We start from the raw sequence: 72,089 nt of genomic DNA, 5'->3' as shown, positions 1-72,089 counted from the left end.
ATTGCAGACAAAACTGACTGAATGTGCATGTAAAACCATCAGTTTTTTCCTGAACAGATCCTGACACAATCCGTAACGCTCGTGTGAAAGAGGCCTAAAAGAGCACCATGTGCGTTTGAGGTGCATTGTGGGGATTTACACATCTTGTGCTGACAACTGTAGAGACTATGGGCTGAAATAATAAATAGGACCCCCGAGAAGTGACCCCATTTTGGAAGGTATTAATTAAAGAGGTTATCAAACAGTCCCCCTTATGTGCCGGGCCCATCACAGGTAATATACTTACCCCGCTCCCTGCGCCGCTCCTGCTCCCCGCCACTGCTTCTCCCTGTACATGGATGAAAACATCCGGTGTCGGGGAGGGGGGGAGCAGCCAATGGCAGGCAGGGACAAGGACAAGCCTCCCTAGTATCGCGGGTGACGCTAGGGAGGCTCGTCCCCGTCTGCCATTGGCTCCTCCCCCCGACACCGGATGTTTTCATCCGTGTACGGGGATAAGCAGCAGCGGCGGTGCCAGGAGCGGCGCAGGGAACTGGGTAAGTATATTACCTGTGAGGGGCCTGGCACATGAAGGGGGGGGGGGCTGTTTGAGAAATTGGATAACCCATTTAATGCACGGTGGACCGTGCAAAGTGAAAATTGCAAGTTTTCCACAGATAGGACATTTCAGTGCCCAGTATACTGTGCCCAACGTGTACCATCTGAGACAAACCGTGCCCTTTACAATGTTAGGCGGGTTCTACTGGTTACTGAAATGCCATAAATGTGGACGTAAGCTGCTGTTTGGTTACGCGACAGGGTTCCACTACAGATAGTGCCACACACCTTGTATATATGCAGCACGCCAGACCCGCAGGGTATTGCGATAGTGAGGTCACGGTTATGGGCAATCGAGGGCTACTCACTGTATTGGAGAACCCTGGGCAGGCATGCAGCAGTGAAGGAGAGGTAGACACAAGTTCCTCTGGGGCACACTCTGTATGTAGGGACCAGGCCTGATGTAGTGTGAGGTGCCCTGGATGTTCCAGGTGTTTAGAGTGCCTGAAGCAAGGTCCCTTTTGAGATTCGTGACGCCAGTGCCTGTAACGGTGGCACACCGGTTTCAGCAGCAATAATTGAGGTACACAGGTGGTATAGTGAACCAAACGTTGCTTTACTTAAAACAGTCCAACTTTATACATCAAGATGGTAATGCAGTCCCTTATATCAAATGCTTCACAAGCAGGCTTATTTCACAAGATGGCAGGTATTAATCATGCAAGATACATGGAGGGCAATCAACAACACACTCAGAATCAGGTTGTACCTTCTCCTCAGAAATAGTGTACACTGTTCTTTAGAACTCCTGTCTGGTTTCAATCCCAAGGCCCGGATGCCTAAATGCTGGCTTAAAGGGTTTCTATCACTTCGTTTCACCTATTTAGCTTTTAGACACTAGCGATCCGCTAGTGTCTGCTTTATCTAACCATCCTAATATAAGAGCTTATTGTCCTGCCGTTTAGCTAAAAAAATAACTTATATAGATATGCAAATGAGCCTCTAGGTGCTATGGGGGCGTTATTAGCACCTAGAGGCTCCGTCTACCTTAACAAACTGCCGCCGCCCAGCGCGTCCCTCCAGCCCGCCCATCTCCAGCTGAAGCGATCCTCTCCGTGCGCGTCTCTGTTCTGCGCATGCGCAGTGAATGTCTGATCGCTTCCCTGCTCAGACATCTCCACTGCGCCTGCGCCGATGACGTCATAGTGCTCCGAGGAACAGGCGCAGTGGAGATGTCTGAGCAGGGAAGCGATCAGACATTCACTGCGCATGCGCCGAATACGAGGAGCATCGCATTCCGGAGGAGATGGGCGGGCTGGAGGGACGCGCTGGGCGGCGGCAGTTTGTTAAGGTAGACGGAGCCTCTAGGTGCTAATAACGCCCCCATAGCACCTAGAGGCTCATTTGCATATCTATATAAGTTATTTTTTTAGCTAAACGGCAGGACAATAAGCTCTTATATTAGGATGGTTAGATAAAGCAGACACTAGCGGATCGCTAGTGTCTGAAAGCTAAATAGGTGAAACGAAGTGATAGAAACCCTTTAAATCCCTGGTTCAAATAATCTTCCTCCAGTATTGGCACTTGCTTTGCTTTATAGATCCTCTGCTCATCAGGATACTTATCCGACTGGTAATATCCTTACTTGGCTTGAGGGTAACTGCAGGTTTCTCCCAGGAGGTTCTGTCCTTCTACTGGGGTGTCTTCTGAGCTAACTGAGGCTCACTTGGACTACAGGCAGGCTAGGGTTCTCCTTACTGGCCTCCTGGTCAAAGCTAGCAGCCAGGGCTATCAAGCTGCATGTCAGGAGGAGGCCCTCAGCAGATCTCTGGCTGGTGCCTTCTCACTTCTATCTCCACAGACTCCTGACTCTGAACTCCCTCCTCCCTGTCTGGGCCTGAACATTTATACTAGGGGCTCCCTATCTCCCTCTAGCGTCTAGGATGCCTAACTACACCGTAATAGGCCTGCTTACACATAACACAGGGGAAACATTGCATATAAAAGCACATAGAAAATACATTAAATGCATAGTTAAATATAAGATCACTGTCCCTTGTGAGTAGAAGTAACACGCAAACCAATTGACCCTTGTGTAGTGCCCACGCCTACCTAGTGGGACACTACATATAGAGCCAGGCTCTGTGCCCCTTTATATAGTGCCCCCTGTATTCAGTGCACGCACACTCTGTATAATCATACTCAGCTGTCCCCAGTCCCAGGACGTCCACCCATGATGCAGGCCGCCTGACCATTGCAGGTGGTGTGATGATGTCATCGTGCCTCCCGCATCGCAAAAAAACGTACTGACAGGGAGGTATAGGTTCCCTTGTCCCACCAGGCCTCAGACAGGTGCTCAATTATGTTTGTGTCCCAAACTGAAAACTGGGTGAACTCACCCCGTGATCGGGTGCTGAGGAGAGGGGGCCCAAAATGTAGGTGACTGCTGAGAAAACTGACAGGACATGGGGACTTCATAGAGGTAATCCCCCTCCTCCATTTTGGTGGACTCAAGATGCCAATTTGTGACATGAAGTCCATTTATGTGAAGGGTGATGTAACCCTGCATTTCCCCTGCTGAAGAAAATGCTGGCAATAGACAAATTCAATGCTTATAAGGTGAACAGTGCAAAAATATATGACTGGCTTCACAGCTGTTAGAAGGTGACGTCTGAACACCTCCCTGTACTTAGGCTTTCTCAAAAAATCACAGCCATAACTAAACTCCTGGACATCCGGGTTACTTAATGTACACACAGCAGGAGACAACCGAGACAAAACGTCAATCATCCCTGATGGGCGGGGACGAATGACGTCATGTTGGTGGAGCAGCTGTTTAGGTGACAACACTGTGTGGCTCGTACCAAATGTGTAACAAGGGAGCGACAGTTGCTCGATTGATATCAGGTTATCGTTTTACTAAGTATAGCCTCTTATTAATGTTTTACTTTATTATAAAACTTTTGATCACATGCTATAGTGGATATTTAGCTGATATAGTATTTCCAAAATAGTTAGAAACCAGCAAAGTAAAAATCGGTCACCCCTATGAAAAATGGATCAAACCGAAGCTCAGGACTTGTTTTTCTTTCCGTCGCTGTGCTCTACTATATCCCTCCGCCAGGGTCGGCAGCTCCCGGAAGAGAGGTTAGGCTTCTGCCGCCGGCCTTGTTGTGCTTTCTTCGGGTGTCTACGGGCGGAGCTCTTGTAATATCCGGCGGACACGTCGAGTTTTCGTTTCTTTCCCGTTATTTTCTAAGCCTTTATTCTATTTATTTCCGGGAACGTCGACAAATGTCAACTCCAGCGAGACGGCGCCTTATGAGAGACTTTAAAAGGTAAGTGGGACGCTAAAATGGCGTCTCCCCCGTGGAACGGAGCCGGTGAGGTGGATGGCAGGGTGGGTGTTGGGGGGAGACTTTGGCCCGGGGGCTCATGCTGTGTTTTTTGGTGTCTCTCACAGGCTTCAAGAGGATCCCCCCGCAGGAGTCAGTGGCGCCCCCTCTGAAAACAACATCATGGTCTGGAATGCTGTTATATTTGGGTAAGGTTAAAGGAGAACCCCAACTACACTCTATTTCCGCCGTACAGTCAGTATAACTGCCGCAAGAGACCAGTTCTGCGGAAATGACCGATGCTGGCGGACCAGGCGGACTCTAATGGGGTCCATTGGGTTTCCCTTAGGGAACCTGGAATTTTACTGGACAAGATGATGCAACACTCGGCTCCGTCATGTACTGTTTACTCCTAACAACCTCCTGCAGGTGTGAATACAGTCTAAAGGGGGGTTCTAACATCTTGAGGGGTTTTTGTTTTGTAACTTGGTGGTGTAAAATACCACAAGGCATGACACAGACTATACCAGTCCCTGGCGGAGCCGGATCCCTCACTGGTCTCTGCTCCAATGCTGTGTGGACCCAGTATCTGATCACTGGTTGCAGTGGAGTCATAGGCCCAGGAAGTGTCAGTGACGGGAGTCACTACGGCGTTTGTGGACTGTTTTTAAACTCTTAACACAAAATCGCGTACGCCATAATATGCGTTAGGGGTATGTATGGGGTGTGTTCTCAACTGGGCACACTTCATCATACATGTGGGGTGACAGTGACGGGGTTTGGAGACGACTCTGATCCTGGTCATTTAACCCCTCAAATGCTGCGGTTAGTAGCGACCAGGGCGTCTGAGGCATTAGACACAGAGGGTGGACTTCCTCTGTCCTCCAGTCAAAGCCCCTGTGGCAAAATTGCGGGGCTGTGGTTGCAATGGCTGCCAGGGGCTGTGTGATGGCTCCTAGGCCTGTTATAGCAGACTGCCTGTCAAAATCCCTCAGGTCTTTCACACGTCGGTGCCAAGATGGTCAGTGGCTCATCCGTAGAGGATCCATGTTTGGTCCGCTTGTGTGGGTTTTTTTTATTTTTTTTATCCGTAGTCCACGAACTGCTAGGCGAAAATTTCCAGAATATCTCCTACCAATGGTCTGTGGATAGGAATGTGAAAATCACTGACAGAACAGGGATGTCATCCCACAGGCAGCGATATACCAGAAGAAAACAGCAGGATGGATCGGGCGCTGTTCCTCCGGAGTTAAAACACAGCGGTTAATTTTTTTTCAAGAGCAGGTACATTAAAACCCTTGTGTAGCGCGTTTCGGAGGGGGTCCCCTACGTCAGACACAGGACGCATCCATCACTGCGAGGTGACGTCTCTGGAGGGCAGCTCCGTCCCGTGACCCTCTACGGGCACAGACAGGCAGCATTGTTTTCTGCAGACTCAACCAGCAAAAAAAAAAGAGGAACATTGGGAACCTGCCACCATCTTGGATAACAGCATGAGGACCCGATTGCCCATGACGGGTCCCTTTAAGAAATGTTATGGGGTTGGATGAATCACTTTAAAGGGATTTTGCAAGACTATACTGATGACCTATCCTCAGGATAGGTCATCATTATCTGATCAGTGGGGGTCTGATACCCGGGACCCCCACCAATCAGCTGTTTGAGAAGGCACAGTGGATTTCCGTTTGCCGTACCCCAGATGTGCACTCTGACACCTTCAATGGGGCAAATCTGCTTGCAGCCACTTGTCATGGCTCCTGTGTCCGCTAGTGGATTCCTCCTCTGTAGTCGCCGCCCTGGAATCATTCCCTCTCTGACGTTCAGATAACAGAATATAACTGAGGATTTGGCAGAAGTGGACGACGGCCAGAACAGTGTGTATGGAAGCTCTGCTTTCTGTCAGTGGAGGAATGTGTTTGGGTCTCTGCTCAGTAACAGTAGGTGCTGCCGGTGGGGGTCTGTTACACTACCTGCATGAAAATCCAATAAACACGGGTGCAGTTATGGCCCAAACAACACAAAGGCCCCTGACAGGACTGTCCTCGCACACATTGTATGTAGTGGTGACGGTGCTGGGAAAGACCTGTCCAGCCGGTCACATATAAAAGGACTGCAAAGTACATAACCATATGAAAATCTGATCAATATTTTGGCAGCGAAACGTGTTATCTTTGTAAAAAAAAAAAACTGGCAAAGTTAAAAGTTGAGAACGTGAGCACTATTACTTATTTTGTTAAAGGGAACCTCTCGCCTCTCCTGATATGTCTGTTTTAGTAAGTACTTGCGTTCCCCTTGTAATACTTCTGGAACGTCTTGTGGCATTCCTCTGTTATTCCTAACAGAAATTTATGATGGTCCAGCTGGCACTCGACACTGGCAGCACTAGTTGGATAGTCGGACCATGCAGGGACACCTCCCCAACTTGTAACACTTTTATGGGTATTTATTGCAAGCTGCTAGTCATTCATAACTTTAAGTAGGAATAAACGAGAAATGACACAACATTCAGTCATCATAATAGATGTTCCAGGATTATTATACGGTGAATGCAGGTAGTTCCTAGAACAGACATGTCAGGAGAGGTGACCAGTTCTGTTTAAACACTGCGGCGTGCTGACGCATACATGTAATATGACGCACATTGACATTGCGAGACAGGAAAACGATATGATTATGGCAGGTTCATGCAGTGTAGTCAGGTCTGCCAGTGATTGATCCGGTAATCGGTGCCATGCATGGTAGTGCCATGGTCTGTATGAGAAAGCTCTTGAGATATGTACTTTAAATCTATGTGCACTCAGTGGGATGCTGAAGAAATGACTGAATGCTCTAAAGGGGGTTTGTGAGATCTTTTTACTGATGACTATCCTCTGAATATGTCATCAGTATCTGATCGGTGGGGGACCGACACCCGGGACTCCCGACAATCGGCTGTTTGATAAGGCACCAGCGCTCACATTTGCTCTGCTGCCTTATTGCAGCTTTGTCACATGGCCTATGGGGCACAGCTGTTATTAGAAGTGAATGTGGCTGAGCTGCGGTACCAAGTACATCCACTGTCAAAAGGGTGGCGCTGTGCTTGAGCAGGGAGAAGGTGTCGCTGCTACTGTTCGACAAGGGGTCCCAGGTTTTGGACCCCCACCGATCAGATACTGATGACCTATCCAGAGGATAAGGTCATCAGTAAAAATATCTCAGAAAACCCTTATAATATAAATCTGTAAAAAGTAGGCACTACTAATGTGGCATTGTTTGGGAGAATAAGGTTACTGCTATGGCTGGTCCACTGCTGGATTCCTCTGCAGCAAAGTTGCCACAAAATGGTGCAAATTTAGCTGTGGATTTCATTCTCTCCATTACAAAGGGTAAAATCCGCAGCAGAAATCTGCAACGTAAATGGACATGCTGCAGATGTAAAATATACACCGCGTGGTAAAATGTCAGGCACTTTGCTGCTACTGTAAATTTGGAGGGTTTGCACTGTGAGGGGTTTTTAAATAACACTCGTCCTGTACTCCTCTGTAATTCTAAAACTAATGGCTGTTCATGAATATTCATCAGGGTTTCTTCCCTCGCAAAACACATTATTTAGCAGCGTCTCGGTGCTGGGAACGCATATAAAATCCAGAGCAACACTGAATGTGGTTGGAGCTTGTAGAATTGTTCAGTGTCGGCTTCCATTAATAGGAAAAGTCTCCTAAAGGGGCTGTACCTGTTGAGGGGAAAAAATCTCACCTCCTTTTCCTGCTCCCTGGGTCCTCGTCCTGTAAGCTTCCAGATGGATACATGCCACCCAATTATTTTTAATGCCCACATAGGGATACTGTTACAAAGCGGATATGGATCCGCGTTGTCACTTGAACAGTTATGTCTTGGGGCTACTCTGAAGGGCATTATCTATGTGGCCCCTCTGGTCTTCACTCTTTTTTTTTGAATCAAATCGTTTTTATTAAACAATAAATACATATTATAACATAATACAATACGTTGACTTTTTCTTTCTTTACATTATCCACAATGCGGATTCAGTGAACAACATTACTCATATGTATATCACCACTCAGTATTATCATGAATCCATACAATACATATACCTTTGCTAAAACATATTATGGGCAAAAAATACCAAAAACTTGACCTTTCCAAACTCCCTCCCCCCCTTACCCTACCCTAACCCCCCAACCCTAACATTGGTCTTGACCATCACATGTCTATATAACCACGTGGGTATTAGATAACCATTCAGTCCACATTTTTTCGAACTTCTGAGGGCACCCTCTCTTCACAAACACCCCTTTTTCAAGTACCAGCATGTCATGCACCTTCCGTTCAAACTCACTCAGTGTGGGCGGACTTCCCTGGATCCACCTCATAGCAATCAGTTTCCTGGCCACATATAGCAATCTCCCCACAGCGACCCTAACCGGTTCATTCCCTCCAATTTCAGACACATACCCCAGAATACACACCTTAGGATCTTTTTGAATTCTTAATGTCAATTTACTATTAATCATCTCTACAACTTCCTCCCAATATCTGGTCTTCACTCTTACTGGGATGTGGACTCGTCCTCAGGGGAACCACCAGGCTGCCACCTCCTTGGCGTAGTCTCTTTTCAAGTGGCTGCTGACACATGGAGGCCAAGAGGCACCATTGTGGTTCATCAAGGGATCAGGCAAAACTGTAGTTAGGGCAAGCAAAAAAATTGTGCACTTTGATAGTTTGGGCAGCTCCGGGTCAGACAGTGAAGGGTTTAATCCAGGAAACATGCAGAAGTCAGTACACAGGCAGAGGAGCTCCGCTGGGGACAGTGAGTGATGATCTCTGTACAGTGCTGCGGAATATATCAGCGCTATATAAGTGAGTAAATTATTCCAGGTCCAAAGGAGGGACACTTGAGGAGCAAAGGGTTAGAAAGGAGGGACACATGGGAGACATCTGTATACAGTAACGTGCTGCTGCAGCCAATTACTGACCTCAGCAGTGATGTGTCCCCCAGCAGGTACAGAAGGGTGGGTTGACAGTTGGAAAAACAAAACCCTTCAAGGTAACCACATACAATGGCACAAGTTCATTGCCCAGCTGTGCCCGTATTGCAGCTCGCAAACAGAGGGTCCACAATATGTGGGCACCAGCCAGGTGCTCACCGCATCACGGATTCAATCCGGAAGGTGCGGAGGAACAGAACCCCACGGAAGCACTCAGTTTCTCTCCAAGCCTCAGCACCGCAAAAAAATAGAACATGTTCTATTTTTTTGCTGTGCGGATAGATCAGGGACCCATCCAAGTTGAATGGGTCTGGATCCGTCTGCGGAATCCGCATGAATGCTGCCCGTGCATTGGGGCCATGTGCATAAGCCCTAGCTCTGATCAGTCCTGATTTCCCTATTGGCTTGTCTGTGTGTGTTGTACTTCCGGGTCTGTGGTAACTAGGGACCGTCCTACGGCGAGGATGGAATGTTTCCTAATTGTCACTTCCTGCCCCTCCCACCACAGTTCCTTATCTACTAGTGTACCTACGTGAAAATCCAGAAAATGTGTATGTGCTTGTCTGAACCAGGCCTGTATCCACATTCAAAAACTCATAGGTGACCGCTTTGTTCATCGATGCATAGGAAGGGGTAGAAAGAACTTTTGTCAATTATTGAAAATTTAGTAGATAAAACTTTGATATCCCACAGACTATAAGGGGTCATAAAGCTGGAGGAGGGTCCTTTTGGGGGTTCTAAATTTCTAACTTACTGCATCAGAAGTATAAAACTTATACAGTAATTACTTTCCTCTATCATAATTTTTTTTTCTTCTCTCCCGCAGACCAGAAGGAACGCCCTTTGAAGATGGTAAGTGAATGATGCCTCTGTTAAATATTTATTTACCTCAAATTGCATCTAATGAAATAGTTGGACAGGTGTACCCTATTAAAAAGGGCCCCCCGCCACTACCACAACCACTGGCTACCCCACCTTGTGGAAACCCAGCCTATATGTGGTCATCTACAAGACCAGGTATTTCAGTCTCAATTAATGCAAACAGTTGTGTAAAATCAGGCACATTGCCATGCAGTCTCCATAGATAAACATTGGGAAAAGAATGGGTCATACTGAAGAGCCCAGTGACCTAAACACCTCCTTTACCACAGGTCAGTTTGTGAAGTTTCTGATTTGTCCCCATCAATGAACTGCTACTTTAAGTGGAAGTGGTGCTGTTGGATATTGGCATAGGAGAGCACGTAAAATTGCAGCAGCCGCTCAGTGATTTCATCAGGAGGGCCACTACTGTTACGTACTGGTCATCATAGTCCTGTATTGCATCAGTTCTCCAGAGTGGTAGGAAATGGTGACATAGTCCGTGGATAGAAGGCACAGAAGCCAAACATGAACATGTCCGTCACTCTTTTCAGATGGGGAGCACTGCCCCTGTTCTTGTGACCGCCAGCGGTTGGACCCACGGTATAGTTTTTAAAGCACACCTCACTACTCCAGCCTGTGCCCTCCACTGAAACCTCTGCCACAGAACATTGGTGCATGATACCCTTCACCGATGTGCTGTGCCAAGAGCTAGGCTAGGATAGCAAATCGGTGCCCCTGCCTGTCCTTGCTCCGCTCCACTAAAGCCTGGCATAGCACATCTGTGGCAGAGGTTTCAGAAGGGGGCACAGGCAGGAGAAGCCAGGTGTGCTCCTGTTAGTACATCCTGTCCAAGTCTGAATCCACACAGGACATACATGGCTATGGTCTACAGACTCTGTATGCGTTGTAGTGAAGAGGGTGGGCATGATGTGTTAATGTTGGCACCATTGTGATGGGGTGAGAAGGGGCGTGACGATACAATGGGGCACAAAGCCAATAGTTCCCAGATTCTACCGCTGTTTTAACCCCATCTGTGTCTTGAGAATGTGGATAAAGTTGAAGCTGACAGGTTCTGACTAGATTGTGGGCCAAGCGACACTTTAACCCCTTCACGCCCAGCGCCGTAATGGTACGGTGCAGGGGGATGTGACTTAACGGCCAGCGCAGTACTACTACAGCGGGCTGATCAGGTGGGTGCAGGAGCTCACTGATAGCCGGACTCCTGCTGTATGCGCCGGCATTGGTGTGCCACGGTCAGCACAGACCGCGGCATGTGCAGAGAGGGAGAGAGCTTCCATGGGGGCTGCCTTCCATGACAATCTGTGAGATCCAATCTCCTGGATCTCACAGGCAAGCAGGCTGAAGTGTATTACAAGGTGTAATAAACTTACAGCCAATGCATTACAATACAGAAGTATTGTGATGCATTGTAAAGGGGATCAGACCCCTCAAAAGTTGAAGTCCCAGAGTGGGACAAAAAAAGGTTAAAAGAATAAAGTTTTTCAAAAATATTAAGTATCGCCACATCTATTAAAATATCACATGACCTAACCCCTCAGGTGAACAGAATAAAAAAATAAAATTAACTGTCAAAAAGCCATTTATTTGTCACCTTCCATCCCAAAAAGTGTAATAGCAAGTGATCAAAAAGCCATACGCACCCCAAAATGATACCAATCAAACCATCATCTCATCCCGCAAAAAATGAGACCCTACCTAAGACGATCGCCCAAAAATATAAAAAAACTATGGCTTTTTTTTTTCTGTTTCAAAAATGCTGTTATTGTGTAAAACTTGCTGTTATTGTGTAAACGACTTGCTGTATAAAAAAATATCACTTGACCTAACTCCTCAGTTGAACACCGTAAAAAAAAGTGTCAAAAAAGCCATTTTGTTGTCACCTTACATCACAAAGTGTAATACCAAGTGATCAAAAAGTCATGTGCACCCTAAAATAGTACCAATCAAACAGTCATCTCATACCGAAAAAAATGAGTCCCTACATAAGACAGTCGCCCAATTTTTTTTTTTTAAAACTATGTCTTTCAGAATATGGAGACACTCATGTGGAATCAGATGAACATTGTAAATAAAAATTGTGCCAACACAGCTATTTTTTTAAAATTTTTTTATTACCTTGCCTCACAAAAAGTGTTATATAGAGCAACCAAAAATCATATGTACCCTAAAATAGTCCCAACAAAACTGCCACCTTATCCCGTAGTTTCCAAAATGTTTTTTTTTTGGAGTTTCTATTCTATGGGGGGGGGGGGGGGGGGGGGGTTTCAAATGTGACATGGCAACATAAAATTATCCCAGTGAAATTTGCCTTACAAAAACCATATGGTGTTCCTTTCCTTCTGCACCCTGCTGTGTACCTGTACAGCAGTTTACGATCACATATGGGGTGATTATGTAAACTACAGAATCAGGGCAATAAATATAGCATTTTGTTTGGCTGAAGTGTTAACCCTTGCTTTGTTAGCGGAAAAAATGGATTAAAATTTAAAATCTGCCAAAAAAGTGACATTCTGAAATTTCATCTCCATTTTCATTAATCTTAAAGAGATGATATAAGTATGTAAAATCAGTTTTGAATCTCTTGAGGGCTGTAGTTTCTAAAATGGGGTCATTTTGGGTGGTTTATATTATGTAAGCTTCACAAAATGACACCAGACCTGAGCTGGTCCTTAACCCCTTAAGGACTTAGGACGTATCGGTACGGCATGGGTTTAAAATAAGATTGCGGCGCCCCGGGGGTTAATACGAACGGGATGCCGGCTGAAATCATTCAGCCGGCATCCTGTCACAACGACGACCCCCCCCCCCCCCCCCCCCCCCCCGTATCGTCGATTGCAGCAAACCGCTGGTAAATTCAGACCTGCGGTTTGCTGCGCTTTTAGCCAATTCTGATCCCCGCGGATCAAACTTTAAAATGCCCGAAATAAAGTTTTATTAAACCCCCCCCCCGGTGGACAGTGGTTATACCAGGGTGTCAGCACATTGCTGACACCCTGGTATAAACTGCTGACATCGGTGATGCGATGTCAGCCATTTAACCCTTTCCATACAGCGGTCCGTACGGACCGCTGTATGGAAAAGGTTAACAGCTCGGGAGCACCCTCCCTCTCCCATCAGGAGGGGCTGCTGTGCCTTTGCAGCCCCCCGATGGGAGAGGGAGACAGCCCCGTCCTTACCCTTCCCCATCTGCGCAGTTGTGGCTACAACTGAGCAGGCGGGGAAGGTTCCCATGGCAACAGGACGCCTTCTCAGGCATCCTGCTGTCCATGGTGCTGAACAGATCTATGCTAAAGGCATAGATCTGTTCAGACAAAGTGTAAGTAAAATACAGTACAGTACCCTATGTACTGTATTATATAGACATCAGACCCACTGGATCTTCAAGAACCAAGTGAGTCTGGGTTAAAAAAATTGAAAAAAAAATGAAAAAAGTTAAGATTAAAAAAAAAAACACATTTATCACTGAATAAAATACACTACACATATTAGGTATCGCCGCGTCCGTAACGACCTGATCTATAAAACGGTCATGTTACTTTCCCCGCACGGTGAACGCCATAAAAATAAAAACTATGAGAAAATTGAAATTTTGCCCACCTTACTTCCCCAAAAAAGGTAATAAAAGTGATCAAAAAAGTCGCATGTACGCCAAAATAGTACCAATCAAACCGTCATCTCATCCCGCAAAAATCATACCCTACCCAAGATAATCGCCCAAAAACTGAAAAAACTATGGCTCTTAGACTATGGAAACACTAAAACATGATTTTTTTGTTTCAAAAATGAAATCATTGTGTAAAACTTAAATAAATAAAAAAAAATTATATATTAGGTATCGACGCGTCCGTATCGACCGGCTCTATAAAAATATCACATGACCTAACCCCTCAGGTGACCACCGTAAAAAAATAAAAACGGTGTAAAAAAAGGCATTTTTTGTCATCTTGCGTCACAAAAAGTGTAATAGCAAGCGATCAAAAAGTCATATGCACCCCTAAATAGTGCCAATCAAACCGTCATCTCATCCCGCAAAAAATTAGACCCTACTTAAGATAATCGCCCAAAAACTATGGCTCTTAGACTATGGAGACACTAAAACATTTTTTTTTGTTTTAAAAATGAAATCATTGTGTAAAACTTACATAAATAAAAATTGTATACATATTAGGTATCGCCACGTCCGTGACAACCTGCTCTATAAAATTACCACATGATCTAACCTGTCAGATGAATGTTGTAAATGACAAAAAATAAAAACGTGCCAAAAAATCTATTTCTTGTTACCTTGCCGCACAAAAAAGTGTAATATAGAGCAACCAAAAATCATATGTACCCTAAACTAGTACCAACAAAACTGCCACCCTAACCCGTAGTTTCTAAAATGGGGTCACTTTTTTGGAGTTTCTACTCTAGGGGTGCATCAGGGGGGCTTCAAATGGGACATGGTGTCAAAAAAACCAGTCCAGCAAAATCTGCCTTCCAAAAACCGTATGGCATTCCTTTCCTTCTGCGCCCTGCCGTGTGCCTGTACAGCCGTTTACGACCACATATGGGGTGTTTCTGTAAACTACAGAATCGGGGCCATAAATAATGAGTTTTGTTTGGCTGTTAACCCTTGCTTTGTAACTGGAAAAAAAATATTAAAATAGAAAATCTGCCAAAAAAGTGAAATTTTGAAATTGTATCTCTATTTTCCATTAAATCTTGTGCAACACCTAAAGGGTTAACAAAGTTTGTAAAATCAGTTTTGAATACCTTGCGGGGTTTAGTTTCTTAGATGGGGTCACTTTTATGGAGTTTCTACTCTAGGGGTGCATCAGGGGGGCTTCAAATGGGACATGGTGTCAAAAAACCAGTCCAGCAAAATCTGGCTTCCAAAAACCATACGGCGCACCTTTCCCTCTACGCCCTACTGTGTGCCCATACAGTAGTTTACGGCCACATATGGGGTGTTTCTGTAAACGGCAGAGTCAGGGCAATAAAGATAGTCTTGTTTGGCTGTTAACCCTTGCTTTGTTAGTGGAAAAAATGGGTTAAAATGGAAAATTAGGCAAAAAAATGAAATTCTCTAATTTCATCCCCATTTGCCAATAACTCTTGTGCAACACCTAAAGGGTTAACAAAGTTTGTAAAATCAGTTTTGAATACCTTGAGGGCTGTAGTTTATAGAATGGGATCATTTTTGGGTGGTTTCTATTATGTAAGCCTCACAAAGTGACTTCAGACCTGAAGTGGTCCCTAAAAATTGGGTTTTTGTAAATTTCTGAAAAATTTCAAGATTTGCTTCTAAACTTCTAAGTCTTCTAACATCCCCAAAAACACACAATGATCCAAACATGAAGTAGACATATGGGGAATGTAAAATAATTAATATTGTTGGAGTCATTACTATCTATTATAAAAATAGAAATAGAAGTTTGGAAATTTGCGAATTTTTCAAAACCTTCGGTAATTTTTTTTTATTTTTTATTTTTTTTTAAATGAAATATTTTGATTCAAATTTACCAATGTCATGAAGTACAATATGTGACAAAAAAAATCTCAGAACGGCCTGGATAAGTAAAAGCGTTATTACCACATAAAGTGACACATGTTGGATTTGCAAAAATTGGCCTGGGCAGGAGGGCGAAAACTGGCCCGGGGTAGAAAGGGTTAAATACTGCCATATTCTCTGTGTGGACTGTGCCAGTTGTATAGCAGCAGCCCAAAAAAGGGATCCCCCACCTCCTTCTTAATCTGAATCAGACAGCAGCATCTACCCTAAGGCCTCTTTCACACGGGCGTCATGTTTTTGGGCCGGATGAGATGCGGATGTGTCGCGGGAAAATGTGCGATTTTTCTGCGCGAGTGCAAAACATTGTAATGTGTTTTGCACGCGCGTGAGAAAAATCGCCATGTTTGGTACCCGAACCCGGACTTCTTCACAGAAGTTTGGGTTAGGTGTTGTGTAGATTGTATTATTTTCCCTTATAACATGGTTATAAGGGAAAATAATAGCATTCTTAATACAGAATGCTTAGTAAAATAGGGCTGGAGGGGTTAAAAATAAAATAAAAAATAATTTTTAACTCCCCTTAATCCACTTGTTTGCGCAGCCCGGCTTCTCTTCGGTCTTCATCTGTGAGGAAAAGTACCTGTGGTGACGTCACTGCGCTCATCACATGATCCATTACCATGGTGATGGACCATGTGATGAGCGCAGTGACGTCACCACAGGTCCTTTTCCTACTGCAGAGCAAAGATGAAGACAGAAGAGAAGCCGGGCTGCGTGAACAAGTGGATTAAGGTGAATTTAAATTATTATTATATTTATTTTTAACCCCTCCAGCCCTATTGTACTATGCATTCTGTATTAAGAATGCAATTATTTTCCATTATAACCATGTTATAAGGGAAAATAATAATGATCGGGTCCCCATCCCGATCGTCTCCTAGCAACCGTGCGTGAAAATCGCACCGCATCCGCACTTGCTTGCGATTTTCACGCAGCTCCATTCACTTCTATGGGGCCTGCGTTGCGTGGAAAACACACAATATAGAGCATGCTGCGATTTTAATGCAACGCACAAGTGATGCGTGAAAATCACCGCTTATGTGCACAATCCCATAGAAATGAATGGGTCCAGGGTCAGTGCGGGTGCAATGCGTTCACCTCGCGCCTTGCACCCGCGCGGAAAACTCGTCTGTGTGAAAGAGGCCTTATAAAGGCAGGGTGCAGACAGGGCTTGTCTTCAGGGAAGGAGGTTTTCCAGTTGCCACCAATTCTATCACATTATACAAATTGAATTATTATTTCTGATTTTTTATTTTTAGGAACATTTAAACTCACGATAGAATTCACAGAAGAATATCCAAATAAACCACCCACAGTTCGATTTGTATCAAAAATGTTTCATCCAAATGGTAAGTAGAAACTTAGATCCTGCTCCCTTCTGGGTTTCTGTAGCTGACAATGTGTACACGGGGGGCTGCCGTAGTGGGGCTCTGCTGTGCACTGTAAGCTGGATGAACTAAATGTTTACCTCTATAGACGTTAGCATGTAAATTACTGATAAGTGGGTGAAATTAAGGATATGCTTTATTTCATTTGAAAGGGGTTGTGAAGCGTTAGTACATTAACCTACCCTTAGGTATAGCTGATCATATCTGATCAGTGGGGTCTGACTCCTGGGACCCTCTCCAATCTGCTGAATCGTGTGAGCACTACGGCCTTTTTACTGCATACTGTCTAGATCGTAGTGGTTTCCCATTCTAGTGAATGGGATGAGCACCGTACTACCACTACAAGCTAGACAGCATGCGGTTTAAGGGAACCTGTCACATTGAACGTGATGTCTGAATTGCAGGCAGCAGAGAAGGTTCATGTATAGCTTTAAAGAGGAGTTTACATTACCTTTCATTGAGTTTTATTTTATTTTTTTTATATCGATTGTACGCCCCGCTGTTTTCCCACCCAGTATGTTAATACTGAGCATCTGTACAGGAAGAAGGGAACGCCAGGGTTTCTCAATGTCCTAAAACAAAGGAGATTGTAGCAGCACTTACAGGTCTGTTCCTTCAGCCAGTATTGTGGTGGTGCCGGCAATGATGGGTACCAGTCCGTAGTACCCCCAAATTTCACAAATGTGGAAAAGACTGCAGCACTCCCAGGTCTTCAAGCCATTCTGATTTATTCACCAAATAGTGCAACGTTTCGACCTTACATGGTCTTTTTCAAGCATCTAGTGAGTTGTGCATACAATGATGTAAATACCCTCCCAATAAGTCCCCCTGGTTACCCGCATCACTATTGTGTGAATTCCAGACAACTCATCATATAGAGAATCAACATACAAATCCTGTCTCATCAATACGTCAGTGTGGATTAACCTAATCCTATCTAATAAAATTGCTTACTGTGTCTTTCATTAATATTGGGGATCCCTGTGGGCATATCGCTTCTGGTCCTGTGTAGAAAAAGGGGCGCGCTCCGTCCTGCATCCCTATAATAGAATAGAGGCGCGCGACGTACGCTTGTGCTGGAGCTTACTAGGCCTGGCGTGTCAGGGGCGCCAATGCGCTTGCACGTACAGGGAGCGATGAGCAAAGTCGTTCCTCCAACTTTCTTATTGCGCATGCACCAGCGATATGCCCACAGGGATCCCCAATATTCATGAAAGACACAGTAAGCAATTTTATTAGATAGGATTAGGTTAATCCACACTGACTTATTGATGAGACAGGATTTGTATGTTGATTCTCTATATGATAATGAGTTGTCTGGAATTCACATAATGGTGATGCGGGTAACCAGGGGACTTATTGGGAGGGTATTTACTTCATTGTATGCACACCTCACTAGATGCTTGAAAAAGACCATGTAAGGTCGAATAATTATCAATCTGGTGAATAAATCAGAATGGCTTGAAGACCTGGGAGTGCTGCGGTCTTTTCTGTTTGTAGGGTTTCTCGTCTCCTTCTCCCTGGCTGTAGAGAGGTCCAGACGCCCATCGAGAAACCCTGGCGTCTCCTCCTCCTCCCTGTACAGATGCTCATTATTAACATACTGGGTGGGAAAACAGCAGGGAGGGGGGGGGGGGGCACAGCAGGTGTACAAGCGATTAAAAAAAACCCCACAAAAAAACAGGCAGGGTGGCAGCATCAGCAGGGAGTACCCGGCAAAGAGGTATTTAAAAAGGGCCTTTTATGGTTCCAGACATTATGAAATAAGTAGGGGATTGTGTAGGGCATAATTCATTGATGTAATATCACTTACTAGTTTGTCTGTCTGGGGCTCCGTTCCCCTGCTGTGGCCCCTTCTTCCTGGCTGTAGTGCGGTCCACACAGCAGAGAGCGTCACAGCCAGGGAGAAAAAAAACCTCACCTTCTCCCTGTGACGCTCTCTGCTGCTATTAGACCGCACTACAGCCAGGGAGAAGGAGACGCCCTTTGAGAAACAGGGCAGTCTCCTCCTCCCTGTACTGATGCTATGCATTAGCATATCAGGCGGGAAAAGTGAACTGGGGCCACAGCGGGAGAACGGAGCACCAGATGGACACACTAGTAAGCGATATTACATCCATTAACTATGCCATTCGCAACCCCCTACTTATTTCATAATGTCTGGACCCATTAAAGGAATAGATTCAGTGTAAGCTGTATTTCATGCATTTAAGTTCCTGCTCGTTCTGGACTGGGAGCCGGTCCTAGCGGGGATGGACAGCCTTCTGTCTATGACTGTGTATATAGCTGTCAATCACTGATCACTATAGATCAATGTGCTCAGCTCCTCCTGCTCTATAACATTCTACCTGCAGCTCAAACACCATGTTCAATGGGATGGGTTCCCTTTACAACAGTGCAGTGCTCAGGGCCTCTATAAACAGCTTATTGGCAGGGGGTCCTACGAGTCAGACCTCAGCCGATCTGATATTGATGACAAGGATAGGTTCTCAATATACTAGCCCAGGAATGGCCAACCTGTGGCTCTTCAGCTGTTGCAAGACTACAACTCCCAGCATGCCTACACTGCTTACAGCTTTCAGCCTACAGCAGGGCAAGGTGGGAATTGTAGTTTTGCAACAGCTGGAGAGCCGCAGGTTGGCCAGCCCTGTACTAGCCCTATACAACCCCTTTAAGGATATGTTGGAGCGCTCAGCTATTTTTGCAACTGCTATTGAAGTGAATAGAGAAATCTGAGCACGGACAACCACCTCTTTGTTTCCTGCGAGGGTGTGACCGGGTCCTGTTCTGGGGATAGATGTGGGTGCCAACTCTGGGACCTGCTTCTATCGGACATGTATGCCATACCCATAACATATGCTATAAATGTCCTGGATAGGACAAACCATTTCATGTGTGATATGATATAATGATTACTTTGTGTTGATGTTTTGCTCAGTGATTCAGTTTCATCAGTTTGAATTTAGACTGTAGTGTCCTAGATATGACTGTCGGTGACAGCTCGTCTTTTATTTTTTGTCCTCCCCCCTCAGTATACGCTGATGGCAGTATATGTCTGGACATTCTTCAGAATCGTTGGAGTCCAACATATGATGTATCTTCAATACTAACCTCTATACAGGTAGGTGCAGTTGATGGCGTGCCTTGTATGTGGACGGTATGGGACAAATGTAATTTTATATATAATTTATTTATTTTTTCCCTCTCTTTGTAGTCACTGCTGGATGAACCAAATCCAAACAGTCCAGCAAACAGCCAGGCAGCGCAACTGTACCAAGAAAACAAGCGCGAATATGAAAAAAGGGTTTCCGCAATAGTGGAACAGAGTTGGCGTGACTGTTGACACTGGCCCTTGTAAATGAACACTCTGAACAAGAGGAAAAGTGTATGTGTGCGTATATATTATACAATATATATACACACATCTGAAGTGTTTGAGTGATCTTCCTCTTGCTAGAATCTTTAAATGTACATCAACTGCAAAAATGGCTGTTGTGCTGTCACTGACTTCCTTAGCCCGAGCTGATGCTTTTCTCCCTCCCCCTTGGACACCTGAGAGCATTCGTGTTGAAAACAAATGTACCGTACATGGGTTACTTGCAAAAGGTTTCTCTTCTCTCATCCAGCCACCTGTGTTTGCCGAATACGGACTGACGTCTGCCAACAGACGAGCACGTCAGCCTAGTAACACCGCTCCTGTGCAGGTTTTTTTTTTTAAATCTTGCTTTATATTTTAAATGAATTTCTTGACATCCTGGTTGGGTAAAACATTGTTCTTAATTTCATTCCGTGTTGCCTCTTTGTATATCAGAAAGAACACGCTTCTCTGTCTGTTTCTCCAGTTGGTGAAATATTTAAAATGTCCTCCCCATCCCCCTCAGTTTTCATGTAGCTCTCCTGCACAAGGGCATTCATGTGTTACCACAGGTTTGCATGGACTCTGTGCAGTTTGAAGGTGGTCCTAAACTGGAGACTTATCAATGCAGGGAAAGGTGGAGGCATTTCTCATAGAAACCAGTGGGGTTGCAGCTTTTATTTTCATTAATACTCTCCAGTGTATTTTGGCGTGCAGTTGGAATCCATGCCTTTATTACTAAATGTTCCTGAAGTGAAGTCCATGGGAAGTGGCTGGTAACACATGAAGTCACACTTGTGAGGAATATCTAAATTACATTGAAACTTAAAGGGTTTGTACAGGCTCTAGATATTGATGATGTACGATAGGTCATTATCAGATTAATGACCCCCAGAAAAAAATAACAGTTCTTAGCCACCTCTGGAAATAACACAGTGAATGGTGCTGGTTGCAGATGGCTCCATCCACTGTGTAGGGCAGGGATCAGCAACCTTTGACACTCCCAGAATGTTCTATTAACTTTCATGGGAGTTAGAACAGCCAAGCGTTTTTGCATGCTGGGAGTTGTAGTTTCCCACCAGCTCGAGTAAGAAGGTTACTGATCCTTGACTACGATAGCAACCTGACACGGTCACTACACAGTGTTATTTCTGCCAGGTGTGGGTGTCTGACCCCCACTGATCAGGCATTGATGACCTATCTGAAGGGTCATCAATAACTAGAGAATGGACGGCCACTTAGGCTACCTGCGGACGTTGTGGATTACGTGCAGTTTTTCCATGCAGCTTCATGTGCAGATAAACCGCAAAATAATACAGAATCAGCAAAGTGAGCGATTTCATAACTCATGCACACTTTGTTTTTTTGTTCTGTGTGGGTTTTGAAGCCCTCAGCATGTCAATTCTTTGGTTCTTTTGTGCGGATTTTTCAATGCAATGGTGAGATCTGCAGCAAATCCACACAAAAATCGCAATTAACACATGCTGATTTTGGTGCTGAATCACATTAGTATGGATTTTCTGTTTGTAAACCTGCACTCATGTGCAGGTAGCCTTAAAGGCCTACTTTTCTTAGTGTCCTTTTAGCGGATGCCCCTATTAATGGCCTATAACGTAACAGTGCAGATTTGGGTTGTTATGGAGTTTGAGATTACATACAAGGTTTTTCAGATCCTCCACTTTGTTTTCTAATGGCAAGTTTTCAGTTTCTACAAGTAACCCATGTAAAACTGTACATTCTAAACTTGTAAATAAAAAAATAAGTAACCTACCTATGGAACACAATGATCTGTGATTCTTCTGCTTCTTCTCTGTTCTATATTAGAGCCATGTTCTAGTAAGCCTGATGCACAAGCTACGCATTTGATATTCTGTGTGGTACTGTAGTTGTCCCTAAAACCAGTGGAGGTCCTGCTGGAGTGTGTACCCTCTAAATCTGAGAGGGGAGTGGGAGCATGGAAAAGTAAGTATTAGAGTACATGCACACGACCATTACTATGTGCTGCAGAGCGAACCCATTAAGGGCCGCGATCTGCAACATACAGCAAAAGATAGGACGTGGCCTAACTTTTGCGGAGCAGAGACACTAGTTAGTCCACAGAAACGCTTGGCAGCCCTTCTGGGTCCATGCCTCCGCACCACAAAGATAGAACATGTCCTGTCTTTTGCCGTATGTTGTGGATCGTGGACCCATTCAAGATTGAATGGTGTCTCTGGCCTGGCCTTACATCTGCAGCCATATTTATGGATGGGTATGCTGTACGGATGGCATTTATTAATAATTAGCACTAAATGGGTCAACCCCTTTAAAAGGATTCTCTGGTTTCATTATTAATTTAAAATCTGCCCATAGTACCCCAAATACTATGTAAGTGCTCTGAGAATCAGATCCTGGCAGAGGACGCTGTTCTCTCTGCAGTTGCACCCTACACGGGCAGAACAATCCCTGTGAAACATCGCAGGGAAAAACAGGCTGGGTTTGGTTAGAAACCCTGTAGGAATCTGCTGAAAATGGGAAGTTCTGCATATAAACATCCTGTAATGATGCTGAGAAAAGGGAAAGGAAACTGCTGACATGAAAAATAGGTATATGGGGCAAAACTATGCACTATTTGGGGTACTTTGGGCAAATAAAAGGGTTCACTGGTTTTGTAGAGAATTTTTTTAAAACCTGGAACTGGCAAAGTGTGCTCCCCGTTGATCAGGCTTGTTTTCCATCAAAATGAGTGATGGAGTCATTTGTACTCTCTGCCACTGCTACAATGTTTAGGTAGGAGATGTGTGTAAATATTCACATCATGACCAGGACCCCAGCAATGATTCACCAAGCCATGCCACCTTCCTCCAATGTTCCTGTGCTCGTGTAGGCACTCTATACAGTGGCCGGGGTCAATATGAGAACTAACGGAAGCTGTTACTGCGCTATCATCCTCATCTACACTTACTGGCCAAAATAGGGGTGAAGCCACAGCAGCAGAAAGACTAATGCTCAAGTGTGCTCACAACCACAGGGTAACCCCCCTTACTGTACTGCACCCACTGTGGTTTTCTGACCTATCCTCTGGCAACAGCAGTTCCAGGCCAAGTCCAAGGAGCCCAATCAGATCCCAGCTAAATTTCTCTAAGGCTCTGCACAATAAATGCAGCAATCGGACAGGTGGATTTTACTGTCAGCTCTATGTACTTTTCTCTACAAGGGCCCACTGGCAGAATTTTTTGAGCAGTGTAGATAAAGCGCATACTACAGCAGTATCCTGCCTTAGGGTCCATTCACACGTCCGTAAGTGTTCTGCAAAACACGGACACTGGCAATGTACATTCCCCAATTTGCGGGCCGCACATCGCCGGCACTATAATAGAAAATGCCTAATCTTGTCCGGACAAGAATAGGACATGTTCTATTTTTATTTATTTTTTTGTGGAACGTGGACAGCACGGAATCGCAAATGCGGACAGCACATTCCGGCCCCATTGAAAATTAATGGGTCTGCACCCGTATTCGCAAAATTGCGGAACGGATGTGGACCCATTTTGCAGACGTGTGAATGGACCCTTACCTGAAAAAAACATTTTATATCAAGTACAAAATTTAATTAAAAATGAATGTGTTGCTAGAAAGTATTAAGTGCATCTTAACACTTTCTAGCAACACATTCATTTTTAATTAAATTTTGTACTTGATATTAATCTCCCCCCCAAAAAAAACACACAAAAACCTTGCAATATTTTAAAAAAAAATTGAATTAAAGTCTACACATTCAAATGATTTTTTATTTTATTTTTTCATTAAAGAGCATCTGTCCCCGCTCCTGGAAAGTCCATTACCCTCTCCATGCAATAAACATGTTTGGCCATTTCTCTGTCATTATGAGTAGATTGCTGACTGAGTGCTACCAGTTGGGGACGTCCCCCTACAGTCTGTCGCTGGCGGTGTCAGACTGCAGAAACACGCCCATAACTTATCAAGCTGGTGATTTTTTAATAAACTTTTAGTAGGAATAGCAGAACATAGAGTCATAAGAATGGATGCTTCTGAATGGTCATTTAATGTGGAATACAAATATTGACTAAAAGCCATGTCAGGAGGGGTGACAGGTCCTTTAAAGAGGCTATAATTGCCCCCAAACAGACTACTGGAGTTTACTGTATTTACCACCCAATTCCCTGATTATAATAGGATCTGACGGCTTTCTGGCATAAATACCGACTTTCAGACTGACAGATACCTGATATAGTCAAAGGGGATCTGGTGGTTTCTCTCTACAGTAAACTCATGCAGGATAAGTATGACCAGTATGAGGGGCCCGTGCATTTTAGGGGTCAGATAACCTCTTTAAAGGGAATAGTATGACAAAACCTGTCAGGTAAGGGTAGGTTCCCACCTGCGGTGCAAACTCCAGTAGTCTGTAGACTACCAGAGTTTACTGTAGCGAGAAACCACCAGATCCCCTTTGACTATATCGGGATCCGACGGCTTTCGGCTGGACAAATATTGGTATCTGTCAGACTTTATGCCAGAAAGCCGTCAGATCCTATTATAATCAGGGAATTGGGTGGTAAATACAGTAAACTCCAGTAGTCTGTTCCTTGGCTTATGTGTATGTTTTACTGATTTGAGGCCTCATGTGCACGGATATTCTTCCATAGAATCTTTGCCTCTAGAGGAAAACAATTTATATGGCAAAAGGTGACATCAACATATAGTGGCTGTGTACATGAGGCTTTGTCTGTTGGGACTAGAGAGATATGTGGTTTCTCATACTGTACTATGAATGTAGAAAAAGTGAACCAGGAAAATGATAATACTATTGCTGGACAAAGAACAATATGAGATGGGCAAAGATTTCACATTTTTATGAATGATCATTCAGGAGACTCCAAGATGCAGGTGGAACACTTAACGCTTAGAACCATTAAAAAGAGTTGCAGCAAACAAACTTGACTTTCACTAGGTTTTCTTGTGTTAGAGGCCCCAACGCGGATAGGGAAACGCCCTATCACAGATTCTTGTAAAAAAAAAAAAAAAAAATTGGAGCAATATACTGCATTGTTCAGTAAAATGTTGGATTTTTCATACAATGGGGCAAAGTCCGTTGCAGATCCATTATTTTGCTCTGCAGAAGAATGAAAATGAAGACTGTGAAGCAAACGGCTTAGGCCTCTTTCACACTTGCGTTCTTGGGATCCGGCGTGCACTTCCGTTGCCGGAGGTGCCCGCCAGATCCGGAAAAACGCATGTGTACTGAAAGCATTTTGAAGACGGAGCCGTCTTCAAAATGCTTTCAGTGTTACTATGGCAGCCAGGACGCTATTAAAGTCCTGGTTGCCATAGTAGGGGCGGGGGAGCGGTATACTTACAGTCCGTGCGGCTCCCGGGGCGCCCCAGAATGACGTCAGAGCGCCCCATGCGCATGGATGATGTGATCCCGTGATCCATGCGATTGGGGCGCCCTGACGTCACTCTGGAGCGCCGCATGGACGGTAAGTATGCTGCTCCCCACTACACTTTACCATGGCTGCCAGGACTTTAGCGTCCCGGCAGCCATAGTAACCACTCTGAAAAAGCTAAATGTCGGGTCCGGCAATGCGCCGAAACAACGTTTAGCTTAAGGCCGGATCCGGATCAATGCCTTTCAATGGGCATTAATTCCGGATCCGGCCTTGCGGCAAGTCTTCAGGATTTTTGGCCGGAGCAAAAAGCGCAGCATGCTGCAGTATTTTCTCCGGCCAAAAAACGTTCCGTTCCGGAACTGAAGACATCCTGATGCATCCTGAACGGATTTCTCTCCATTCAGAATGCATTAGGATAAAACTGATCAGGATTCTTCCGGCATAGAGCCCCGACGACGGAACTCTATGCCGGAAGAAAAGAACGCAGGTGTGAAAGAGCCCTTAGTACCGGGTACATTCACACAATGTAAGGTCCCTTCTGCTGTCTGAGAACTTATCGGTGGAGGTGTCAGACACCACCAATCTGATATTAAGGCCCATCTTGAGGATAAGACATCAGTCTCTGCTTCCCAGATAAAGCCTTTAAGTGTCAATTTAAGGTTTATTAAAATTGTTCAACCACTTCCTAACTAAGGGGGGGGGGGGGGGGGGGGTTTCCCTGCCTTCCAGGAACCATAACTTTTAAAATTTCCTGTTAACATGTCCTGCAAAGAACAAGCCCTTGAACTGCTAAGTTGTACTTACATACAACACCATTTTCCACCATTGTTTTGAGTTTTATTCCTACAGAATTCCCTATGCTGTAAATCTGACCTGTTAATTCTCTGGGTCAGCACGATTACAGCGAAACCACATTTTTAGTTTTTCTTGTGTTTTAATACTTAAATAATAAAAACTTTGAAAAAAATATATATTTTTGACCTTTATAACTACGGAGCTGTGTGAGGGCTAATTTTATGCAGGGCGATCTGTATATTTTATTCATACAATTATAGTGTATAAGATTTTGTTCACTTTTTATCAAAAAGTTTTTCTGGGAGATGAAGCAACGTCATATAGATTTGTTTCCATTAAAATATTTACTGTATGGTTTTATATAGTAACAGTTTGGGCATACTTGGAAATGGGCAATACTAATGGTCTATTTTTACTGGTTATAATTTGTAAAATGGGGATAGTTTGAGTTTTTATATTTCAAAACTATTTTTTCTTTACATTTATTGTTAATTCCCCTGGAGGACTTTAGCACGCGATCATCTGATCACTTACCCCATAGACTGCAATCATTTACCATTGTAGTCCATGTGAGAATCACTACATTGATAAGAACTTTGCTAGGGAAGGCTTCAGAAAACCACAGGCTGTTATAGCAACTGATTGGCTCCCACAGTCTCGTCGTGGGGGAGCTATTTAGTCACCAGAAGCACAGCGCTCCCAGTAACTGACCCCTAAGATACCGTAGTCACAAATGACCAAAGCATCTGAGGGATTTAAATTCTTTTATAGGCATTATCTCTGACAACAGACTGCCACTGAGAGTAAGAGCAGGCACTTGTCAACTATGGCGCTTGCTTGGATCCTCAGCAGGCGTCATCTTTAAAGACCTGACATCTGCTGTACATGTCAGGAAGGGGTTAAGTGTCATGTTAAAGATTGCTGCAATTGCACCTTTAATTAAAAAGAAATGGAACTTAAAAAAAACATCGATATTACACAACAGTGATAAGAAATGACTAAACCTAAAAACAAAGTGTACTCTGAACAGAAGTGTTAATTTTTTTTAGTTTTAACTTTTCATTTCCCCATAAATGTGCTTCCATGATATCAGCTTAGGTTTAAAGCAATAAACTAGGGTAAAACACCATTTATTGAGTAGTTACCTGAATGGACAACCTAAAACAATGCCGTGAATAAATAACACAAAACACCGTTCACCTTGTCACTGATTAGGCAGAACTAGAGCGTATGAGCCAACCTGGCCTTCTTGTCGTAGCTGGTGGATGAGATCCTGTCTATTACGTTTTCTGCTTACTACCAAAAACCTTTTCGCTGCCTGTCCATAAGACTTGCTCTTCAGTCCGTATCTCTGAGCTACCATATGTATGTGTTTTCTTTCTTCATTGCTCAGCTCTCTAGAAAACGTCAGGTCGTCCTGACTGTTGGACACCGCATAGTTTCTGACAATGTTCTCAATGTCTCTCTTGTTGATCTTTTGGTTACTTGCGGTTAGGCCAAGGCCCTCACGACTAAACTGCTCCTTTACAGCAATTGGCTCTGCAATTCCTTCTCCTCCCTTGCCCAAGCCCCCACCAGTCCATCCCATCTTCCTTAGAAGCTGGTTTCCGATATTGTCCTCTTTGATTTGTTGTTTGAATGCCACTGTATCTGAAACCCCTCGGATCTGATTTCGAGAAATTGCATCTTCTGCGGGGCCCTTCCTCAGATGATTAATTACCACCGGCTGGGTCTTCTTTAGGACCATCACAGCCGCCTCCGCAGCCTCATGCTTTACTGTTTTCTTAATGCCAAAGGCTTCCGCTATAAGCTCTTGCTCAATTAATACTTTGCACTTCCAAATATCTGAAGCCATTCTCTCAAACACGTATTCTATAGATACCTTGTTAAACTGAGCCGTGGCATTCAGGGTGCAGACAGCGTTTTCATTATTCTCACAAATCACAATGTCTTTTAATGAGAGTATGGCACCGTTGCCTGAGGATCTGGTCCTATCAGATTTCTTCTGGTTAGGCTGTAAGCGTCCTAAGACCTTGACAGCTTCTTCTGCTGCAGCATGCTTGCTGTTCTTCTTATTCCCAAAGGCTCCCGCTATACAATGGTCTTGCACATATACATTGCATCTCCATGTGTTATTGGGCATCATGTCATACTTGTACTCAACCGTCATTTTGTTAAAAGTGGCAGAATTGTTTAAGATGCCTATGGCGTCGCATGCATTTCCGGTGAGGATAAATTCTGACCATGGTTTGGTTGAGGCACCTTTTACGGTTTCAGAAAACTGCTGGCCTGCCGGGAAACTCTCATTCATATTATGGTCGCTGTCTTGTTTCAAAGCTGGTGGCAAGTCAATCCCTAGAGAATCATTAGAGCATGCCACCAAGTCGTCACGATAGCCGCTGCCAAACTTTCGCTTTGTGTGGATCACTTTGACCATGGGCTTCACCAAGAGCTGTACGGCCAGCTCAGCTGCTTTGTCTCGGGCTCCAATTCTGGTCCATGAAAAACCTGTAGCCAAGTAAACATCTTGGCACCGGACTTCACACGCAAAGCCATCGGGAGGGATTTTCCTAGGTCTAGGAAGGAGGCTCGGAGGTATTTCCTTGAGAGAGACATAAATATATTCTGGATTTGATTTACATGCCTGAACAGACTGGGTTAACACGTGGGTGTAGTTAACCCGCGTGCTACCAGCCACCATTTGAGGGTTTTGCATGTTTTGTTTCACAAACACAGAAAGTTGGTTAATAAGACTGGGTTTGTCCAAAGTATGCATCGTGTGACCCACAGAACTTGATGCAATGTCCTTGCCAAACTTCCCAGGTTTTTTCGGTGGTTTTACAAAACCAATGCCTTTTCTCCCCTGTTTGTTCATGCCCTGCCATGAATCTAGGACATTAGAGCGGAAATCTTTGGACATATTTGAATAATGAGCCTCAAACTTAGCAGAGTAATCCTGCTCCATTTTGGTCATGAAGTTGCTGCAGTCACTTTTACTCAGCTCATCAACCAGATGCGAGTCATACACATAGGGGCTGGGATTCAACTCCACTTCGGAGAGGTCGTCGACGGCAAACGATGCATTGGACATAAGTGGCGGGTTAGCTTTTTCCTGATTGCTTGTGTCATTACTTCTTTTTTCGCTTACTTGAAACTGCTTGTCATCCTCATTTGTGCTCACCACAAAATGTACTGGTTCGAAGCGTGGTCGTGGGCCCAACTTCTTCTTTTGGGGTTGTTCGGCTGCAAGTGAAAAATACAAATGTATATTTAATAACTTTTAAAAGTTTTTTTTATAATTTATATATTTAATTATCAGATTGGTGGAGGTCCGACTTCTAACACCCCACCTTCAGCTGTTCGATGGGGCTGCAGCACAGCACACTGCATAGTGAATGGGCCTAGTATTGCAGCTCAGTCCCATTCACTTGAATGGAATGAACTGCAGAAAGGCCATGTGCCAATGGACATGACGTCACAAGCTGAGGAAGAGGCCACAGAGTTCACCAGACACCGCGGCCCTGTCCAACAGCTGACTGGCTGCAGTGTATAGAGACAGACCGCCAGAGACTATACAGAGTACAGATCATCAATATTTAACCACTTCAGCCCCCCTAGCTTAAACACCCTTAATGACCAGACCACTTTTTACACTTCTGACCTACCCTACTTTCACCGTTTATTGCTCGGTCATGCAACTTACCACCCAAATGAATTTTACCTCCTTTTCTTCTCACTAATAGAGCTTTCATTTGGTGGTATTTCATTGCTGTTGACATTTTTACTTTTTTTGTTATTAATCGAAATTTAACGATTTTTTTATTTTTTTTTTCTTCTTACAAAGTCTCATATTCCACTAACTTGTGACAAAAAATAAAAAACTTCCATGAACTCACTATGCCCATCAGCGAATACCTTGGGGTGTCTTCTTTCCAAAATGGGGTCACTTGTGGGGTAGTTAGAAATCCAAAAAAATAAAAAAATGGAGACAGCACGTCCAAAAAGGGTGCAAAAAGTGGAGTTTATTCCGGATGCAACGTTTCGGCTATGTTAGCCTTTTTCAAGCATTTATTTTTTTGGATTTCTACAAGTTGCTTTACTGTTTTTTTTTTACCACCCCTCCTGGAGACGAGCACCCGACACATTACTACTTAGGAGTGCTGTCCACCCATATTTTCTGCTTGTGGGGTAGTTATACTGCCCTGGGATTCTAGGGGCCCTAATGTGTGGTAAGTAGTTTGAAATCAAAATCTGTAAAAAAAATGGCCGGTGAAATCCGAAAGGTGCTCTTTGGAATGTGGGCCCCTTTGCCCACCTAGGAAAGAAGACACCCCAAGGTATTCCGTGAGGGGCATGGCGAGTTCCTAGAATTTTTTATTTTTTGTCACAAGTTAGCGGAAAATGATGATTTTTTTTTTCCTTACAAAGTCTCATATTCCACTAACTTGTGACAAAAAAGAAAAACTTCCATGAACTCACTATGCCCATCACGAAATACCTTGGGGTGTCTTTTTTCCAAAATGGGGTCACTTGTGGGGTAGTTATACTGCCCTGGCATTTTAGGGGCCGAATGCGTGAGAAGTGGTTTGAAATCAAAATCTGTAAAAAAAAATGGCTGGTGAAATCCGAAAGGTGCTCTTTGGAATGTGGGCCCCTTTGCCCACTTAGGCTGCAAAAAAGTGTCACACATCTGGTATCCCCGTACTCAGGAGAAGTTGGGCAATGTGTTTTGGGGTGTCATTTTACATATACCCATGCTGGGTGAGATAAATATCTCGGTCAAATGCCAACTTTGTATAAAAAAAATGGGAAAAGTTGTCTTTTGCCAAGATTTTTCTCTCACCCAGCATGGGTATATGTAAAAAGACACCCCAAAACACATTGCCCAACTTCTCCCGAGTACGAGGATACCAGATGTGCGACACTTTTTTGCAGCCTAGGTGGGCAAAGGGGCCCACATTCCAAAGAGCACCTTTCGGATTTCACCGGCCATTTTTTTTTTTTTTTTACAGATTTTGATTTCAAACCACTTCTCACGCATTCGGCCCCTAAAATGCCAGGGCAGTATAACTACCCCACAAGTGACCCTATTTTGGAAAGAAGACACCCCAAGGTATTTCGTGATGGGCATAGTGAGTTCATGGAAGTTTTTATTTTTTGTCACAAGTTAGTGGAATATGAGACTTTGTAAGAAAAAAAAAAAACACACATAATTTTCCGCTAACTTGTGACAAAAAAATAAAAAATTCTAGGAACTCGCCATGCCCCTCACGGAATACCTTGGGGTGTCTTCTTTCCAAAATGGGGTCACTTGTGGGGTAGTTATACTGCCCTGGCATTCTAGGGGCCCTAATGTGTGGTAAGTAGGTAAATGACCTGTAAAATCCGAAAGGTGCTCTTTGGAATGTGGGCCCCTTTGCCCACCTAGGCTGCAAAAAAGTGTCACACATGTGGTATCTCCGTATTCAGGAGAAGTTGGGCAATGTGTTTTGGGGTGTCTTTTTATATATACCCATGCTGAGAGAAATATCTCAGCAAAAGACAACTTTAGCATTTGACCAAGATATTTATCTCACCCAGCATGGGTATATGTAAAATGACACCCCAAAACACATTGCCCAACTTCTCCTGAGTACGGCGATACCAGATGTGTGACACTTTTTTGCAGCCTAGATGCGCAAAGGGGCCCACATTCCTTTTATGAGGGCATTTTTAGACATTTGGATCCCAGACTTCTTCTCACGCTTTTGAGCCCCTAGAATGCCAGGGCAGTATAAATACCCCACATGTGACCCCATTTTGGAAAGAAGACACCCCAAGGTATTCAATGAGGGGCATGGCGAGTTAGCGGAAATTTATATATATATTTTTTTCTCTCACAAAGTCTCCCTTTGCGCTAACTTGGGACAAAAATTTCAATCTTTCATGGACTCAATATGCCCCTCAGCGAATACCTTGGGGTGTCTTCTTTCCGAAATGGGGTCACATGTGGGGTATGGCATTCTAGGGGCCCTAAAGCGTGAGAAGAAGTTTGGAATATAAATGTCTAAAAATTTTTACGCATTTGGATTCCTTGAGGGGTATGGTGAGTTCATGTGAGATTTTATTTTTTGACACAAGTTAGTGGAATATGAGACTTTGTAAGAAAAAAAAATATAATTTCCGCTAACTTGGGCCAAAAAAAATGTCTGAATGCAGCCTTACAGGGGGGTGATCAATGACAGGGGGGTGATCAGGGAGTCTATATGGGGTGATCACCCCCCTGTCATTGACCACCCCCCTATAAGGCTCCATTCAGACGTCCGTATGTGTTTTGCGGATCCGATCCATGTATCAGTGGATCCGTAAAAATCATACGGACGTCTGAATGGAGCCTTACAAGGGGGTGATCAATGACAGGGGGGGTGATCAGGGAGTCTATATGGGGTGATCACCCCCCCTGTCATTGACCACCCCCCTATAAGGCTCCATTCAGATGTCCGTATGTGTTTTGCGGATCCGATCCATGTATCAGTGGATCCGTAAAAATCATACGGACATCTGAATGCAGCCTTACAGGGGGTGTGATCAATGACAGGGGGGTGATCAGGGAGTCTATATGGGGTGATCACCCCCCTGTAAGGCTCCATTCAGATGCCCGTATGTGTTTTGCGGATCCAATCCATGTATTAGTGGATCCGTAAAAATCATACGGACGTCTGAATGGAGCCTTACAGGGGGGTGATCAATGACAGGGGGGTGATCAGGGGTTCATAAGGGGTTAATAAGTGACAGGAGGGGGTGTAGTGTAGTGTAGTGGTGTTTAGTGCTACTTTACAGAGCTGCCTGTGTCCTCTGGTGGTCGACCCAAACAAAAGGGACCACCAGAGGACCAGGTAGCAGGTATATTAGACGCTGTTATCAAAACAGCGTCTAATATACCTGTTCGGGGTTAAAAAAAAAATCGCATCTCCAGCCTGTCAGCGAACGATCGCCGCTGGCAGGCTGGAGATCCACTCGCTTACCTTCCGATCCTGTGAACGCGCGCGCCTGTGTGCGTGCGTTCACAGGAAATCTCGGCTATCGCGAGAGGACGCTTATATGCGTCCACCCAGAAGAGCAGGGCCGCCGCCAGGACGCAATCCTGCGTACGGCGGTCCTGAGGCGGTTAAGTCACAAAAAAAACCTTTACGTAATCCCACCATTTAAACAAGTACAGCAGCACCACTTACCGGCAACTGAGGTGGCAGGTCTCTTTGAAGCCTTAGCCCCGGGCACAAGCTCATACGATGGCATCTCACCAGTGTCAATTCCTTCAGCCATCTGTTGAATTTTTTGTGTTAATTGGGCACCGTACCTAAGAGCACAAACATCGAGACCTCCAGTCAGTGTATGGGCTAATGTATTCTACGGCACAACCATACAGATCCTGCTTCATACATTGATAAGGTGGCAATACACTTAGCGTTCAGATGGCGAAAATGGGTAGAGGGGAATGAGGTCTTTGGCAAAGTCTTATCTCCTACAGCAGGCATGCTCAACCTGCGGCCCTTCAGCTGTTGTAAAACTACAACTCCCACAATGCCCTGCTGTAGGCTGATAGCTGTAGGCTGTTCGGGCACGCTGGGAGTTGTAGTTTTGCAACAGCTGGAGGGCCGCAGGTTGAGCATGCCTGTCCTACAGGATCAAATCCAACATGCTCAATCCTTTATTCCTCCACAAGGGAGAGTTCTTTCTACCCATCAGGCAGTCGGCTGATCCTGCTGACATTGATGTACAGTACAGACCAAAAGTTTGGACACACGTTCTCATTCAAAGAGTTTTCTTTATTTTCATGACTATGAAGGCATCAAAACTATGAATTAACACATGTGGAATTATATACATAACAAACAAGTGTGAAACAACTGAAAATATGTCATATTCTAGGTTCTTCAAAGTAGCCACCTTTTGCTTTGATTACTGCTTTGCACACTCTTGGCATTCTCTTGATGAGCTTCAAGAGGTAGACCCCTGTCAGGTTTAATAAGTGGGATTTCTTGCCTTATAAATGGGGTTGGGACCATCAGTTGCGTTGAGGAGAAGTCAGGTGGATACACAGCTGATAGTCCTACTGAATAGACTGTTAGAATTTGTATTATGGCAAGAAAAAAGCAGCTAAGTAAAGAAAAACAAGTGGCCATTATTACTTTAAGAAATGACGGTCAGTCAGTCAGCCGAAAAATTGGGAAAACTTTGAAAGTAAGGGCTATTTGACCATGAAGGAGAGTGATGGGGTGCTGCGCCAGATGACCTGGCCTCCACAGTCACCGGACCTGAACCCAATCGAGATGGTTTGGGGTGAGCTGGACCGCAGAGTGAAGGCAAAAGGGTCAACAAGTGCTAAGCATCTCTGGGAACTCCTTCAAGACTGTTGGAAGACCATTTCAGGGGACTACCTCTTGAAGCTCATCAAGAGAATGCCAAGAGTGTGCAAAGCAGTAATCAAAGCAAAAGGTGGCTACTTTGAAGAACCTAGAATATGACATATTTTCAGTTGTTTCACACTTGTTTGTTATGTATATAATTCCACATGTGTTAATTCATAGTTTTGATGCCTTCATAGTCATGAAAATAAAGAAAACTCTTTGAATGAGAAGGTGTGTCCACACTTTTGGTCTGTACTGTATATGACAAGGTTCACACTTTGGACAATCCTCTAAACAATCTTACTGGTTGTCACCTATGCCATTTATGTTCACAAGTCCCTCAGCCCTATGTAAAGGTGATTTCCCAACATGCACATATATCCCCAGCATAGTGGATAATTATATCATCGCCTCGACCACTAGGATCCCCACCCATCACACGAATGGGGATCCTGGTGCCCATATATGAAGCAGCAGGTCAAGCATGTGTTCTGCTGTCCCATTCACACTCTATGGCAGTGATGGTGAACCTATGGCACCACCTCTGTGGGCACCCACACCCTGAGAAAAAGTCTGTTGTGTACCAATATGCCTTAAACTTCTCCTGCCATGAACAGCACAGGCCGTGCACTGAATGTAGGCAGGCTATTATAGCTAAATGATAAAGTACATGGAAGATATACTATACTGGACTGTGGTATTTAGTTTACATTGCCGTGTTGGCACTGTGTAATAAGTGGATTTTGGGTTGGAGTTTTAGCACTCTGTAAATGGTTCGCCATCACTGCTCTATGGGGCTGTCAAAAATGGCAGAGTACAGTGCTCAGCTATTTAAGGCAGTCCCATGGAGAATAAATTGAGGGGCAGCTCATATGCTTAGCCCCTTAGTGACCACCCATACGTGTTTTTACGGCGGTCACTAAGGGGCCTTAGGTTAAGCCGCCATTTTTTTTACGGTGGCCCAGTCTAAGTGCTGCATGGGTCTCCCTGCTTTAATGGCCTGGACTGGCAGGAGTGCTGATCCGGGCTGTTTAACACTTTACATGCCAGCCTTCAGTAATTTCGAGCAGGCTGTGCCTCTCTGGTGCAGCTTGCTGGTCAATGTTAGAATAGCATTTCCATTAAAATGCAATGCACTATAGGGATAGTGCATTGCATTTTAATAGCAATCAAAAAGCTGTCTGTTATAGTCCGCTTGTGGGACTATTAGATGGTAAAAAAAAATTATAATAATAATAAAAAAGTCCCATTAAAAAAAAATTATAATTACGCTTTTTTTTTTTCCATTAGAAAACCAAAGCATAATTAAAGCCACACATAGAAGTACAAAAATACCATCTTTATTAATCAACATAACCGTAAATAAAAGGTAGAACAAGCCCATTGGATATCCTGTTGTGTGGATTAATTAAGAGACGTATATATAGGACATGGCAAGGCACGCCCCCCGGAAGAAGCACATTTAGCGAAACGTACGTCAGGCTTCTGGCTTTCCCCAAAACTGGTTGGTATTTACTATTGTTGGTAATTTGCGTCTAGGGGGTGCTGGGTTGCTGGTTGTGTTGGGTGTTTGCCACGTCACCACTTATACCATGTCCTTCACACAGGAATTTTTTCTGATCGGATATACGGATATACATTGGCAGAGGGGATTCGTCTTGGATGACGATATGGTTTAATTTATGGGGTAGATGATCCATTTTTTGCCATCACCCCACCATTAATACCTGGTACACCCCATTTTACTGCTACTGTGTTTTTCCTATCTGACCAGTATATCCTGTGTTTGACTGTCCAGTGACACAATATGTTTTCATTCTATGGCTATATACCTATGAAATAATGTATTACCACTACTCATCGTTTTGGGGTTTGCTTGTTACTCTACATTTCAACACTCCCTGCATTTTATTTATAAAGATGGTATTTTTGTACTTCTGTGTGGGGCTTTAATTATTCGTTGGTTTTCTGATATGATCCCACACATGCTATGTTATATTGTGTATCTGTGGATATTTTTTTTCCCATTGAAAATACGCTTTTCAATGGAAAAAAAAAAAATTGCAAAAAATAAAATAAAAAATCTTCCCTATATGTTTGGTATTGTCGTGTCCGTAACGACCTGGACTACATAAATATCATGTAAATTATCCCCTACGGTAAACGCCGTAAAAAAAAAAAAAATATATATATATATATACACTGCTCAAAAAAATAAAGGGAACACTTAAACAACACAATGTAACTCCAAGTCAATCACACTTCTGTGAAATCAAACTGTCCACTTAGGAAGCAACACTGAGTGACAATCAATTTCACATGCTGTTGTGCAAATGGGATAGACAACAGGTGGAAATTATAGGCAATTAGCAAGACACCCCCAATAAAGGAGTGGTTCTGGAGTGGTAACCACAGACCACTTCTCAGTTCCTATGCTTCCTGGCTGATGTTTTGGTCACTTTTGAATGCTGCCGGTGCTTTCACTCTAGTGGTAGCATGAGGCGGAGTCTACAACCCACACAAGTGGCTCAGGTAGTGCAGCTTATCCAGGATGGCACATCAATGCGAGCTGTGGCAAGAAGGTTTGCTGTGTCTGTCAGCGTAGTGTCCAGAGCATGGAGGCGCTACCAGGAGACAGGCCAGTACATCAGGAGACGTGGAGGAGGCCGTAGGAGGGCAACAACCCAGCAGCAGGACCGCTACCTCCGCCTTTGTGCAAGAAGGAACAGGAGGAGCGCTGCTAGAGCCCTGCAAAATGACCTCCAGCAGGCCACAAATGTGTATGTGTCTGCTCAAACGGTCAGAAACAGACTCCATGAGGGTGATATGAGGGCCCGACGTCCACAGGTGGGGGTTGTGCTTACAGCCCAACACCGTGCAGGACGTTTGGCATTTGCCAGAGAACACCAAGATTGGCAAATTTGCCACTGGCGCCCTGTGCTCTTCACAGATGAAAGCAGGTTCACACTGAGCCCATGTGACAGATGTGACAGAGTCTGGAGACGCCGTGGAGAACGTTCTGCTGCCTGCAACATCCTCCAGCATGACCGGTTTGGCATTGGGTCAGTAATGGTGTGGGGTGGCATTTCTTTGGAGGGCCGCACAGCCCTCCATGAGCTCGCCAGAGGTAGCCTGACTGCCATTAGGTACCGAGATGAGATCCTCAGGCCCCTTGTGAGACCATATGCTGGTGTGGTTTGCCCTGGGTTCCTCCTAATGCAAGACAATGCTAGACCTCATGTGGCTGGAATGTGTCAGCAGTTCCTGCAAGACGAAGGCATTGATGCTATGGACTGGCCCGCCCGTTCCCCAGACCTGAATCCAATTGAGCACATCTGGGACATCATGTCTCGCTCTATCCACCAACGTCACGTTGCACCACAGACTGTCCAGGAATTGGCAGATGCTTTAGTCCAGGTCTGGGAGGAGATCCCTCAGGAGACCATCCGCCACCTCATCAGGAGCATGCACAGGCGTTGTAGGGAGGTCATACAGGCACGTGGAGGCCACACACACTACTGAGCCTCATTTTGACTTGTTTTAAGGACATTACATCAAAGTTGGATCAGCCTGTAGTGTGTTTTTCCACTTTAATTTTGAGTGTGACTCCAAATCCAGACCTCCACGGGTTAAAAATTTGATTTCCATTTTTTTTATTTTTGTGTGATTTTGTTGTCAGCACATTCAACTATGTAAAGAACAAAGTATTTCAGAAGAATTTTTAATTAACTCAGATCTAGGATGTGTTATTTTTGTGTTCCCTTTATTTTTTTGAGCAGTGTATATATATATATATATATATATATATATACAGAATTGCTCATTTATTCTTAGTTGCCACCAAAAAAACTTAAGTGATTAAAAAGCGCCATTTGCTCAAAAATGACACCAATGAAAAATCGTCCCGCAAAAATAAAGCCCTCACACAACTCCATAGAAAGAAAAATAAAAAAGTTATGGGTCTTGGGAAGCGGCAATGCAAAAACCTTTTTTTTCTTAAAAAACAAAAACAAAAAGGTGGTTTTATTGCATTCTGCATTTTTCTCCCTCCAAATAACAGAAATGACTATTCTCATCCGCAACACAGACCAGAATAGGACGAGTTCTATCACCTGCCGAACGGCCACACTGATTGGCAGAAAGATACGGATGTGTGCGTGGCCTGACAGAAATGGGTCCGTGTGCTCTCCGCAGAAAATGCAGACAAGCACACGGATGAAAAATCTGTTGCAGATTCAGTCCATTGCAGGAAACACGTTCCGTGTGAGCGTGATCCTCCGTTCTGGACTTGCAGGAGCGCACGGCATTATACGGATTTATAATGCTGTGTGTCTCTGCGTGACCTGTATCTACACAGTCATACTGACATGAAACTGTCCCTATAATTCTGTAGATACAGCTTTATGTCACTAGGATTCTGTAGAAGGAAGATCAAGCAGAAACACACAGCATTATAAATCAGTATAACGCCCTGTGCTCCTGCAAGTTCAGAGCGGAGGATTATGCGCACACATGGAGCGTGATTACCGCAATGGACTCGCTCGGGTGAAACAGCCCTTAGGTTCAATTTATACAACCATATATTATTTGGATGTGGACCCATTGATTTCAACGGAGCCGCAAAAAACGCTGTCCACATCTGAATGTCCGTTCTCCAGCCCTGAAAAAAATAAAATAAAAATAGAACATGTCCTGTAAATAGTCATTTCTTAGAGAGCGGGACGTGCTGATCCGCAAGGGGGCAAACGCACGCGGCCGGTATCCATGTTTTGCAATCAGCGGACCGCTAAACTAACAGTCATGTGACTGGGGCCTAAGTTCAGCAACAAAGCCGTACGTGCTACATGCAGATTGTCAGAAGGGTAAAGAGCCGCAGGAAGGACTGACAGTACATACCGTTTTCCCTCGGTGATTGACATTTGTTAAAATCTCATCCACTTTGCTGCTACTAGAATATACTTCAGACAGAAGATCCGCACTGTGTGTGAACACAGCCTTATTTACCCCCCTGTCGAGGACACACTCACCGGTTCCCTATGAAGACGATGTTGGTCCACACCACAGACAGGGCGAGCAGCTGGTCCATCTTGCGGCCCGGGTAGTCGTGAATGTGACGCGCCAGGAACTCTCTGCGGGCCGCCCAATGGCTGTCATTCTCGTGGAACTGACGGAAATCATCCAGGGACACCGGCGTCCCCTCACCGGGGGCTCTTCTATGTACAGAGGCCATGGCCTGAGCGTCAGATATCAGCGCCTGCCAGCGTACCGACGAGAAGGACTATGCAGACGGAGCCGCGGCGACCCCCGGAGGAGAAGCCCCGAGCCTCAGAGAAACACACGGCTATCCATTGAACCATCGACCGAGCGCCCCTGACGTCTGGTGCGGAGCCGCGCAGGAACCACAGAGGACAGCGTGTGGCAGAACGTAAGGACTATAGAGACCGGCTATGGCATACGGTCTGACCTGCGCTACAGCGACACCTAGCGTTCTCACCTCCAGGGTCCTACATTACTGTGCCTGCAGGTGGCAGCACATACAAACGTTCGCGACTTCGGAACGTTCAGAGGTCAGAAAATTCCTGGCAAGGGCTCCTCTTCATCTCAAAAGTATGGTTAGAACTGGAAAGTCGCTTCATTAAAAAGTCGCAGTGGACTCCTTGTTTATAGTAGATTTACATGGTAGGTTCTTTGTACATTGGCCTAGCAGGCTATTCTAGGCTTTTATGTCACCTGGGGCAAAAATTTAAAGTCCTGCCCTAGACCCCCCCCCTGTCCCCCATTAAATAACCACCCGTTTTAAATAGAAGGATAGATTTAAAGGGGTTGTCTCACCTGGAACATTGGTGGCATATCAATGAAGCTCCCAAAGAGAACCAGAGGGCGGTGCACTCTCCATTCATCCTAGTGATGTGCCGGGATGATTGGTTTGCCCCATCCCATCTACTTTTTAAGCTCCGTTAAAGGGGTTTTCTAAGGAAAAAATATGAAATGTATCTTAAACAGCTCAGCACAGTCAAAATAGATGAAAAGGCATAATTACCTCACTGATCCCGTCCGTGAGGATGCCAGGTCCCCCTCTATTCTCTACTTCCAGCTACAGCAATGAACGTGACCACTGATGTATGTGGATGCATTCTAGGCTTAAAGGGGTTGTGCCCCATCCATAGGATAGGAGGATAAATGTCTGATCGTCAGAGGTCCAACCACTGAGACCCTCACCAATCACAAGAACAGCGGCCCAGTATCCTTGAAATGAATGGAGCAGGGATGAAGCAGGCATCTGTCCGCTCCATTCATTCAGTGCAGCGCTCAGCTATTTCCGACAGTGCCATAGAGATGAATGGAGCAGCCAGGCACATGCTCGTCCAGCCGCTCCATTCATTTTGGAGTACTTTGTCCCTGTTCTCGTGATTGGTGCCCAGCCGCCACTATTTTTCCCGGTGTGCCGTTCCCGCCTTACACCAGCATATGTCCCGTAACATCACCCGTGCCCTGACCAATGCAGTTATTGGGAACTTAACGACTGACACATGGACAAGTGCTTGTGGCCAGGGACGCTACATTTCCCTGACGGCACACTGGGTGAGTGTTGTGGAGGCCGGGAGCGAGTCGTAGCCTGGGATGGCACAGGTGCTACCGACGCCAAGGATTGCGGGCCCTACTTCCATCAGGATTTCCGCCAACACCTACATTAGTGGCTACAGCCCCCCTTTTCCTCCTCCACTTCCACCTCTGAATTCTCATCTTGCAGCACCAGTCAGCCATCAGTCAGTAGCTGGAAGCAGTGTAACACTGCAGTGGGGAAGCGGCAACAGGCCGTGCTGAAACGAATATGTTTAGGTGACAAACAGCACACCACTGCTAGAGCTGTGGCAGGGTATAAGGGACCAGACTGAGCTGTGGCTCTCGCCACTCAACCTACAACCAGGCATGGTAGTGTCTGATAATGGCCGTAACTTGGTGGCAGCTTTTAGCTCGGCAAGCTCACACACATACCATGCCTAGCCCACGTGTTCAACTTAGTGGTTCAGCGGTTTCTCAAAACCTACCCCAATTTGCCTGAGCTACTGGTGAAGGTGCTCCGAGTGTGTGCCCATTTCCGAAAGTCATCTACAGCTGCCGCCGGTCTGGCAACACTTCAGCAGCGCTTACAATTGCCAACTCACCGACTGTTGTGCGACGTGAGCATGCGCTGGAACTCCAGGTTTCACATGTTGGCCAGGATTTGTGAGCAGCAGAGGGCAGTAGTGGAATACCAGCTGCAACATGGTCCTCGCCTTTCCAGTCAGCTTCCGCTCTTCACAAGTGAGGAGTGGGCATGGATGTCTGACCTCTGTGAGGTTTTACACAACTTTGAGGAATCAACACAGATGGTGAGCGGCGATGCCGCTATTATCAGCATAACCATCCCACTTCTGTGTCTACTGAAACGCTTGCTGCTCACAATGAAGGCGGACGCTTTGCATGTGGAAATGGGGGAAGACAGTACACAGGGTGATAGCCAGACCACCCTCAGTTCGTCTTTTCAGCGCGAATTGGATGATGAAGAGGAGTGTAGTATACGGGAGTTGTAATACCCGTCACTACCAAAGTGTCACTTGGTGTGCTGTCGTCCCTCCTAATTATGGGGAAATTGTTGTATGCCAGTTTTATAAAATGTAATGTAATGTGTGTATTTCCCTGTCACTGAAACTTGCACTTACAGGCCGGCTAGGGGTGTCATTCCAGCTCTTAGGCATTAGAGGGAGCTAGGGAGCCCTAGTTTATATAAGGGCCAGACAAGGAAGGGAAAGTCAGTGTAACCTGATCTAGTGTGGAGTGCAGAAGTCAGTCTAGACCACAGCTCAGAAGTTTCTAGAGCCTGAGGAAGTTTCCAGAAGCTGAGAGAGACAGAGGCAAAGATCAGGAAAGCAAGAGGTACTCAGAAAGACAGAGGAGGTACTTATTAAAGCTATAGCCAAGGAGATAAAGCCAGAACTAGGTTAATGGGCCTTGGTGAAGATATGCTGTATTCCAGGATCAGACAGAATTAGAGTGCAAGCTCCTTTGCTGCAAGTCCTGTGTTCAACACTCTGTAATTACCCTGCTGTACTGAATTGCCTGCATCGACCGAATTGCAAAATCGACTGTATGCTGAGGAACTGCGTTTCCAATATTGTCTCTGCCTGCAAACTACTAAAAGTTGAAGTTCTGTTTTAACACCACGTTTCCTCAAATTATTCCTGCATCCGCAAACGGCGTGCCACCGTTTACTTGGCACTGGCGTCACGAACTATTTCTACCTATACCTGCCCTTGCAGAGAGTCAGCTGTACCAGGTTAGTGTATATTGCACTACATCACCCAGAAACACCTACTGCACACAACTTGAGTACGCTGCACTTCTCTTTTGGCGTTCCACGAACAGGATACGCACGCTTTCTAGTGCAAGAAGCGTGAACTTTGTGCCTTATACAGTTGCCCTGTGACCAAAGTGACAATTTTCCTGTTTTATTCAAGTGGACTTTGTGGACTGAAAATCGTACCCAAAGTGTACCAAAAACCTCTAAAAAGCGCTGTGCAGTGTTGCGCTACCCAGAGGAAGAAAATCGCCGCATTGGAGTGTGGTTTTGTGGACTTTTTACAATCCTGCTTGCTGTCAGTGAATGGACAGCGTTTTGCTAAAGATGGCCACCGGCTGCCTGGAGTAAAGTTTCCCGCGCCGCTGAGGACATTCGTGGGCGGATCCCTGCAAAGACACAGAGAGTCCCGCCCCTCTTCATCATCGCACCGCTGCGGCCCTGCTTCTCCTGCGTCACCGCGGTCTCAGGACGTCCGGAATCTCGCGAGACTTGGCCTGCGCAAGACCAGCGATACCGGTAAGCACTTGTAACCGGAGGGAAGGGGAGTGTACCGGCCACTTTAGTCGCCAGCGGCCACCTCTCAATAGACTACCATGTCAGAGCCAGAAGTGCCTGAGCAGCCGGCCCCGGGAGAGCTTGCGGCTCCTAATCATCCTACAGCACCCAGCATGATGCCCTTTACCATGCCTTACTATTTCGGGGCCCCATGGTTCCCCCGCTACAGGGGAGAGACCCATACCCTAAGGGACTTTAAAGAAAAGTTGCTGGCACTATTCCGATTGTACCCTATAAATGCCGACCAGCAAATGGAAATCATGCTGGCGCAACTGGAGGGAGCTGCCCGCAGGGAAGTGTTATCATGGCCTGCTACTGAGCGGAGTACTCTAGAACAGATCTTCACCCGCCTCAGAGCCACTTTTGAAACTAGGACTGCCTCAGAGATAAAGATGCACTTCTTTGGCAAGAAACAGAAGTCCGGTGAGTCCCTCCGTGACTTTGCCCTATCACTTCAGGAGGCTTTAGGGGCTGTAATCCAGATAGATCCCAAAGAGGCTGATAACCGGGACCAGACCCTGAGGGAACAATTTATCAACGGGGTGTCTAGTGAACAAATAAGGACCCAGTTAAAGATGCTGTCCGCCCAGCACCCTAACAGTGCCTTTCTGGACTTTAAAGAACTGGCTATAAAAATTCTGGGGTCCACAGTATCTCCTGAGTTGAGCGCCCCACCTGAGTCATCAGCCTGCAGGCCAAAACCGCTTGTCACTAACCGAGCTGAGGCCGGCCAAGCTGTTCAAGTGTCAGCTACTGATACTATTGCCATGCTGACAGAGCAAGTAAATCACCTCACTAAAAGTCTAGAGAAAGTGTGCAGAAAAATAGAGGAATGGGAAAAACCCATAATGCTAGATGAAGAATTCCTGTTATCTCCTAGGCCGTTCCCACCTCCATACCAAGAGACTCACCCCAGGGATCCTGGGAGGCGTAATAGAGGTCGCAAGAAGCCCGTGTGTACATACTGCAAAAAGCTGGGACACACAGAATCCACGTGCTGGCAGTTAAACGGGCAACCCCTGAGGCTGAGGACCAACCCTCGGGAGGTAGAACACTAGGTCCAGAGGATCCAAATTGGATGCCACGTTATGTAGGATCCCATCCTAAAATCAATATAGAGATCAACGGGATCCCCTTTGAAGCCCTATTAGATACTGGGTCTCAGGTCACTACTATTCAGCTGCCTGCATTTGAAAAGTTCTGGGACACCAACCAGTTGACCCAACCGCCTGAATCCTGGGTGGAAATTATCGCCAGCAATGGCAAACCAGTAAAGGTTCATGGATACTGGGAACCCACCCTGCAGGTGGGAGAAGTAACCCTGCCTCAACAGGGAGTGATCGTAGTACAGGCCGGTGACAGAGGAGGACATCCTGTCATTCTAGGCACCAATGTCTTCAAAAACTGTTATTCAGAAATACTTGCTGTATTACATCAGACTTTGCCCACTGCTTCCTCTGCATCCAGGAGGGTGATTCAAAAGACTATCACTGTGTTAAGTGCCCAGCAGAGGTTTGCTAATGGGAAAGGAGAAATTTGTACTGCCAGGATCCGTGATATTAAGCCTGTGACTTTGCCTCCTAATTCTCAAACTCTTTTGTGGTGTCGTGCTGTCCTGGGAGTCGAAGGCCGAGATTATCCAGCCCTGGTGGAACCACTCCAGATGGAGGATTATCCTTATGTGAGAGCTGCCAAGTGCCTGGTGAACGTCTCCCAAGGTAAAGTACCTGTCCGTCTGATTAATCTGAGTAATCATCCTGTTGCGCTTACTAAGCATTGCCCTGTTGCCCAGCTGTCCCAGGTGTCCTTCCAAGACATCATTCGTCTTCCAGTGACAGAAAAGCCGCCAGCTGCAGACAGCAGATGTTCGCCGGTGACCCAGCCACAAGTGCCCTGGTGGGAAGAGCTCCATGTAGGGGACGAGACTACCCCCCAACATCAACAAGAAGGGATTCTACAGCTTGTCAAGGAGCACCACCAGGCCTTCAGTAAGCATGCTACTGACTATGGAGAGGTTAGTGTCATACAACACACCATACCTACTGGCTCTCATCCTCCTATCAAGGAGAGATACAGACCCTTACCACCTACTTCATATCAGACTGTAAAGGAAATGATCCAAGAAATGAAAGACTCTAATGTGATCCGGGACAGCCGTAGTCCGTGGGCTGCACCCCTGGTTCTTGTAAAGAAGAAGGACGGTAGTATCCGTTTCTGTGTGGATTATAGGAAAATTAATCAAATAACCCACAAAGATGCATACCCACTGCCCCGCATTGAGGAGTCACTAACTGCTCTGGGCTCCTCTGCCTATTTCTCCACATTGGACTTGACCAGTGGCTACTGGCAAGTACCCATGGCCCCTGCAGATAGAGAAAAGACTGCCTTCACTACTCCCATGGGCCTGTTCGAATTCAATTGTATGCCGTTCGGGCTATGTAATGCCCCAGGAACTTTCCAGAGACTAATGGAACGGTGTTTGGGTCACAAAAACTTCGAAACAGTGCTGCTGTATCTTGATGACGTCATTGTGTACTCAAAAACATATGAGGACCATCTGAAACATTTGGCAGAAGTATTTGAAATCCTTATCAAATATGGCTTGAAGGTAAAGCCATCCAAGTGTCACCTGCTCAAACCTGCAGTAAGATACCTGGGGCATATAGTAAGCGGAGAGGGAGTGCAACCTGACCCTGATAAATTGGCAGCTGTCTGTAATTGGCCGGTTCCTACTACTGTCAAAGAGGTGAGGAGTTTCCTGGGTTTTGCCGGCTACTATAGACGTTTTATCCCCCATTTTGCTCAAATAGCTGATCCTATCCAGGAGCTCTTGAGGGGGCAACCCAAAAAGAGTCCTAGAACTCCTGTGCCCATTGAGTGGAATGAGAAAAGAGAGATAGCGTTCCAATTGCTAAAAAAGAAACTGACCGAGCCTCCAGTGTTAGGTTATCCAGATTATAGCAAGCCCTTCCATCTCTATACTGATGCTAGCAAGCGAGGCCTGGGAGCTGTGTTAGCCCAGATCCAAGAGGGAAAAGAGAGAGTGATAGCATATGCAAGCCGCTCCCTGAAAGGAGCTGAGAAAAATGACCAGAATTATAGTTCCTTCAAACTAGAGTTCCTGGCATTAGTGTGGGCGGTGACAGAAAAATTCAAGGATTATCTAGCCGCCACCCCGTTCATTGCATTCACTGACAATAACCCTCTGGCACATCTCAATACAGCTAGATTGGGGGCCTTGGAGCAGAGATGGGCCTCTCGCCTTGCCAACTATAATTTCTCTGTAAAGTATCGTGCTGGGCGTACTAATGATAACGCTGATGCTTTATCCAGGCTTCCCACAGAGACAGCTCCTGATGATGTGCGAGATGCTTGGGAAGATGTAGAGATGCCGGCTTTCTATAACAAATTTGCTCAACAGGATCAGGCTCGAGCTACCAATAACAGAGCTGCAGTTCCTTCACCCTCCAGTAGGCCTGAACCTAAAGAAGAAAGGTGGGTGAAACTACAGTCTGAAAGTAGAGTGCTGGGTGAGTTGTTGGACTTCATTACTAGTGGCAGAGCCCCTGAGAGGATTCGGCGTAAGAGTGCAGATCCTGAGCTCATCAAATTGTGGAGACAGCGCCATCAACTCTTCATACAAAAGGGCCTATTGCTACGGAGAAGCCTAGACCCAGTGTCCAACGAGAGAGTGCACCAGATTCTCATACCCCGACGAGATGCAGGTATGGTGTTGGAGATGTACCACAATCAATCCGGTCACTTTGGGGTGCAAAAGACTGAGGCTACTATCCGCCAGCGGTTTTACTGGGTGGGCATGAGAGAAGACATGGAAAAGTGGTGTCGAGAGTGTGTAGCCTGTGCCTTGAAACGAAGTGAGCACCATGATCAGAGGGCACCACTAAGACCCATTGTTAGTACCCGTCCTCTTGAACTTGTCGCCATCGACCATGTAAAACTGGAGCCTAGTCGCTCAGGGTATGCTTATGCCATGACTATTATTGACCATTTCACAAAGTTTGTTGTAGCAGTGCCTGTGAGAGACCAGACAGCCAAGACTACAGCCGAAATGTTCTGGAAGCACTTTCTCCTGCCCTATGGATGTCCAGAAAAGATCCTCACCGATCAAGGACCTGCTTTTGAGTCCCATCTGTTCCATGAACTGTGCCGCTTACACAACTGTAAGAAGATCCGGACGACGGCCTACCATCCTCAAGGTAACGGATTATGTGAAAAAATGAATCAGACCTTGATAGAGATGCTGAGGGCCGTGCCTCCTGAAAACAGAGGAGATTGGCCCAGTCTGTTGCCACAGCTCATGTTCACATACAATCATACCATACATTGTTCCACCGGGTATACCCCTTTTTACTTGATGTTTGGGCGCCAAGGGACGTTGCCTGCTGATCATTCATTGGACATACATGTACCTGATTGCATTAACCCATTACCTAACACCGACTGGGTTGCTGAGCACCAAAGGCGATTGGATGCAGCCAAAGCCATTGTTCAGGAACGTATGGACTTTGCTAGAGACCGACAGCAGAGAGACTATGATCAGGCAGCCCATGCAGAACCCTTGACCATAGGGGCCGTGGTATGGTTAAAGAATAACCGTCGTACCAGCAAATTGGACAGTAAGTGGGAGCGAAGTCCCTATGTTGTCACTGCAATCCCAAATGTTGGAACTCACACTTATGAGATCACCCGGGAAGACAAGGGATCCCAAATTGTACACCGAAACAGGTTGAAGCTCTGCCTAACACCAGAACCTAGTGCTGAGAGTTCTGGATCTGAATATCCTGTGTCAGAGTCAGCAATACAGCCCGAGGATCCTATGCAGGCTGTTAGTAATCTGAGGTATGACGCTGATCCCATGCATTGGCTTCTGACACCGTGGTTGAACTTGCTGGTGCCTGCTCCGGCACCTACTGTAGTTTTACCTCCAGAAGAGCCGGTTCAAGATGCCCTGGATCCAGTTCCCCCTGTAGTGGATATAGTTGTTCCTGTTGTTCCAGTTGTTCCTGACCGAGGTCTCACGGATGGAGACCCTCCTGTTGCTCCTCTCCCTTCTACCTCGTTGCTAAGGGAAGAGGAGACCCCTGTGTTGAGAAGGTCTACCCGGATGACCAGGGGACGTCCGCCAGTCCGTTTAGGAGACTTTGATTATTCTGGTGGTGTCTCCTCCCAAACAGTTGCCACGGGCAATACCTTGTTGGACATTTGTGCGCAAGAATGGACTCCCCCACGTGAGCCCTTGCCTGTGCTACACCCACAGGAAACCCCTGGGTAGTTCCGTTATTATGCTGTCATTTTATTGTGCAACTTCATACTAAGGAAATGTGCCCAGAGATGGACTCCACCGCATGAGAGCCTCTGTGATTAATAAGAAATAACCTGGGTACGGACTCATGTTTGTTATTTGAGCCTCCAAGAACTTTTATACTGTTTTATCCATTTTGCTGTTCTATCATGGACTTATTCATTGTCATGGACTATCCTGGTTCTAATGTTACGCTGTGCCAGGTCAGCGCCCCCGTTCCATTCACTATCCTGAGAGAAGAGAACGACGCCCCTTGTCACCACACTTCACTTTTGCCAATTGGACCTGATGTAAATGTAAATGCAGATGAATTACATGTATGTATGCCTGCATGTCTCTATTTTCTATTTCAGGTAGAGATTCCAGTTGGGCGACCCATGATGGAGTACGAGGTCGTACTCAGCTTAAAGCAGTGGGGTATGTAGTATACGGGAGTTGTAATACCCGTCACTACCAAAGTGTCACTTGGTGTGCTGTCGTCCCTCCTAATTATGGGGAAATTGTTGTATGCCAGTTTTATAAAATGTAATGTAATGTGTGTATTTCCCTGTCACTGAAACTTGCACTTACAGGCCGGCTAGGGGTGTCATTCCAGCTCTTAGGCATTAGAGGGAGCTAGGGAGCCCTAGTTTATATAAGGGCCAGACAAGGAAGGGAAAGTCAGTGTAACCTGATCTAGTGTGGAGTGCAGAAGTCAGTCTAGACCACAGCTCAGAAGTTTCTAGAGCCTGAGGAAGTTTCCAGAAGCTGAGAGAGACAGAGGCAAAGATCAGGAAAGCAAGAGGTACTCAGAAAGACAGAGGAGGTACTTATTAAAGCTATAGCCAAGGAGATAAAGCCAGAACTAGGTTAATGGGCCTTGGTGAAGATATGCTGTATTCCAGGATCAGACAGAATTAGAGTGCAAGCTCCTTTGCTGCAAGTCCTGTGTTCAACACTCTGTAATTACCCTGCTGTACTGAATTGCCTGCATCGACCGAATTGCAAAATCGACTGTATGCTGAGGAACTGCGTTTCCAATATTGTCTCTGCCTGCAAACTACTAAAAGTTGAAGTTCTGTTTTAACACCACGTTTCCTCAAATTATTCCTGCATCCGCAAACGGCGTGCCACCGTTTACTTGGCACTGGCGTCACGAACTATTTCTACCTATACCTGCCCTTGCAGAGAGTCAGCTGTACCAGGTTAGTGTATATTGCACTACATCACCCAGAAACACCTACTGCACACAACTTGAGTACGCTGCAGGAGGAGAAGGAGCTAGTGTCACAAGGAGAGAAACGTTTTGGAAGATGATGGAGTACATAGAAGACCGTGTCAGCGTCCTCAGTGATCCCTCTGTGCCTTACAACTATTGGGTGTCCAAGATGGACATGTGGCATGAACGGGTGCTCTACGCCTTTGAGGTGCTGGCCTGCCCTGCCACCAGCGTTTTCTCAGAGCGGGTATTTAGTGCTGCTGGGGGCATAATAACTGATAAGCGCATCCGCCTGTCAACGGAAAATGCTGACAGGTTGACGCTTATCAAAATGAACAAGGCCTGGATTGCCCCTGACTTCTCTACTCCCCCAGAGGAAAGCGGCAGAACATAAAGGCACTCTAAATGTGGCTTTTATGGTGTATTGAATATACTGTATTCCTATGCACCCCTTCCACCACAAAATAGGGTATATGGTTCAATCTTCCTTTTCTTGCCCTCCTCCTCCTCCTCATCCATCATATCAACATGCTTATTAGGCTGCCCTCGCTCCTCATGTTTTAGAGGGTCAGCTCAGCAGCAGGCCCTCAACCATTATTTTTTCAATGGTCAGCTCAGCAGCAGGCCCTCAACCATAATCTTTTCGATGGTCAGCTCAGCAGCAGGCCCTCAACCATAATTTTTTCGATGGTCAGCTCAGCAGCAGGCCCTCAACCATAATTTTTTGCATGGTCAAATGAGCATGTTTTAGATGGTCAGATCAGCAGCAGGCACTAGCTGCTAATGTTTTCTATGGTCAGCTCATCAGCAGACCCTCACCCCTAATGTTTTCTATGGTCAGCTCATCAGCAGACCCTCACCCCTAATGTTTTCGATGGTCAGCTCATCAGCAGACCCTCACCCCTAATGTTTTAGAGAGTCAGCTCAGCAGCAGGCCCTCGCCCATAACGTTTTAGATGGTCAGCTCGGCAGCAGATCTTCAACCATAATCTTTTCGATGGTCAGGTCAGCAGCAAGCCCTCGCCCCTAATGTTTTAGATGGTCAGCTCAGCAGCAGGCCCTCGCCCATAACGTTTTAGATGGTCAGCTCGGCAGCAGATCTTCAACCATAATCTTTTCGATGGTCAGGTCAGCAGCAAGCCCTCGCCCCTAATGTTTTAGATGGTCAGCTCAGCAGCAGGCCCTCGCCCATAACGTTTTAGATGGTCAGCTCGGCAGCAGATCTTCAACCATAATCTTTTCGATGGTCAGGTCAGCAGCAAGCCCTCGCCCCTAATGTTTTAGATGGTCAGCTCAGCAGCAGGCCCTCGCCGCTAATGTTTTAGAGGGGCACCAGCAGACCATCAATCATAATTTTTCAAGGGTGTGTATGATGCCCTCATTTATGTGTCTTAAAGGGTGTATTGAAGTGCCAGTTCCTTGTAATTATTGGCAGCTCTTTCACTTAGTCCCGCTACCTGAACAATTGTACCACAATGTGAATAAGGCCCTCCTTTATGTGATATACAGGTTATATCGGAGTGCCTCTTCCTTGTAATTTTTGGCAGCACTTGCACTTTTTTTTCTCTAAAATCAATTTTATCTTCGGTTTTGTGCGTATTATTGTCAGTCTGTAAAATTGGCGTACTACTCGGACAACATCGTTTCCAGCAGCGACCTGGGAGTCTAAGATGCATCCAGACGAACTATTTTGGGGGTGTTTCCATCAATTTCTGACCTTTTCATGTGAACCAGGCACCCTACCTTCTTAAGAGCAGGGGGTGCCTGGTTTAATGCTCGGGTTCTCCCATTGAATTCCATTGTGCTCGGTAGAGTACCCGAGCATCCCAAGGTGTTCTACTTGAGCACCCGAGCACTTTGGTGCTTTATCAACACTAGAATTTATACATTCATCATTGACAGCAATGGAAGCTGTAAAAATCTCTTTGCACTTAGCTCCCCCCAGTGGCAGCTGCATGAAAACACAGGAGAAGATTTATCAATAATAGCGTAATTTTTCGCCAAAATAATACTAACATTACAAATCAAAAGTGGCGATTTGTTTCACCTCATATATCAAAAGGCGCACAACAATTTCAAAATGTGACTTTTTTAATATAATAGAAATACGGAACTGAGGATGCCTTATTGTATTTAGGTTAATATATAACTTTTATTTAGGTCATATAAAATAAATGAGACAGTATGGTGTATAAATCTACACTATTAGAAGATAGGGGGCGTTATGGGTCTATATCAGCAAATGAGGCCAGTATGCCTGTTATAGTAGAGGAGGGTGGTACCCTGGGGAGGAGCCTATTAGTCCGGACCCTAACTCACCCTGTATACTCACCCTACTTGGCCTGGTCTAATAGGTGTCAAAACCTCAGTGGCTGTAGTCGGGGCACTCGTCCTAACAAGGACGACCCCCAGCCTCAGGAACCTCGGGCCTGTGCTGTAAACCCTATTCTCTTACCTCCCTAGAAGTTGTTGATGGTACCTTTATCCTACGCGTTTCACCGGGTGTAGACTCGGCTCGTCAGGGATATTGGTGGACAGAGCACCGGATGCAGTGGCTGTGCGTCTGTAGTCTTCTTCTGGCAGTGGCAATCATTGATACTCCCGCGTCTCCTTTTGAACGTGTAGCTCCTCCCACATGGTGCGTCACTCATCACGTGTCTCTTCAGACGGAGACACCATGCCGAGATACCGCCCCAAGCTGAGTACGGGCTCGCTGTGCCCCGTCACTACCAGGAAGTGACATGTGTTGTGGGAGTGGTTAGTTGCTATGGGGATCTAACTCCGCGTCCCCGGCTAGCTTTCAATGCAGCAAGTTTCTATTGATGATCGCTGTTTAGCGATCCTGGTGCCGTCTGGGTCAGAGGACAGCTAATGGGTGGTTTTAAATGTATCAGTTAGTGGACCGGAGACGACGCTCAATCACCCCGTCCTGTTCCGGACCGCAGTGAGAGCGTGCAGGTCCAGTCCACTTCTAAGTTATAGCAGCAGTGTCATTGCACTAAGATACAGCTTTTGGTAAGATAATAGCAAGTATATATATATATATATATATATATAGTAGTGTTTACATGTGTATATCGCACACATATACCTGTACATGACCAGCGTCTGTTGCCTATACGTACAGAAGAATTTGCACCATAGACCAGTATGTATCACACAGGTACCCCTGTGCATGGCCAAGATCAGATGACCTATACGTTTAGTAATTTATATGCAGCTGACACTGATCATGACAATAAGTTTGTCCACATGGTATATTGTAGAGGGTAAGTGTACCCTAGTATAGTTAGCACTACTCCATATAGTATTTATGATATATAGGTTATTCCTAGATAGATGGTAATAGTCCACTCAGTACAGTCCCCAAGTTCAGATTGGAACACTTGGTGCGGATAAATGTTACCAGTGTCCCATAGTGTCCCTTAGGTACCAATGTCCCATAGGCACACTTGGGGGCAGCGCCGTGGACAGCAAAAGTATGGAGGGATAGTCTGGTCGGTATCATTTCACTACTAGATGGCCTGTATTTTAATCTACCGATATTGTTTTCACAGGAACGGTTTATACGAAAGGTATTCATTGAGACCATTAGGTGTCACTGATTTTAGTCTGAAGATCCATCTGGTTTCTGCCTTGAGGATCATTTTATCCCAATCTCCACCTCTACTGGGCCTGGTGATGTGCTGGATACCTATGAATTTAAGGTGAGTGGTATCCCCATTGTGATATTGGTTCATATGGCGGGCCACTGATGTATCTTTCTTATTTTGGACATCATTGATGTGGTCTCTGATTCTACGCCTAAACTCCCTCTTTGTTTTCCCTACATAGTCAAGGGGGCATGAGCATTGTGCCAGATAAACTACACCCATAGTGAGGCAGTTTATATAATCACGTATTGAGTACTCTATGTGTGTAGCCGAACTTACGAAGTTCATGGTTTTGGATATTTGACTACAGGCTGTGCACCTTCCACATTTGAAGGTGCCTAGCGGCCTCCTTGACAGCCAGTTTCCGGGGTTCTGAGGGGGCTGGTAGTGGCTGTTGACCAGTCTATCCTTCAAGCTTCTACCTTTTCTGTAAGTTATTAGGGGGTAGGGACCTATAATATCTTCCAGATCTGGGTCTGTTTTTAGTATATCCCAGTGTCTGGATAGCACCTGTCTCACCTGCTGATGTGCATCATCAAAGGTACCAACGATGCGGGCAGAGTTCTGCTCCCTCGTTGGTCCCCCTTCTTCTTGTTGGGTATGAGCAATGTGTCTCTGTTTGCCGAGCATGCTCCCTCAAATAAATATCAATATAAACTTGATTATCTGCCTATTTCTCTCGATTTGTGACATTTTATTGCCAATAACACTAAAATGCCACTTATTAAAACATATGCGCCATTTCAGCCAACTCTGCCAGACTTGAGACTATTGAACATATTTGCGACATTTCCACCAGTAAATTGCGACTTTTGTCTCAGACTCGAGGAGCTTTTGTTATTGTTTTGATGAATGTCAATTTGCTGTCAAAACCCTTCTGTTTAGCTCATTTATATTAGATAAAAACAACTGCATCCTGTTTTATTACTTACGTGTCTTTTCATAAGTGCGACTTTTTGACAAAAAGTTGCATCTTTATGCCATAGATGTGACTTTTTACACAAAACACCACCACATAAGCTGTCTTAATTGTCTGCAACAATTTGAGACATTTCTGCCGATAAGAGGATGATAAATGAGGTGTAATATGCGCCAGTTTGATAGCCCCACCTACTTTGACATTTATAACTCATTTCTGGTGTGATGCATTTTTTATGGTAAATTCTGGAGAAAACAGTTCATATATTTTGTTACAAATCAAAACACCATTCTTTCATAATTTTGGTGAAACGTGCTTAGTAAATGTCCCCCACAGTGTTTTCATTTCGGTAACAGTTAGAAAAGACGTTCATCGTGGGGTCCCCTATTCCCCCAGGCTCCGTAGCACTTGATTGGTCAATAATTGGAAATAGCATGGAGGATCAGATGGGGTGTAAGTTCCAAGTCATGAGAGATCCACTGACCCAGCTCAGTGTAACCTTATTTATTTTTAGAGAAACAAGTAGAGACCTGAGATTTCTGTATAAGGTTCCATTAGGGCAACTGTAAGCCGTGTACCGGGGTGGGCTCCCCAGGATACAGCGAAGTCCCAAACAAGAAAAACAACTCCACCAATAGCTTTTGCTAAAACAGAATTTTACCTATTCTGTGATGAGAACATATTCCTACTACTTTACAAATCATTAGTCAGACCACACATGGAGTACTGTGTACAGTTCTGGGCTCCAGTGAACAAGGCAGACATAGCAGAGCTGGAGAGGGTCCAGAGGAGGGCAACTAAAGTAATAACTGGAATGGGGCAACTACAGTACCCTGAAAGATTATCAAAATTAGGGTTATTCACGTTAGAAAAAAGACGACTGAGGGGAGATTTAATTACTATGTATAAATATATCAGGGGTCAGTACAGAGATCTATCCCATCATCTATTTATCCCCAGGACTGTGACTGTGACGAGAGGACATCCTCTTCGTCTGGAGGAAAGAAGGTTTGTACACAAACATAGAAGAGGATTCTTTACGGTAAGAGCAGTGAGACTATGGAGCTCTCTGCCTGAGGAGGTGGTGATGGTGAGTACAATAAAGGAATTCAAGAGGGGCCTGGATGTATTTCTGGAGCGTAATAATATTACAGGCTATAGCTAGTAGAGAGGGGTCGTTTATCCAGGGAGTTATTCTGATTGCCTGATTGGAGTCGGGAAGGAATTTTTTAATCCCCTAATGTGAGGAAAATTGGCTTCTACCTCGCAGTTTTTTTTTGCCTTCCTCTGGATCAACTTGCAGGATAACAGGCCGAACTGGATGGACAAATGTCTTTTTTCAGCCTTATGTACTATGTTACTATGTTACTATGTTACCTAAACGTGGTAATGAACACAACCACAAATGCTGGAAACATACAATAAATTTACATACACTCAGCCCGAAGGCTGAGACCCTTGTGCTGCCCAGCGCGGCGCCCTCCAATGGATGCAGGAAGAAAGTGTGGTAATTTATCTACTGGCGGGCCCAACTAAACTGCCACACCTTACCTGTTATTCGGTTCGCCGAATTTAAAAAAAAAATTTGGTTCGATACGAATTTATTTGCGGCAAATCGGGTTAAAAAAAACGCCTATTTCCTGGCTGCAGAGAGCCATTATAGTGGTGTAGAATACCTTGCAGTAACACACATAGGGAGTCTGCTGTGGTAGTGAAACAATAGTATGAGTCCGTATGACATGTAGATGACAGGCGTCGCTCTTAGAATCACTGCACACTTCACTTATTTGGGCAGTCACGGGGCCAAAACTGATTAAATAACTGAAGTATGAACTCAGCCTTACAGGTCGATGTTAGCGCCAAGAAGAAGCGCATTCCTTTTACACCGTCGTCAGCTGATTCCACATAGATGTCTACAGAACCTGTTCTATTAAACGCTTATACAAGTAGAGCCCCCCCGACAGAGTGGAGAGGGTGTCAACAGTAAGTTTGTGATGACGTTGCTGATTATTTTGCCCTTCCTCTGATCCGTCAGAACAATAACCCCCAAAAAACGGATCCTGTCTGTTGAGCATCCTCCTTCCATCAGTCAGCATTTGGTCAGTAATCCATCAGTATTGCTAATGCCAAAAAAACCAGGAGTGGATCCACTGACACGTGAATAGAATATTTGATTGTCTTCTGTGTTTTGTACCCACTCCTGCTTTTGGCTATCAAATCACAAGCCAATTCTGATGGGACCATACAGGCCTTACGGCTGCTACACAGACAGGATCCGTTGTGCGTCCCATTTTTCCTTCCTTCTGACAGATCATAAGAAGGGTCAAATAAATTATGTCAGCCAGGTCGAAAGGCAAAATAATGGCCCAGTCATGAAGTGGGGAGGGTGGGAATAGCATGAGAAGTCCACAGAGTGGCCCTATGACATAGTTGTGAGGTGGAAGCAGCATGAGGAGGCCACAGAGTGGCCCAATGTCACAGTCTGGAGGTGGCGGCCGCATCAGGAGGAGGCCACAGAGTGGCACAATGACAGTGTGGAGATGACGGCAGCATCAGGAGGCCACAGAGTGACAAGGTGACATGGTGTGGAGGTGGCAGCAGCATGAGGAGACCACAAAGTGACCCGGTGACAGAGTGGGGTGGCAATAACAGTACCCGCTGACGATGGTGGGTGTAAGATGAAGCAATTGGCATCAGATGTGTGGCATCAGGCGGGTGGCAGCATCAGAATAGTAGCTGAGGTAGGTAGCCAGAAGAAACCGGTCTCTTTTGACAAAGTGTTGGTGTGCCACCATGGATGATCTAGTCTGATGCATCAGGCATTGGTGGGTGGAAATCCTGGCTGATCCACGCCTGATTTATCTTGACAAAGGTCAGTCTCTCCACATTTTGGGTGGACAGGCGAGCTCTTCTTGGGGTAACTATGGCCCCGCCGCACTAAACACCCACTCTGATGCCACACTACTGGCCGGGCAAGACAGCTTTTCCAGGGAAAACTCTGTCAGTTGCGGCCACAAATACAGTTTGGCTGCCCAGTAGTCCAGCGGATCTGGCAGGCTGCTGTCCAAGTATGCCACCACCTGCTGGTTCAGGTCCTGCTCTATGTCTAGCTGCTGGTGAGTAGTTTCTTCACTATGCGGGTGAAGAAAGCTGCTCATCATGACTCTAGACTCAGTCTGCTGCTGATGGAGCTGGTACTGCTCCTGCCACCCCACCTCTCCCCAGAAGCCATAGCAGTGGAACGTGAGCACAGAGGGCCCCCCCGATCATATCTGCGAGAGGATGGACGATGGCGCAGATAGGCAGCGGCCAACTGACTACATAGGATGTCTCTATAGTAGTTCAGTTTGTGCTCCCTCTCAGCGGGTGTAAAAAAAGGCCCCCATTTTGGACCGGTAGCGAGGGTCCAACAAGGTTGAGATCCAGAAGTCATTTCTCTGCCGAATGCTGACAATTCGGCTGTCACTACGCAAGCAAGTGAGCATGCATCTGGCCATTTGTGCAAGTGACTCGGAGGGACTCCCTGCCTCCATCTCCACTGCATACTGCCACGGTGTGTCTGGGTCCTCTGCCTCCTCTTCCTCATCGCCCTGTAGCTCCTCTGGCTGCTCCTGCTCCTCCTGTCTTGTCACCTGTGTATATGTCCTCCTTCTCCAGTTCAGCCCCCACAGGGCTTATGTGGCCATGAGATCTACGTGCCACGTCTCCAGTCCCCTGACCAGCCAGATTTACCAGCATCTGTTCCAGGACATGAAGCAGTGGAATGGCATCATTCATCCCGCAGTCCTGGCGACTGAAAAAAAAAAAACGTGGCCTCCTCAAAGGGCCTGAGCAAACGGCAGGTGTCAAGCATGAGCTGCCACTGGCTGACATTGAAGTTACATAGGGGAGTACTCCTGTCCGCTTGGATCATCAACAAATCGTTTATGGCCTTTTTCTGTTTGTATAGTCGGTCCAACATATGGAGGGTGGAATTCCAACGGGGGATGCCGTTCTGCCTCTGCAGCTCAAGGAGGGTGTGATTTGCGGTGTACTAGTGGCTGAAGTGCATGCAAAGTTTCCTGGCTATTTTTAGGATGTCTTGCAGATGGGTAGAAGACTTCAGGAAGACTTCAGGAACTGCTTGACAACCAGATTGAACACATGTGCCATGCAGGGCGCATGGCTCAGCCCTCCTTGATGCAGCGCTGTCACCATGGTTCCGATTTTCAGTTGTCGCGGAGAAAGCCAGAATTCGATTTCTTGATGAAGGACACAGAGCAGTTCCTCCCCTGTGTGACTCTGTTTTCCCAGGCAAACGAGGTGCAGAACAGTGTGACAAACTGCAAAGGAAAAGGGGGTCAGTCAGAACATTCCAAAGCGCAGGGGCACGTTGCTATGGCTGAGAACAACACTGTAAAACAAAACATGCAATGCAACACCTCTCTGCAAACCAAATAAAGTACAAAATTGCATAATAATTGCAAGTGCTATACTAATAAGTTAGAGATGCTTGGCAAATCATTTTGTACAAAATTATTTGAGCCCGTCTGCCGCACGTCAAGGCGATCTCTGTAACACTAAATTCTACCTGTTATGTGCCATGACGGCTACCATATAATTCAGCGAGTGTAGGTTCCACATGCATGCTGGGCCTGCCTTACTTTCTGTCATTTTTGGTGCCAAAATGGCCTCCATTATATCCAAGGAATGCAGGTACCAACATGAATGCCGGGCCCACTGCACACCACTCCTGGTGCCAAATGGCCACCAAAGACTGCAATGAGAGTCCACAAACTATCTCTCTCCTGGTGCCAAATGGCTTCCAGTGAGTGAGGGAGAGCAGGCCAAGCTATATACTCACACTAATTAAAATCAGCCTATGGGGCAGACGAGCTGGTCAGGAGAACAGTGTGACACCGCCGTGCCCTGAACATGTGGTGTGCTGGAGGGACACTGTGAATTGTCCCTGCAGTGGAGGCTGAGGACACAGTGGAGGATGAGGAGGCAGAGGCGGACATTGTCGCAGGACCAACAGCATGATAACGTGGAGGCGGAAGCGGCATCACCTGGCCAAGTTGCTGTTGTGGCTGTGCAGGAACCACATTCACCCAGTGGGCCGTAAAGGACATATATTGTCCCTGACCGTAGATACAGCTCCACACGTCGGCGCTTCCGTGCACTTTGGCTGGCACCAACAGGCTCAAGGACTGGCCCACCTTCTGTTCTACATGTGTGTGCAGGGCTGGTACTGCCTTTTTGGCAAAGAAATGACGGCTTAGGACTCTCCACCTCGGCTCGGCACAAGCCATCAGTTCTCTTAAATTAGCAGAGTCCACCACTTGGAAAGGGAGGGACTGCAGCACCAGCAACTTGGCCAGGAGCACGTTCAGCTTCTGCACCGTTGGATGAGTGCACGCATACTGTTGTCTCTTGGCAATCGCTTCGGTGATCGATTGCTGATGGAATGACTGATGAAGAGTAGGAGGGCAAGGAGCAGGAGCATTAGAACCAGCAGATGATGGGAAAGACAGACCGCTCCCTTCGGCTGAAGTGGTGGAGCCTTGACTGCCTGAAATCGGCTGCGTGCCACTGGGTGATGCAGCGGTTGCTGCGGCAGGCTGGACAACCACATTGGAGCCACGGTTCTCCCAGGCCACTTTATGGTGACGCTGCATATGTTGACGCAGGGCCGTTGTGCCAACATTGACACCCTGGCCATGCTTCACCTTCTGCCAACAGATTCTACATATGGCCATGTTCACCTCCTCCGGCGGCTTAACAAAAAACTGCCACACCGCCGAGTAGGCGATTTTACCCCCAACACTGCGTGGTCTCCTCATGCTGCTTGCACCTCACGAGCAAGCTGACACCCTCTTCTCCCGATGATGATGAAGCCCCTTCATCACCCGGCTCCCAAGTACGATCAGTTACATTATCATCATCGAGTGCTGTCTGCATGTCACTGATGTCCTCCTCAACCGTCTCTGGGTCAGGAGCCTGACCGTTTGCAACACCAGCTCCCACGCCACTCTCCTCATCACTACTTGCCCGCCTAGTGGAGGAAGCGGCGGATGTCTCCTCTACATCTTGGCTTGCCAGTAGCTGCTGACTGTCCTCTAGTAGCTCCTCCTGGCTGTATAGTGGGGTTGAACCCACAGCATATAATACTTCTCTGGCTGAGGGAACAGAAGAAGACAGACAGGTTGAGGACAGGTGAGCGCACAGGGCCTGCTCCCGGGCCATGCCAACTAGGGTTCTGTCTGATGAACCCACTGACTCTTGGCTGGGGGTGTCTGATGTCACTTGCGACGAAGTCGGAAATTGAGTCAACCATTCAAGAACCGCTGGGTTGCTGGTCAAGACATGACCGCTAGCTGACAAACGAAAATTAAAACACCCCAAAAAAGTCTGTGATTTTCTCACTTCACTACACAACGGGTAATAAGCTTTTTTTTTTCACACTAACACACACAAAAATGGGCTTTAAAACATATAACTGCACCGCTGAACGGCAAATATATTTTTCTTTTGCTGCTAATGCACAACAAAAAGTGCTGTCATTTTAGCACTTCACCACACAACGGCTAATAAGCCCTTTTTTCCCCACTAATACAAGCCAAGAAATGCTTTAGAACATATAACTGCACCGCACAAGGGCTAATAAGACATAAATATTTCCTTGTAATAAACCCTGTTAATGGCTGTTACACCCCAATAACAAGAACGGTTTGCTGGAATTACAGAGCTGTATAATGGCAATTTGGATCCCCAGTCAGTGCAGCAAGGTGTATTAGGATTGTTCCTATTACCCAGGCTGTAACCTCCCCTACTGAACCCTGTTCAACATAAATGCTGTGGAATGATTCCTCCCTATCCTTTCCCTACACCTTGAATAATCTTTCCCTGCACTTGTAAATTGTTTTTTTTAGCACAATGAAGTCTTTCCTGGCACTGTCCCTATCGCCTGCTGACATCTCTTCCTGCACTAAGTACACAGGAAAATGGCAGAATCCAAGATGACTGAGGCTATTTATAGGGCTATGACATCACAGGGCTGGCTGGCTGCTGATTGGCTGCATGCTTGGCATTATGGGTGATCCCACCTTCCCAGAGTTCCTTGCTCCATGTCCTCACACGTGCAGCAGCCATTTTAGGAAAAAATGCGATTCGTTACCACGAAGCGTGAGGAAAGTCGGATTCAGTGCGATTCGCTCGTCTCTAGTTATTACCCTAAAAAAACAAGAATAACTGTATGGGTGTGTGGTAGGGGCTAGCCTGCGGGGCAGCACAACAGCTTACAATCTTACAAAGCTCTACAGTATTCCCCCCTCCCATAACTGGTCCTGTAGCACGTACCTGAGTATTCCTCCTGAGCAAAACGCCAGCCTGGCTTGAGTTTGTGGGAAGTTTATCAGCTCTCCAGTGTGAAATGTCCCTTTAAATGATGGAGTCCTGGCAATGAACAATAGCAACGCTTGTGGCCTGACACAAACAGAGACCCTATCTAACTAACTACAGGCCTGGTCTCAGTCTCTAGGCGCCAACACTGTAATGAGGTGCGTGCACGATCTTACCGACCCGGGTCTGCTCTGCCTCCGCTGGTGACTCTGAACAGAACAAATGCCTCTCCAACAAGAATGCGGTCCCAAAGTGTATGTCGCTTTGCTCCTCAGCTCTCATCAGCGTTCCTGAAAGCAATCCTTGTTTCTCTGGTCAGGATCAGGGTCTTGGACACAATCAGCTTCACGTAGCTGCAGCTCTGGTTACTGAGGGATGCTCTCACACCTGGATGCCGTCGGATCCTCTGCTGACACGGTTCCTCAGTCTCAGCTCCCTCTAAGATGGCTACTTCCTTTCGCTTCCTCTCCAGGCACTGTGTTACTCCACCTCTCATGAATATGGAAATATATGTAGTATGTAGCTGTGTTTAGTAAATAGCGGCATCTTGTGGCTAAACAGCAGAATGTCAGTCCAGATCATTTAATTGAATCTACACAAGCAGTGTTCAGACAAGGAGAGCCGTTTCACCATCACACATAACAGGTCTACAACAAAAAGTGTCATCCTGGTCCTTGTCGCTTATTGTAAGTAGTGAAATCATGTAATGATACATCATGTAATGCTCACCTATGGAGGGTGGGGTGCGATCTTCCTCTATGAAATGCTGGATTTTTGGCAACACATGAAGTATAAGGATGCAACAAGTTTCAAAGCAAAAATCGCCCAGCCAAGAGGCTATGATCAGCCATGATATTAACAAATTGTTCAACTTTGATAATATTATGCCATGCATATTACATGGATGGAAGGGTCGTACTTAACATGGGTTATCCATATCACTAAGAGTTGGGGACATATTGAGCGGGAAGTTCTAGCTTCCGTTTTTCAAGATGTGAAAAGGATAAAAGTATCTAGCAAGTTGTGCATGCCTTGACACAGAAACCTTATCCTCATACCAGAGCCAAATTATCTTTTCCCATGACAGTACCAGCTCCAGTGCCCCCTCATTAATAGTATGTAGCAAAACCCCTATAAAGCTCCTTTCAGACGAGTGAGTTCCATGCATCAGACTCACAGCGTGACTCAGGTTTTGAGTCACTTTAAAAGTACCACTCCATGATGCACTTTCATTTTCTTTCATAGCCGCTTTAGCTCTTTCTCTTGTGGGTAGCTCCCGCTTTCGCTGCTCAGCTTTCCAGATTGAACAGTTCTTTTTCAGGTGTCCGGCATTTTTGCAGCGAAAACATACCCTGGTTTCTTTGCTTTGTATTATGCCTTCATAGCTGCCTCTGATCTCTCGTTCTCGTCACTATGCAGATTTTCCTTTCTTCTGCTGTATTCATCAATTAATTTTCCCTTAACATATTCCCTTTCCCTTAACATTGTCTTTCATTTCTTCACCTATTGCACACAGCTGGTCCACAATCTCTAGCATAGCCTTTACATGTTCACCCATTCCCTGCCCTTATTCCAGCCTCATCTTATACAGTTTGTGCAGCAGATATAGTTTACTGTTTACGCTTGCACATTCATGCATCTAGTACCTGCTACAAGTCATCTTTGGATAACAACATTTGAAGCTTAGACTTCCATAGCTGGTAGTTGGTATTGTTGAGCTTTGCTATTGTAAACTTCATATCTGAAGCACATCTTTCAGTGAATTGGATGCAGCTCTTGTTTCCTCACACAGGATTTGGTAGGATCGTAGACGCAGCACTTACTTGCTTGTGGTTTCCTTTTTCTAGTGTCTAGAGCTGGGCCCATAACCTGTTGGTTGTGAGTTAGAGAAGACACTAGTAGCTTGTGATGAGGCAGAACTTGGATTACTTGTGTGGATTAAGTTCCAAACATACAAAACATTTCAGCAAACTGTAACAGCAGCCATATTGGTATAAAGAGAGAGAGAGAAGGACCAACAAATTTTACAGATATACACAACTGGTAACCTTAACATACAGTGCCATCTACTGGTCAAGTGATATTAATAGACAATACTATACACTCACCTAAAGAATTATTAGGAACACCTGTTCTATTTCTCATTAATGCAATTATCTAGTCAACCAATCACATGGCAGTTGCTTCAATGCATTTAGGGGGTGGTCCTGGTCAAGACAATCTCCTGAACTCCAAACTGAATGTCAGAATGGGAAAGAAAGGTGATTTAAGCTATTTTGAGCATGGCATGGTTGTTGGTGCCAGACGGGCCGGTCTGAGTATTTCACAATCTGCTCAGTTACTGGGATTTTCACGCACAACCATTTCTAGGGTTTACAAAGAATGGTGTGAAAAGGGAAAAACATCCAGTATGCGGCAGTCCTGTGGGCAAAAATGCCTTGTGGATGCTAGAGGTCAGAGGAGAATGGGCCGACTGATTCAAGCTGATAGAAGAACAACGTTGACTAAAATAACCACTCGTTACAACCGAGGTATGCAGCAAAGCATTTGTGAAGCCACAACACGCACAACCTTGAGGCGGATGGGCTACAACAGCAGAAGACCCCACCGGGTACCACTCATCTCCACTACAAATAGAGGCTACAATTTGCACAAGCTCACCAAAATTGGACTGTTGAAGACTGGAAAAATGTTGCCTGGTCTGATGAGTCTCGATTTCTGTTGAGACATTCAAATGGTAGAGTCCGAATTTGGCGTAAACAGAATGAGAACATGTATCCATCCTCTGATGGCTACTTCCAGCAGGATAATGCACCATGTCACAAAGCTCGAATCATTTCAAATTGGTTTCTTGAACATGACAATGAGTTCACTGTACTAAAATGGCCCCCACAGTCACCAGATCTCAACCCAATAGAGCATCTTTGGGATGTGGTGGAACGGGAGCTTCGTGCCCTGGATGTGCATCCCTCAAATCTCCATCAACTGCAAGATGCTATCCTATCAATATGGGCCAACATTTCTAAAGAATGCTATCAGCACCTTGTTGAATCAATGCCACGTAAAATTAAGGCAGTTCTGAAGGCAAAAGGGGGTCCAACACCGTATTAGTATGGTGTTCCTAATAATTCTTTAGGTGAGTGTATATGGTACATGCTGTTGCATCCCCAACACATTATTAAAGCTGGGGGCACTATAAAAAAATTATTTACACTGTCAGAGACATTATTTTAGCTGGGGCGAAAATAGGGGGCATTATTAAAGCTGTGGGCAGTAAAAAAAAAATCCTACACTATGGGGGACATTATTTTAGCTGGGGGCCTAACATACTGTGAATGTTCTCAGAAGGGTCGGTCTAGAAATTACTGCCAATCAAATTCATCCATTTTTTAACGCACATGAAAAACTGATGCAAAATGGATGCAAAACGGACATTAAAAACTGACACACGGCCAGAAAATGGATGCACACACTGATGCAAAATGGCCATGAAAAACTGACAGTGTGTCTGTTTTTAACTGACGTTTTGCATGTAGCCTTAGGGTTACATAGCATCATAAATCAATATAATGCTATGAGACCCCGTCAGGACGGGAGCTGCCGCATACTCACACTGCGAGTCAGATGCATGGAACTCGTTTGTCTGAAAGGGGCCTAAGGCTAGGTTCACATCTGTGTTGCAGTATTCCAGCAATGCAGTCGAATGGGAGGTCATTATTATAATGTTGGCAGTACTATTGGAGCTGTATGGTGGAATCACTATTATAACTGAAGCAGCACTTTTGGGCACCATAGGGGAGGTCATTATTCTAATTGGGGCAGCTGTATTGGGGTACTGTAAAGGTGGGGTCATCTTTACTACTGGAGCACACTGTGGGGGTTTTAATATGTGAGCACTATGTTTTAGCAGTGCAGGCCAATCCAAGAGCAGGGCTGGACAAGCAGGAAGTGTCTTGTGCTACTGATACTGTCACGGATGATGTTGCAGAAAGCTGGAACTTATAAATAAACATCCGACTGGCTTGATCCCAAACTAAGAAGCATATGGGTGAGCCCTATAAAACCCCTAGAGCTCTCCCTGACTGCTATGCCCATGCAAGGGTCTCTATAGTAGACGATTGCATGCCCACGTACCTAATACTGTGTGACACCTGAAAAAACCCTATAATAGTGAGGGGACATGACCACCGGCTCCCTGCACTTAATACGGACGGAGTCAGGGTCACCTAGAATCAAGCCAGAAAGGAAACACAAATAAAGGAAAAAGACTTATGTGAGGAAGCAGCAGCCTCCAGCAGTGAACACCTCATCCAGGAAGTAGTATAAACCACAAAGTGAGGCAGTATGGGAGGGAATATAAAGGGAGACAATTAGTCTAAATAGGTGACACCTGGGAGAAGGAAAGGAGATGACAAAGTGAAACCAAAACAAAGAACGCCATGCAAGAGGTAGAGAAGAATGTCTGCCAAACCTTCTCACAGAACTGGCGGTGACAGATACACAGTGGTCACCAGTCAGAGAAGCGGTGCAGATATCTTGCAGATATGCAACTAAAAAGTGAGTGTTCTGTTCATTTCTCAGTTAATGTGATTTTTTTTTTTTTAAACCGGAGGGTCAGGTTAAGGATGTAGTCATTTTTTTAATTTTTCATCTCCGCATTTAAAAAGTCAGAACTTTTTGTGAATTTCCCTTTAAAAGATTATATCTAGAAAACTATCCACCCATTTAAAAAAAACAAAAAACAAAAAAAACAAATAGGTTTTATGTAATATGTGATAAAATGTGACTTTAGTGTCCCTTTAAACACAAAGAAAAAATGTTCATACATTTTTAACCTGAAAATTAATTTCTTAAGAAACATGTTCTGAAAACATATAACCTACTAGTTCAGGAAAGTACTGAGGCTACATACCTGGAGTGTATTGTACCTCTCTTGCGGCCCTGTAGGTTGGGTAGCAGCTCACGTCCGTTCTCCATCAAGTACAGCCTCACATCACACTCTTGTGCTCTTGACTGATGCTATTCACACATTCTTGTGTATGTCTGAGTAAGCTTATTAAATCCTGATCAGTACATGTTCCTCACTGAGTAAAACATTTAACATGTCCCATTAACAGTGCCTGAAAGATGATTTCTGTTTATGGGATTACATAAGAGTTGCTCAGTGCTGGACCTCCCCTGCAGTCTTGTAGTACACTGACTCAGTCTTAGAGGTAAACTGGGCAAAAACTGAAATATTAGGTCTACTGACAGTTATGCTTATCTAAATCCCCCCCCCCTCCCACACAAATATCTTAGCAGTTGGACCCCACCAATCAGACACTAATCCCCAATCCTGTGCATAGGGGCTAAATGTAAATCTAAGAGGACAACCCCTTTAGAAAAAACCTTTCCTCTGCCCTATCTTAGAGCAGGTTATGATAGAGGGAGAGACGTTGAGCTCTGTAATATATACCTTTATAGCATTTGGAACAGAATTTGAGTAAAAAGATGAGTAAATCGTGGCAGGACTGCTAGGAGAGGGCCATTCCTTATTACTCTGCCTACACACAAGGCTGTCAGCTTTTCGTGCACACACTGATACAGGGAGAGCTGTCAATCATCCGGTGTGGGCAGGACTCTCACTGTCTCTCCTTGGAGTCCTGGCAGGATTTACTCAAATCATATAAACCTATAGACCGGCATTTCTCCATCATATTCTGCTTTCCAGTTATTCTCCAAGCTGTCACTGTCTATTGGGTATGAATCTCAAATCCATTGTCCTTGAAAATTCAGATGTACAGACTGAAAGAACCGTTCCCCTTGTAACCGGCAGTTGTCTATTTATAAATATTCAGGAGGAATAACAGTGGAACGGCACAACAGTGAGTAATGAGAACAATTACTCCAGCGTGGTTATTTTAAAATCCAAATTGGAGCATCAAGGGGTAATGTCACCGCCAGTTCTGTGAGAAGATCTGGCAGACGTTCTTCTCTACCTCTTGCATGGCGTTCTTTGTTTTGGTTTCACTTTCTCATCTCCTTTCCTTCTGCCAGGTGTTACTTATTTAGACATAATTGTCTTCCTTTATATTCTCTCCCATACTGCCTCACCTTGCGGTTTATACTACTTCCCGGATGAAGTGTTCACTGCTGGAGGCTGTGTCTGCTGTTTGCTCAGATAAGTCCTTTACTTTATTGTGTTTGCTTGCTGGCTTGATTCTAGGTAACCCTGACTCCCTCCGTATTAAGTGCAGGGAGCCGGTGGTCGTGTCCCCTCACTATTATAGGGTTTTCAGGTGTCACACAGACTTAGGTACGTGGGCATGCAATCGTCTACCATCGAGACCCTTGTATGTGCATAGCAGTCAGGGAGAGCTCTTAGGGTTTTATAGGGCTCACCTATAAGCTCCTTAGTTTGGGATCAAGCCAGTTGCTCGTTTATAAGTTCCAGCTATCTGCAAATCTCATCCATGACATTTAAGGCTAAATCCTTGGAGCGCTGCATTTGTAACCCCTGTGCTCTGCACACTCCTCCTTCCCCTTGATTGACAGGGATAGACATCAGCATGCTGAGGGCTGAGCTGTGTCCTAGCATGTACATATGTTATACACTACATACCATGTTGAAACAATGTTGAGGTTTTCTATACATTGAAAGCTAATACTGTTGTTTTCACAAACACAATATATGATTATAAAGAAACCAGTAATATGTATTTGCTTTCTAAGTAAAGAAAGCCACTCTTCTTAATATGATAAAGCTATAGTCTGGAGGTAAGTCGTCAACCTTCCATGTAGATGTCTCATATTCAAATCTCAGAAGAAACTTAATTTTTTTTACTTTTTCTCTCTCCATCATTTAACCAATAATAAAAGACTATAGCTTTACTATATTGACAATAGATGTTTTCTATACTTAGAAAGCTAATACATATTAATGGTATCTTTATACTCATATATTATCTGTGAATAGACCAGTAACTTCCATTAGCTTTCTGTCACAGAACCATGAACCAGACGTACAACAAGAGATAAGTGAAAATAAGAAGGCTTTATTGAAAATAAAGCTGTAAAGCAAAAGTCCAAACGGATGGTGAAACCGAGCAGAGTCTTTGCGAAGCCAGAGGTCAGGAACCAGAAGGGTAGTCAGACGAAGCCAGAATCAGGAACCAGCAGGGTAGTCAGACGAAGCCAGGATCAGGAACCAGCAGGGTAGTCAGACGAAGCCAGGATCAGGAACCAGCAGGGTAGTCAGACGAAGCCAGGATCAGGAACCAGAAGCAGCAGCAGTCTTAGAAGCATGTGAACACAAGAGGACCAAGCAAGGAACTGAAGCCACAGACCTCCTATATATATGAGCTAGGCATCCAGCTCCTCCCAGGGGAAGGAGGAGCCGCAGGGTGGAAGGCTACAAGAAACCCAGAAACCAAGATGGCCGCCAGCACATGTCAAACGAAGGAGAGCAGCAAGCAGGTAAGACCATGACAGTACCTCCCCCTCAAGGGCCCCTCCTCCGCGGAGCAAAAAACGGTTTCTGAGGGAAGCGTGCGTGGAAGGCTCGGAGCAAGGCAGGAGCATGGACATCTGCGGAGGGAACCCAGGAACGCTCCTCTGGACCATAACCACGCCAATGGACCAAAAACTGCAACCGACCGCGGACCAGGCGTGAGTCCAGGATATTGCTCACCTCATATTCCTCACGATTGCCCACTTGGACCGGACGAGGCCGAGGAACCGAGGAAGTGAAACGATTACACACCAGTGGCTTCAACAGGGAGACATGAAACACGTTGGAGATCCGCATGCCAGGAGGAAGCGCAAGGGCATAGGCTACCGGGTTTACCCTGCGAAGCACTCGGAAGGGACCAACAAAGCGAGGCGCCAGCTTGGGAGTGGGCACTCGAAGGTTGAGGTTGCGGGTGGACAACCATACACGGTCTCCGACCTGGTAGGAAGGAGCAGGCGCTCGTCTGCGATCAGCCTGGAGTCTCTGGCGCTGCGCAGAGACCTCAAGGGACTTCTGGATCTGTACCCAAGAAGCACGTAGGACGGAAAGGTGATCCTCCACAGCCGGAATATCCTGGGGAGAGAATACCTCCGGTAACACGGCAGGTTGGAACCCATAATTGGCCATGAAGGGAGACGTCCCAGAGGAAGAGTTCACCGCCGTGTTCCTGGCAAACTCAGCCCAAGGCAGGAGGTCAACCCAATTGTCTTGGTGATCGGAGACATAGCAACGAAGGAATTGCTCCAAGGCCTGATTGGATCGTTCTGCGGCCCCATTGGACTGAGGGTGGTAGGCCGAGGAGAAGGAGAGATGAATCCCCAACTGGGAGCAAAAGGCGCGCCAGAACCTGGACACAAACTGACTCCCCCGATCCGACACAATCTCCTTAGGCAAACCGTGAAACCGGAAGACCTCCCTGGCAAAAATCGTGGCCAACTCTTGTGCAGAGGGTAACTTCTTGAGAGGAACACAGTGGCACATTTTGGAAAACCGATCCACAATCATGAGAATGACCGTATGGCCTCGGGATGCAGGGAGGTCCACAATGAAATCCATCCCCAGGTGTGACCATGGGCGCTCCCCGGTGGCTATGGGTTGCAGAAGGCCCAACGGAAGGTGCCGAGGGGACTTACTCTGGGCACAAACGGAGCATGCCGCTACATATGCGGCGATGTCGGAACGTAGGGAAGGCCACCAGAACAGACGTGAAACAGCCCAGGACAGCTGATTCTTTCCAGGATGCCCCGCGGTCTTGGAGTTATGGTAGGTTCGCAACAACCGAGTGCGCAACTCCTCAGGCACAAAACATCTGCCGTTGGGTCTCCCAGAGGGAGCACCAGATTGAGCCACCAAAATCTGCTCACCCAGGGGAGAGGTCAGGCTGGTGCGAATGGCGGCCAGGATCTGATTCGGAGGTATGACCGAAGTCGGAATCGACTCCTCCCTGGACAGCTCGGAGTACTGCCGTGATAAGGCATCCGCCCTGATGTTCTTGGAACCGGGTAGGTAGGAGACCACGTAATTAAAACGTGACAAGAACAGAGCCCATCTGGCCTGACGTGGTGTCAATCTCTTGGCCTCAGAAAGGTAGGTCAGATTCTTGTGGTCCGTCAGGATGAGAACCGGAACCACCGAACCCTCGAGCAAGTGCCTCCATTCTTTAAGGGCCTGCACGATGGCCAATAACTCCCTGTCACCAATCTGATAGTTGCACTCCGCGGAAGCCAGTTTCCGGGAGTAAAACCCACAAGGAAGCAGAGGACCCTCTGGTGTTCTACGCTGAGACAGAAGGGCGCCTACTCCCGTCTCAGACGCGTCCACCTCGAGGACAAAGGGCAACCCAGGGTTGGGATGCGACAGAATCGGAGCCGACACAAAGGCGGACTTTAGGGCCTCAAAAGCTCGGATGACCTCGAGCGGCCAGACCTGGGAATTACTGCCCTTCCTGGTCAGATCCGTGAGAGGCTTGGCCAGCATGGAAAAGTCCCTGATGAACTTCCGATAATAATTGGCGAAGCCCAAAAAGCGCTGCAGGGAACGAAGACCACTGGGCTGGGGCCACTGTAAGACAGCCGAAACCTTCTCAGGATCCATGGAGAACCCCTCAGCGGAAATGATGTAACCTAAGAAGGTTACCTGGGATCGGTGAAATTCGCATTTCTCAAGCTTACCGAACAGCTTGTTCTCTCGTAACCGTTGCAACACTCGTCTGACATCCAGAATGTGGGCCTCCATGGATTCAGAATATACCAAGATGTCATCCAAATAGACTACCACACACTGCTGCAACAGGTCACGGAAAACATCGTTGATGAATTCCTGAAAGACTGCGGGCGCATTGCACAACCCAAAGGGCATAACCAAGGATTCGTAATGACCGGTCCTGGTGTTAAACGCGGTCTTCCACTCATCGCCCGCCTTGATCCTTACCAGGTTATATGCCGCCCTCAGGTCGAGTTTGGTAAAGACCGTGGTCCCTTTAAGGCGATCGAACAGCTCGGAAACTCACCGCCCTTCTTTTTCACAAAGAAAAATCCAGCCCCTGCCGGGGACGAAGATTTGCGAATGTGTCCGCGTGAAAGCGCCTCCCTCACGTACTCCTCCATGGCCTCATTCTCCG

At 45.8% G+C, this 72,089-nt stretch overlaps 2 protein-coding genes and 1 long non-coding RNA gene across 3 annotated transcripts; 1 reads left to right on the top strand and 2 right to left on the bottom strand.

Moving 5' to 3' along the window:
- Positions 1–3,636: 3,636 nt before the first annotated feature.
- Positions 3,637–21,816, top strand: UBE2A (ubiquitin conjugating enzyme E2 A). Its single transcript, XM_040406248.1, has 6 exons — positions 3,637–3,875; positions 4,001–4,081; positions 9,687–9,712; positions 16,556–16,645; positions 19,717–19,805; positions 19,899–21,816. Exons 1-6 carry the CDS (start codon positions 3,832–3,834, stop codon positions 20,025–20,027), a joined length of 459 nt encoding a protein of 152 aa, XP_040262182.1. The 5' UTR covers positions 3,637–3,831; the 3' UTR covers positions 20,028–21,816.
- A 5,456-nt stretch (positions 21,817–27,272) lies between these two features.
- NKRF (NFKB repressing factor) lies at positions 27,273–40,021 on the bottom strand. The gene is made up of 3 exons (XM_040406247.1): positions 39,639–40,021; positions 33,436–33,560; positions 27,273–29,467 (listed from the first exon to the last, which is right to left on the bottom strand). Exons 1-3 carry the CDS (start codon positions 39,839–39,841, stop codon positions 27,429–27,431), a joined length of 2,367 nt encoding a protein of 788 aa, XP_040262181.1. The 5' UTR covers positions 39,842–40,021; the 3' UTR covers positions 27,273–27,428.
- A 20,166-nt stretch (positions 40,022–60,187) lies between these two features.
- LOC120978252 lies at positions 60,188–65,635 on the bottom strand. Its single transcript, XR_005774041.1, has 3 exons — positions 65,504–65,635; positions 61,890–61,895; positions 60,188–60,200 (listed from the first exon to the last, which is right to left on the bottom strand). It is a non-coding gene; the product is annotated as an uncharacterized LOC120978252 (long non-coding RNA).
- Positions 65,636–72,089: the final 6,454 nt, after the last annotated feature.

The sequence above is a fragment of the Bufo bufo genome, chromosome 8 (assembly GCF_905171765.1).
Source record: "Bufo bufo chromosome 8, aBufBuf1.1, whole genome shotgun sequence".
Taxonomy (NCBI): Eukaryota; Metazoa; Chordata; class Amphibia; order Anura; family Bufonidae; genus Bufo; species Bufo bufo.
This window is presented reverse-complemented; position numbering and strand designations above follow the sequence as displayed.

What these genes read in the sequence shown, in the direction of transcription:
- UBE2A (XM_040406248.1), top strand. Translation starts at nt 3,832, where the DNA reads ATGTCAACTCCAGCGAGACGGCGCCTTATGAGAGACTTTAAAAG. An exon ending in TGGAATGCTGTTATATTTGG is followed by an intron (nt 4,082 to 9,686) that starts GTAAGGTTAAAG and finishes TCTCTCCCGCAG; the next exon opens with ACCAGAAGGAACGCCCTTTG. An exon ending in AAAAATGTTTCATCCAAATG is followed by an intron (nt 16,646 to 19,716) that starts GTAAGTAGAAAC and finishes CTCCCCCCTCAG; the next exon opens with TATACGCTGATGGCAGTATA.
- NKRF (XM_040406247.1), bottom strand. Translation starts at nt 39,841, where the DNA reads ATGGCCTCTGTACATAGAAGAGCCCCCGGTGAGGGGACGCCGGTGTCC. An exon ending in ATCGTCTTCATAGGGAACCG is followed by an intron (nt 33,561 to 39,638) that starts GTGAGTGTGTCC and finishes TTGTGCTCTTAG; the next exon opens with GTACGGTGCCCAATTAACAC. An exon ending in ACCTGCCACCTCAGTTGCCG is followed by an intron (nt 29,468 to 33,435) that starts GTAAGTGGTGCT and finishes TTTCACTTGCAG; the next exon opens with CCGAACAACCCCAAAAGAAG.